The 71,382-nt window shown below is 41.8% G+C and overlaps 3 protein-coding genes across 3 annotated transcripts; all 3 read right to left on the bottom strand.

Annotated features, from left to right (window-relative positions):
* Nucleotides 1-10,820: 10,820 nt before the first annotated feature.
* On the bottom strand, nt 10,821-29,331 carry LOC143413326 (low-density lipoprotein receptor-related protein 8-like). Its single transcript, XM_076876150.1, has 7 exons — nt 29,290-29,331; nt 27,175-27,316; nt 24,720-24,872; nt 22,199-22,567; nt 18,537-18,605; nt 15,831-16,003; nt 10,821-14,134 (listed from the first exon to the last, which is right to left on the bottom strand). The coding sequence occupies exons 1-7, from the start codon at nt 29,329-29,331 to the stop codon at nt 14,096-14,098; spliced, it is 987 nt and encodes a 328-aa protein (XP_076732265.1). The 3' UTR covers nt 10,821-14,095.
* Nucleotides 29,332-31,106: 1,775 nt separating this feature from the next.
* On the bottom strand, nt 31,107-42,562 carry LOC106675989 (low-density lipoprotein receptor-related protein 8; the record flags this gene model as incomplete). The annotated part of the gene is made up of 6 exons (XM_076876149.1): nt 31,107-31,481; nt 32,833-32,951; nt 34,532-34,756; nt 38,012-38,183; nt 42,185-42,239; nt 42,362-42,562. Coding segments are annotated over 6 exons (975 nt in total), but the record flags the coding sequence as incomplete, so codon positions are not given.
* LOC101481557 (prestin) lies at nt 42,425-53,456 on the bottom strand. The gene is made up of 16 exons (XM_076876161.1): nt 53,303-53,456; nt 51,843-52,106; nt 50,665-50,804; nt 50,364-50,474; nt 46,743-46,924; nt 46,430-46,594; nt 46,115-46,350; nt 45,862-46,009; nt 45,282-45,395; nt 45,090-45,167; nt 44,905-45,000; nt 44,557-44,663; nt 44,377-44,446; nt 44,210-44,302; nt 42,705-42,811; nt 42,425-42,562 (listed from the first exon to the last, which is right to left on the bottom strand). Exons 2-15 carry the CDS (start codon nt 52,010-52,012, stop codon nt 42,719-42,721), a joined length of 1,803 nt encoding a protein of 600 aa, XP_076732276.1. The 5' UTR covers nt 52,013-52,106; nt 53,303-53,456; the 3' UTR covers nt 42,425-42,562; nt 42,705-42,718.
* Nucleotides 53,457-71,382: the final 17,926 nt, after the last annotated feature.

Here is a 71,382-nt window from a genome sequence, read left to right as displayed (position 1 = left end):
ACACATGCAAATGCTCTCTAAGAGGCTGTTTTTTTTCCTTTCTTTTTTAAATTTCAAATGTGAATCTGTCGCATGGACAGGACAAGAGGAAGAGAGGAACAACAAGGGAGGCACATAGTGAATGCACACACATAAAGCGAACATGCAAGTGCTCCTAATCTGAATTGCAGATGTTTTTTGTGGCCTCTCTGTCTGCCAGCACCATAATGATGAGCCGTCCTCGTTAGAGACTTTTAGCTGTAATTATCTGGTAATGGCACTTAGCCCATCAACTCCTCCTCTCGCGTGTCCCACTGCAGGCACGGTAGCTCTCTCTTCTCTCTCTCACACACACACACACACACACACACACACACACACACACACACACACACACACACACACACACACACACACACACACACACTCACATTCACACTCAGACAGAAACACACATACAGTGGGGCAAAAAAGTATTTAGTCAGCCACCGATTGTGCAAGTTCCCCCACTTAAAATGATGACAGAGGTCAGTAATTTGCACCAGAGGTACACTTCAACTGTGAGAGACAGAATGTGAAAAAAAAGATCCATGAATCCACATGGTAGGATTTGTAAAGAATTTATTCGTAAATTAGGGTGGAAAATAAGTATTTGGTCACCTCAAACAAGGAAAATCTCTGGCTCTCACAGACCTGTAACGTCTTCTGTAAGAAGTTTTTCTGTCCCCCACTTGTTACCTGTATGGATGGCACCTGTTTGAACTCATCATCTGTATAAAAGACACCTGTCCACAGCCTCAAACAGTCAGACTCCAAACTCCGCCGTGGCCAAGACCAAAGAGCTTTCGAAGGACACCAGGAAAAGTATTGTAGACCTGCACCAGACTGGGAAGAGTGAATCTGCAATAGGCAAGCAGCTTGGTGTGAAAAAATCAACTGTGGGAGCAATCATCAGAAAATGGAAGACATACAAGACCACTGATAATCTCCCTCGATCTGGGGCTCCACGCAAGATCTCATCCCGTGGGGTCAAAATGATCATGAGAACGGTGAGCAAAGATCCCAGAACCACACGGGGGGACCTGGTGAATGACCTGCAGAGAGCTGGGACCAAAGTAACAAAGGTCACCATCAGTAACACACTACAACGGCAGGGAATCAAATCCCGCAGTGCCAGACGTGTTCCGCTGCTGAAGCCAGTGCATGTCCAGGCCCGTCTGAAGTTTGCCAGAGAGCACATGGATGATACAGCAGAGGATTGGGAGAATGTCATGTGGTCAGATGAAACCAAAGTAGAACTTTTTGGTATAAACTTAACTCGTCGTGTTTGGAGGAAGAAGAATACTGAGTTGCATCCCAAGAACACCATACCTACTGTGAAGCATGGGGGTGGAAACATCATGCTATGGGGCTGTTTTTCTGCCAAGGGGACAGGACGACTGATCCGTGTTAAGGACAGAATGAATGGGGCCATGTATCGTGAGATTTTGAGCCAAAACCTCCTTCCATCAGTGAGAACTTTGAAGATGAAACGAGGCTGGGTCTTCCAACATGACAATGATCCAAAACACACCGACCGGGCAACAAAGGAGTGGCTCCGTAAGAAGCATTTGAAAGTCCTGGAGTGGCCTAGCCAGTCTCCAGACCTCAACCCCATAGAAAATCTGTGGCGGGAGTTGAAAGTCCGTGTTGCTCTGCGACAGCCCCAAAACATCACTGCTCTCGAGAAGATCTGCATGGAGGAATGGGCCAAAATACCAGCTACTGTGTGTGCAAACCTGGTAAAGACCTATAGTAAACGTTTGACCTCTGTTATTGCCAACAAAGGTTATGTTACAAAGTATTGAGTTGTATTTTTGTTATTGACCAAATACTTATTTTCCACCCTGATTTACGAATAAATTCTTTACAAATCCTACCATGTGGATTCATGGATTTTTTTTTCACATTCTGTCTCTCACAGTTGAAGTGTACCTCTGGTGCAAATTACCGACCTCTGTCATCATTTTAGGTGGGGGAACTTGCACAATCGGTGGCTGACTAAATACTTTTTTGCCCCACTGTACTTGCATGTAGTTAGACAGAGAGACACATGTACACATCCAGCTGGGAGGACATCCATGAACACAGAGATGGAAAAGACAAATACTGAGAGCTGCACAAGCGGTTAATCAGAAATCCACAAATACAATCACAAAAAACACACACACAAATGCACACACGTGCTATGCCATATCCCCGCTCCCCTGTCTGCCCGCATGGCTAATCTGTGCAACTTATTGTCCGGGAGATAATAGAAACTGTCATCCATGAGGCAGAGGGAGGAGGGAGACAGTGGCAGAGGGGCGGCTGTGTGTTCACTGCATTTTTAAACAGAGACAGACTTCATCGCAACAACTTTATGAGGCCAGATGTGGCATATTAAAAGCAAGCTTCCCAAAGCAGAAACACCTTACCACTGCAACAAATGATGCCACGGCGGGAAAGTAGGAAGCAGCAAAAACGCTGATGGAGGTAAAATGAAATGGACCAAGAGAGACCAGGGTGAAAGACGGTGCAAGAGGGAAAGCACGGGGAAGGATATGAGGGGATAAACTGAAGCAAATTGAAAGGGCTGAAAAGCATGATTCTTTACAATTAAGTTTTAATGCGATGGCTGTGAAACACTTCAATTGTTAATCCTGTGAAATTATTCTCACGCAGGAGCACCATAAACCTGCTTCTCAGTGGCAGAAACAATGGAAGACAGGATGATAATTAGAGGAGAAGAAATAAGGGAGCTGAGCAAGAGCAGGCAGTAACGTAGAATAATCAAAAGAGAGTTACTAGTGAAATGTAAGCACACAGATCCAGCAGTGTGTCACTATGTTTCCAAGTGTGTGATCTGAAAATAAAAGAGCAGATTAGTTGGTCTTTGGTTGGAAAGAGGCAATCAGATTAGCAGCCTGGGTCTTGTTGTGTTCCTGCCATCTGTGCCAGATGCTGCTGTTGAGTCAAAACCTTAGCCAAAGTATGCACAGGGTACCTTTTGGGGTCAGACATTAGCAGAGTGCCAGTAGGGGCAGCAAAGCATACAGCCTGCCTAAAGAAATAATGGCTAACTTAAGCTCATAAACATGCTTTTTCTTGCTGTCATACTTATACAGGTTGTTTTGTCTGTCCAAAGAAAGCAGGTCCAGGGTTTTAAAGATGTTTCTGGGATTTTAATTCGTGAAGCCTTTGAAGACTTGTTGTTGTTGTGAACCCTCTTTATTTGCACTTCTTCACTGAGTCTTCTCTTCATTGCAGATATAGATAATGCTATGACTAACTGCTGGAGAGAAAAAGGATTTCTTTGCATCTTCCATGGATGTCTAGGTCTTTATGCCAAGGTGTGTGTTTCATTTTGTCGCGTATGTGCTCATTCAGACACTCCAAATGTTTCCACTGTCTCTCTGATGTTTTGTTTTTGCAGTATATCTTTGTCATTTACATTAACAGGTCCTTTGACTGCCTCATATGGTTTAACAGCTGCAGTTTCAAATCTGGAATTGACTCCACAATCAGATTCAGTGTATTTGTCTGCAATAATTCATAAACAGTCACTAAGTGGGGCACTCCCGTTCATAAAAGCATCTTTTGACTGAACTGTCCTCAGTGTGGAAACATGGCTGTAATTCCTCACCAGTTAGCAATGAAATTAAGGTGGAACATTTAAAAAATATCGTCATTGTTTCATTTTAAATGTTCTGTGCAGGCACACAGAGTACTAGCACAACTACATAATGATTTGATGTTAAAGAATTCAGTTTGAAAAGATACTTCAGGAAATCTGTACCTAAAATTTTGCCAAAATTTCAGACAAAACAGTTTTCCAGAGAGAGCGAGGGAGGTTAGACATTGAGGTCAGCTGTGCTACTTCATTTTCATAAGTACAGGTGTCACTCCAGGCACCCCAAATATTTTATTCATTTTAAGTGACAGGTGGAGAGAGGAGATTTTTGCCCTACTAACTCCGAATGGTAGCTAATAGAGTCCGACATGAGCTCCATTTAGCAGAGGAGAGGGAAATAGTTGAAGAGAGAGAGAGGGAAAATGAGAGCGGTAGCTTGCAGGTGTGGAGTGAGGCTGGATTGCCACCACAGTGCTGTGAAAGTCGACTGCTCGAGGGATTCTAGCAGGTCAAACAGAGAAAATTAATATGTTCTTTAGTAGTGTGGATAGTGTTGAAAAATCTGGATTTTCTACCTCTTTCCACCATGAAAGTAGACGGACTGCTTTTAGGTGGATGAATATAAAAGGTTTAAATTTCCCACATGCATTAATGTGTCAATTTGTGACAGACTGGCTAATTGTTTGAGGCTTCTTCCCACTTTCTGGCCCTTACTGGAATCAGCGCCAATCCCCAGGGGACCACAGAAAGCTTTAGCTGTGTAATGATTGTTTTATCTTAGCAATGCGCCTCTGGAATTTTATATAATAAAATAAAGGCCTTAGAGACACCAGGTGCATTAGTAACAAAAAGATCAATGGAAAAATCCTGTTTGTGTTCCTGGATCAGTTTTGCGTGGCCTCTTCTCTCTTTATTTAAGAGTGTGAGAATTTTGAGATAAACTAATGAGAAGCTAAGACAGCGCCCACTCCAGCAAGGGGAGTAATCACAAAACCCAAAGAAGGGAAAGCAGGAAAGTCATAATGTTACTGTTTCCTGCCAAATTGATATCTAGCCATGGAAAGTCTCAGCATGTTGTGGTTTTCAAGGTGGCGGTCAACAATCCTGACTAATGTTATGCCAAGGACACTTGTTTTTAAATCAAAGTCTTCTCGAGGCCAAGAGCTGATTTAAAACACACATTTCAAACACAGGTTGAATCCTCAATGAAGAGCAACAGCAACGCCGGAACAACTCTTAGGCCAAATAGTGCCAACTCTTTTTGCTGGCTCATCCATCAAACTCCGAGTGAAATGTCACTCCACAAATGTCTCCATAGACTAGAAAAGTCCCCTATCTCCTTTCCTTCCCCCCATTACACAGTCAAGTCCATTTTACCCGATCATTCCTGCTAACCTTTAGAAAAACTTGTCTTTTTCTTTTCTCTGTGAGCCCGACAACATGGACAAAGAGCAAGTATCTCCAGTGTCCATGTATCATATATATTTTAGCACATAGAAAAGAAAGGAGAAAAAAGATGTTTGGAGGTTTTAACACCCTTTAGGACACACAAAACCCCTTCTTTCAAGCTTATTTCATTTCGTTTTATTTTAGGTGGCCATAGGCAATACTATTTATCTCTAAACATTCCTTTTTGCTAAAGCATATAGTGCTGGATCAGGAGACTGAATCCTCTCTTAGTTATGCTGCAATAGGTGTAGACTGCCGGGGGGATTCCCATGATGCACTGAGTGTTTCTTCTTCATTCACCTTTCTCACTCACTATGTGTTAACAGACCACTCTGCATTGAATCATACTTGTTATGAATCTCTGTCTCTCTTCCACAGCATGTCTTTATCCTGTCTTCCTTCTTTCACCCCATCAGGTCACAGCAGATGGCCCCGCCCCTCCCTGAGCCTGGTTCTGCCGGAGGTTTCTTCCTATTAAAAGGGAGTTTTTCCTTCCCACTGTCGCCAAAGTGCTTGCTCATAGGGGGTCATATGATTGTTGGGGTTTTCTCTGTATGTATTATTGTAGGGTCTACCTTACAATATAAAGCGCCTTGAGGCGACTGTTGTTGTGATTTGGTGCTGTATAAATGATATTGAATTAATCACTAACTCATACCTATGCTGGAAGTGAAGTGGTCTTTGATATCAAAGGCATGGCAGGTCCACATCCTGATGGGAGTGCTGGTTAGACAACAAAAGAAGTGAAGTGAAAGAGCATGGAATTCATTTCTCAAATGAGTTGTCAAAGTAATTATATCAAATGCAAAGCATCTGCACTGAGTGAACTCAATGCCCTAAAAGAAAACGCCAAAAACACAAAACGTCTCATTGCTTTTGGCTCAGTTTGAGACAACATGTTTTGACCATAAAGGTCTGCACATAATCGTTGATCACAGCGCATTATTTTCTGTTCTGGACAATAAAATTTAATAGAAGTCATAAAAGCACACCCTGAGGACACTGATGTAAACCCTTTCTAAAGAATCTGCTTATTTAGCTCAGAATTGCATTCAATTTTATTCAATTCAGTCGACCAAATTTCTGTCTTTGACTTATACAACTCCTGGTGTACACTGTACACTCTTTATGTGAATGAAGAATAAATGTTACTTAGCACAGTTAAAAAAAACCTCACTACTCAGTTTTCCTGAACAAGCTGGCAGGAGCCAGAAACACATTTTGGGTGGGCGGGTTGGGGAGTTCTGCCATGACTCAAAGCTGTAACTTCTTTACTACACCCGTACTGTATAATCAACAGCGTACATCCAAATGACCTGTGTATGTGAATTCACTGTAGTGTCTGTCTATATACTCTCGCAGTCCTACTATACCTGGTGGTTAGAAAAACATCTTTGATTATAAGCACTTAAATTTTCTGGCAAGTGCTGTTTTTGCAGAAAGATGATTTATTGTCCTAAAACCACAGGGTCATTTTAAAATTTGTTTCAGTTGCTTTGTTGTTATTGAAATTAAAAACAGGTGCACTAGAGGGGCAACAATGAGACAACCCCCAAAACAGGAATTGTTTTACAGGTGGAGGTCACTGAGATTTTGTCCCTAATCATTGTTTCTGGCTGTTTTTTCACAAGTTTTGCATTTGGCTAGGGTCACTGTCTCTGTTGGGAGGATGAGGCAATATCTGAACCCTGCTGAGGTTGCACACGTAGTCCGACTCCCAACATAGTCTCAAGAGCATGGAGGAGATTCCAGGAGACAGACAGTTACTCTAGGAGAGCTGGAACAGGCTTCAGAAGATCCTTAACCCCTTAGCAGGAGCGGTATTTGGACCTTTGTTCAAGGAGGAACAAAATAAGCACTACTAGTGTGACAAAATGACCTCCAGCAGGTCACTGGTGTGAAAAAAAAAAAAGTTTTAGGAGGCCCTGTGCAGAATTGTCAGGTCTACCACTGACGCCCTGTACTATTCAAACACTACTCTGTTCCAGTTGATTCCTCCTGTACAACAATACCTGTCCCCGTGTGGCGAGAGCATGCATGCAGTTACTGCAGGAAGGGTATTAATACCACTGACTGGGATGTTTCGATCCATCCAACATTGCCAGGTTGCACTGCGGACTATCCAAGAGGTTGGCGATACCCTGGTCACGATCTGGGAGGAGATCCTCCAGGACACCAGCATTGTCAGGCATGCATACAAGCATGTGAGGGCCAAAAAACCCACAAAAACCAAAAAAGAATCACCTGGGATGCCATTAAACCATGTGGCATCCTTTGATTCCTAACACATTACGCAGTTCACGTCAGTATAGACATCCAGCATGATCTGATGTGTTTCTAAGTGTTCCTTTATTTACTTTTTGGAGCTGCACATTAATCCTCAGTAAAGTTTTCTAATCCTAGAGTCAAGATGTTTTAAGACATTTACTTTTGAATGAGTGAATGTGAGTGCGAATGGTTGCCTGTCTCTGTGTGTTAGCCCTGCGACAGACCGGCGACCTGTCCAGGGAGTACTCCGCCTCTCGCCCTATGACAGCTGGGATAAGCTCCAGCGCCCCCCGCGATCCTGAAAAGGATAAGCGGAAGCGAATGGATGGATGGATGAAACTAGTGTTAGGAAAAGTTGCAAAGAAGAGTGAGAGTAATAAATTTGATTAATACATTATGCTGCAACCTACAGTAGCTTTCACAGCCTGCACAAGTTGTCAGCCCATACAGAAAGACAAAGAAACGAAGAAACAAATACAAATGAAAACAGTATTCACACTAAAGGGTTGGACAGTTTTTATAAATTTAATATATCAATATATAGAGATATTTATCAACAGCTTGATTTCATAGAAACGTGAGTGAGACCATTTTGGCATACAGTACAGATATTCAATGTAAGTACAGAAGTTGCTAAGTTGTCAACACTCCCCCCCCCTCAACAACCCGCCCCAGTTAACCACCCAGCCCCCCACCCCCTCCCTCCCTCAAACAGACACAGAAGACAGAAAAACAGAGTAGAAGTGTACAGGAGCACAAAACAAGGCACCAATAAATTAAAATGATTCCTCCTCCTTCCCCCCCCCCCCCATCCCCACTTTAAAAAACCCCAAAATAACCCCCCCCCCCCCCAAAAAAAAACCAAACTAACAAAAGACGAATTAAATTTAAACAGAATTAAATACAGTGGAAACTCTAAAAATCCGCATTGCTGTTAAAAAGCAGGAAAGTAAAACAGAAACGAACAAATGGAAGTGAAAGTAATACAGGAACACTTTGGCAGATTATTAAATTTTAGTTACAATCAAGTAGTAAAGAAATCCAGTGCTCGTGTGTACAAATAAATTCATATATCGTCTACACTCCTTTTACCCCAGAAGTTTATGTACATCTTTTTTCTCCGTTTTTTTGCCGCTGTTGTTGTTTTTACAGATACATTTAAAACATTATCAAAAGATTTCTGCAGTATGAAAACGTATTATTTACAAGTCAGGATTCAAAACCACTGGACTGTACCACTCACTGGACACCCCCCTTGAGCCCCAACCCCACCACACTTTTATTTCCTCCCTTACAAAGAACGTTATTTCTTTACACAGTGCAGAAGGCTTTTTGAAAAGTTTTGTGCAACAAACAGCATAAAGAAAAAATGCCTGTCTTATGGCTGAGGAATGGTTAGAGGCCCGAATGTTTTTTTTTCCTTTTCTTTTCTTTTTTATCTTTCCTTGCAGACAAAGACATATCAGCAAGATTTCTGAGAAAATGTAGGTGGACAGTTTTGCCAAAAAAAAAAAAATCTGGAGCCTTAGATTTTCTTTCAATTTCTTCATCTTGTTTGACTGTGGAAGGACCATAAAAACGTATCAAAACATTCCCCCTGTACATATCATCATCATCATCATCCCGAGCCATGAAAAGATTTACACAAAGATCACCTTCTTTCCCGAAAGCCTTCATTTTACACAGAGTGCTCGAAAAATCTAGGCAACTGAACGCTGCCCCTTCAAGTAATCAAACATCAAGTAGATTACACATGAAACTAGAAATAGTCTGATGAGGAGATAGAGAGGGAGAGACAGAGAAAGGAGGAGAGCAACAACTACAACTCACTTACACAGTCCAAAAAAACCCTCCCCACATAACAAAAAGAGGAGTCAGTGTATCGAGGAAAGTCACTGGGTCAACAAAAGCTAAGTGCCATCCAAGTAGAGTCACTGAGGGTTCCTTCCACAGTCCAAAACTGTAGCTCAAGGGGGAGGCCGCTTCTCCAAGCTGAGTGTGATTGTTCACCGGTTTGCTGGTTCACATTTTTCTTTCTATCTCTGGGGACTTCCTTATTATTTTTGTTGTTGTTTCAGGTTATTTCCTCCAGTGTTTTCTTTTTCTTTAATTCTTCCACTGTGTGCCTGTCTACCCAAAGACTGAGAGCCCTTGCCAAAGGAAAGATGTTCATGGGTGAGATGAAGATGAGAGGGTTGCAAGCGAATGAGAGTGCACAGAAACAACAGCGTGGACTTTGCCCTCGAAGCTAAAATTCAACAGTGCGACAGCCAAAGAAACACTTTAAAACTCACAGTTGGAATTACATTTGATACAGTGCTCGAGGAGATGAAGCGGTGGAGCGATGTGAGAAGAGCATTGTGGTTAAAGCAACGTAAGGTCTCCGCTCAGAAAAGGAAAAGACAAGCAACAGTACGATAAAATGGAGAGCACAGATCAGGAAGACTGTATCGGGGTTATCAGGACTGTTAGTATTTACTATTTACGCTGATAACAAGCAACAACTTCCTCCCTCGATTTAGTAACAATTTGCACAGTTTATGCACTTAAGATGTCCATTAGGATTGTTCTGAATATTTGTTTTCTCAATCAGTGAACGAGTTAAATAGAGTTAAATATCAAGGAGTTAAATATTATAAATATGCCTATACATATGCTTTTGCTGGTGTAAACAGTATGCATTCTACATAAAATAACAACTTATATTCATTTCAATCCTGTCACCTAGAAACTACACTGAAGCAAAACACAGTCTCTAGCAACACATTTTATATGTAGTAGCTGTAAGCGTCTATACATATAAAGGGACCATATTAGTCCTTTTATATAGTTCTGATATGATATATGTAAATATTAGCTCTGGTTTCTATTTGGACTGTAGGTGAGAGCTGTTTGAGCAGCAGTCAACTAAAAGCTCTAAAACAGAAAGGAAAATAGCTCTTCTGTTGTTTTGTATGCCATCTGTTCACCTTGAACATCTGATTGCCAATTCTAGTATATAACCATAATGTATTCTCCTTCAAAGACAAACAAAACAAAAAGACAAAACAACCTAGCATCTACAAGCGTCTGAACGATATAGAATTCTTAATTCTTAAAACCAATAGTCAAAATTGCTGATTTAAATTTGATAAACTCATATCAGCTGATATGTAGTTGTTTACTCATTTACACACGGCCTGATGTTGTTTGGATCTGCTGGTTGTCGCGTGTGTGGCATTACCGCCAACAGGGAAGTTGCGACGCGCCCTCTAGTGGACAAACTATGCAACATCAACCAATAAAATCGGCCTTTCAGATAACATTTTAGTATTAAGTACCATATAAATGTCATTTCTAGGTGACAGCATTGATTCTGTGTTAAAAGTAAAATAGCAAAGCGTTCACTTCACCAGAACAAATGTACCCTGTTTTCTTCCTTCAACAAAAGGTAGTGAGTTCCAGTAACTCAGAAATCCATACAACACAACAATGCCAAGACCAACTCATTTAATTAACTCATTTTTCTCAAAGATTTCAAGTTTACTAGCAAGACATTTTTAGACGTACATCAACATTTTCAATTCAGTAAACACAGTCTACAAGGAAAAAGTTCATTTTAGTGCAGTATATTTCCCCATTAATTGTTAAAGAACTCACAGTATCGTTTATAATGTTGCACTTTGTTCTCTAAAGCAGCGATTACTAGATCAACACTGAACTAAAAAACAAATAGTGACCCAGTGCACTCTAAGCTTATCTGACCTAGAGGAAAAAAGCTGTTATAGCCGACATCACACCAGTGGTTAGTCCCTTAATAGTCTTGTAAATATGGAACAACAGTGAAGTAGATGTCTAGAGAGCCTATGGTCACAGTAAGCCCTCCATTGCCACTACAATTACTACCTTGAATAGTTACAGACAAAGAACTGTTCCGGACTTCTTTCAATGTCCTTCAGAATAGACGAATGTTCTTGAGGTGACCACACAGTGGACCAGCCAATCTGTCTTCACACTGTAGCCATAATAAGTTTCCTACACCTCAATAAATAAGCAATTTATTCTCCTACCTGCACCCCCCACCTCCAGCATGGAACTCGATTAGACCTGAAGCAAACATGGACATGAAGGAAAGTGTTGGCACGCAGAGCTGACTCAGCTCAGGGAGCTGTGATTTATTTAATCTTAAATTCACAAAGATAGCTTACATCCAGATTTTTACATCACTACCTAATCTCTCCTTTGGGAACTGGATCCTATACGCATGAAAACTGCAGTGGCTAATCTACATCATTGTTTTCAGTGTTTAATCAAATCTGTTCAATATATGTCAATTCTTAAAGGCCTAAAAAGCAGTCACTGGTGGAAACTAACAAACCAGTCTAACGTCATGCTGAGTGGAGTCCCAATCTTCCCCACTGTGCAGTGCATTACATTTTTCTTCATCTGTACAAGGTGAAGATGAAGGGAGATGGCCTCCCCCTTGCGCTCGATCCTCCTCCGTTAGATGGATGTAGGGGGAGCGCGCTGCTGGAGAGGACTACGATTTACCTGTCTAGCTTGCTACTTGTCACACACAGTTCACACAACTGTGCTTCATAAACTGAGAGGAGAGAGTGCCATCCTTTCGAGGGAGGCGAGAGGAGCGACTGTCAGAATACGGCGATGCCAACACTGGCAGAAATCCGGGAAAACAAACAACCCACCGTTCATCTTCCAAGTACAAACCTGCTCACATATGGCGGCGTATAAATTCTGGCAGTCAAGCCCTACACCACCTTTCATCTTTGTTTTCCTTGCCTTTCTGTTCCTCCCTCGTGGTTATCTGAGCTTCTACGCTGAAGCTAAGCCTTCCAAGAAATAGTGAAATCCATGAATAATAACCGTCATTAATCAACTGTTGCATGAATACATAATCTGAGACCGTACTGAGTCTAGGATGGAAGACTTTAACATTTGCATTGGGAACTTGTGTGTGTGTGTGTGTGTGTGTTATTTAGTCATATTGGATTTACTAGTCCAATATGTAGGATCTTACATGCAGCATTGATCAGATTCATTAGGCAAGAATGGAAGACGAGTGTTTCATGTATTTATAGTTTAGACCATCCAAAACTGCCTTACAGAGTATATAATGTGTTTTAACTGTGCTTAAAACTGTCAAATTTTCAATTAGGACACTAAACGATGTCCTGAATAAGAACGCTGGCAATTTGCCTCGACTACTTGTAACAGTTCTGCTATTCTGTCATCGCGGCCTCTAGTGATTCCCTATTCCAGCACAAGATGAGCAATTATTACAATATTCATTGGCATGAATCGCAACTGATTCAATAGGCTGGAAGCTGGTTCGAAGCAAGCCAAGGAAGATCAGGTCCCATTTTTCAAATCAGCGCTCAGCTCAGTCGGCCTCGGTGTGTTACTCATCTGCGCACCGCACAGAGACGGTGACAAGACATAAGAAATACAGCATCACATCCAGAAAACACACAGCTGCATTGTTAAAAAGGGGGAGTAAAGGTAGCCCCCCACCCCACCTCATCCCAAAAAACAAACAAACAAAAAACTCCAGCTGGGACTGATGTTTAAGGGGTCACTCAAAGTCAAACACCTCTGTGTTTTCTTGCTGTGATGAGCTTGTCATCTCACTCTTCATTTCCTCCAGGATTCCCATACAGCAAGTGCAGCATGCACTTACATGTTTTTAAATCCGATCACTAAACAACTATTTAACATCCAATTCCCTGCATCAATTCAAAAGAATATGTTCTCGCTGCTAGAATATTGACGCTGGCAGATGCAAATGAAGACTCAGAAACACATGTGGGATTCTTGCTACTCAGTGCAAACAGGAAAACAATCCCAAGTTCATTATTGACTGTATGTACACCTCTGATGGCAGAGGCCAGGGGATTACCCATAATCCTTTGCCTTTTCTACCCTGCTGCTTTCAGCCTTGAGGCACTACCCTCTGGTAGCACAAACCCTCCAATTGCAAAGGGAAAAAAAAAAGAAAGAAAAAAGTCTCCTTTATCCCCAAAATCACCTCTAAATGTACGACGACCTCATCAGTTTTCCTCTCCTTGGCTATATTTAGCTTTACAGTAAGTGAAAGGGCAAATTTGAGGGACTAGGTGTGAAAAAGGATGACACCCCCCTGCAACAAACCCCTTCAAAAAGGTCTCTTTACATGACAATGAAGAAATACAGCGTCCTTGCTTGCCACTGTACTGCACCATCCTTCCAAACTTGTCTTTCGTGCTGTGCACTGAGAGGTGCTGGTCACATATTTACAACAGCAAACGCAACAGAAATAAATACAGTGAAAGCACGAGGAATTTAAAATGATGCACGCCGCCTTCTCCTGCTTGCACGGCAGCCAGAAATCCTTTTATTTACAAAGTGCACTGAGACAGCTGAATGAGGTTAGTATGGACAATATCATCATCAAGCAGCATTTTGAGTAGCACTGGTGCTAACAAGAGGCAGAGAGAAGAGAGGAGTGGAGCAGAGGCTACTAAACTAATAGTAGTAGTAGTAGCTAATAATGGTAGTAGTGTTACTCCAGTGGAGACGGTAGGAGATGGAGGTGGGCTTTAACAGGTGTACATGTCATCCCTGCTCTTTAAAAACAGGGAGGCAAAATGAGGTCTCCTTTTCTTTTCTCCTCTGCGTTGTACTGGCCTCATTGTAGTGGTCTAGAGGCTGTGGTGAGAGGAGGGGGCCAGTATGGGAGCGCAGGGGTGCAGGCTGCATCCCCCTCCTCCCTCAGGGATAGCCATCATCCTCCAGACTGAGTGCCACGCGCTGCAAACAGCAGATAAAAAGACCGTTACCACAACAGGCTGGTTAAGGAGAAGGAAGTGAGATAGAACAGCGGGGAATGAAAATAGAGAAGCTCAGTGGAAAAAGAGGAGAAAGGGAGACAAGATTCCAGTCTAGGTGGAACCCAGAAGAAAAATGGCAGCTTTGTTATGTGATGCCCTCTCACTATTCTGCCTCCTCTCCCCAACCTTCGTCTTCGTTTCTTTCCAATTCAGCCCCCCCCAACGTGTTGTTTGTCCCCTCCTTCCCTGGCTGCTCGTAGCGAGGAATGCAGGCTGCCTGCCTACGGTTGCGAAAGTCTGGCCCACATAATGCAAGCCTGATTTCTCTGGCTGCCCGAGCTGCCACACTGAGACAAAGGGCAAGAAAAAGTTAGGACGAGAAAAGAAGAGGAAGAAAACCACTAAAGAGATAAAAGGCAATACATAAGATTTGTACAAATGTTTGTAATAAAACTGGGAAAACGAGAGAGAAGGAGTAAAGCCCCCTCTCTCGTTCCGCGAGGGTAGGTTGTTACTTCGACCTTGAATCTTAATATGACTCAGTCGTGCACCTGTTTCAGTGTCTGTCTGAGCGTGCTTCCCGCCTGTCATCATGCCAGTGATACCCAGAATTCTTTGCCTTCTTTCTCTCCGGGGTGACACAAAGAAATCTGTGTTACCATGCCAACAGATCAAAGCGCTAGACTCCCGTCTTGCCCTCCCTCCTTTATGCTTTTTGGCTGCCCTTCACAGCTTGCTCTCTGACACCCAAAACAAGAAGCATATTCGGTAAATGTCATAAACTCCTAATGACGCACAGTCTGGATTTAAGGGCATTTTACTTTACTGCTACGTGTTGCAGCTGCCACTGTATCCAGGGTTTGTAGAAAATGCCGCTTCCAGTGACTTTTAAAACTGCATATACATCAATGGGAAGTCATCAGGGTAATCCTGAAATTGCGTTGCTGAGATTTATGGTTTCTGCAAGATAAATTGTATTTCGAGAGAGTCCTTCATCCTGATTTGTGCTCCTTTTTTCAAATTTTGTGTGACCTCAAAACAAAATCGCATTAGTTCAATGCTATGACGCAACTATCTACTCTACATGTCCAATTTATTTGTGAGCAGTGGCTATAGAGCGACTCCTCTTTCACCTCTCTTTTTTTGCATCTCATCTGCACTAATCATGATTTCTTGGCTGCTGAACCTTTCTGAAGCAAAGGAATAATGCTTTGCCTGTGCACAAGGGTTTTGTCAGGAAATGGGGATCACTCACTTCAACAACCAAAAACACTAACACGATGCACAAATAAATGGGATGGCGGGTCGGCAGCAGGGATGTATCGCATGAATATGGTCGCTGAAGGTGAACGAAATGTGTGTCGAGGGTTTACGTGTACGCGTGACAGGTGTGTTCGGTAATTACTTCAAAAACATAAAGAAATAAAATGATATGTGAACGTGTGCGAGCCTGTTCTTTCTTTCCACCAGGCTGACATGTACAAGAAAACGGGCTTTTCCAAACCCTCGTGCCAACTCCCATTTTCCAAATATTTCACACCTCTTCCTTTCCTCCGCAGTACCTCTCACTTAGCGTTCGAGAGCATCGGCGCCCCCGAATACCAGTGAGAGTTGTTGTCTGTGACGCCGCCCCCTAGAGGAAGCGCTATGAATGGCTGACTGTGGCTGCCACTCACTGCTGGGTAGACGTGACCGATGGACTCGCTCTGACGCCCGATGTGGATTTCGTCGTCGTCATCCTCTGTGGTTTTGCGGTACACTGGGTTGTCGAAGTTCATGCTCTTGGTGTTCTTGCGCCGCCAGTTGCGCCAGACCAGGTATCCACCGGTGCAGAGCAATCCGATGACCACTGTGGCAAGGATAGGGACTGCATGTGTTTAACACACACACAACAACAACACACGGCGGGAGCGTTAACACAGCCCGGGGGACACAGAGCGGCGCTTTAAGCACTCACGCACAAACACACGTTGCACTGTTCACCTGAAGGCTCATTATTTTTCAGTTTTGGTTTTTGAAATGTTGTTTGCATAACAGCTTCTCAAAAATTTTAAAAACAAAACAAAACAAACAACAAAAAAAACATGGAAATATTCGCCTTCTGGAAAACGTCCAGAGGTGCACAAGGAGATGAACCTGAAGGGGAAGCAGTCCACTTTTCTGAAACTGTTAGAAAAACTGGTGGCACTTTATGCATCTGTTTCTATAAATTTAGTGGGCTGAGCTTTTTATGTTTCATCCCCCGTATGTCTTCTGTATCTGCATTTTAAAAAATCTAAGCATTTATTAGAGAAACAATGAGCCTTCAAAGAGGAACTAATCATTCATTGCATTATATCCCCCCCTCAGTGTCACGAAACGATCAAAAACATGCACACACAATATGCAACATAAATGTCTGCATGGTACACATGCACATAAACATCATTCCAACACACACACACACACGTGGGCACACTGAACCAAACTGGCATTTTATATTAAATCTGTAACCATTCAAGCCCTGAAGACACTGATTATGACCTTGTTTTTGAATAAAAGCCCCACAAGGTTGCTTAATTGTCATCAGCATATAATCCTGGTGCGCATTGCTCAAAAAACAGAATTTTGGGCAATGATTTATAATTTTGTATTTTATTGCACCGAAAAATTAATATCTGGAGTGTCCGGATGGGGTTATGGGAGGAGAATAAGAAGAGGGTAAGAGGAGGAGAGAAGACGGGGAAAGGGTTGGGATTTGGAGGATTTGAGATAAGCGCCGTCTCTCCTCTTTCATTACCATATCAGCATAACTGCCCTGCAAGGACCTGTGTGTGTGTGTACAGTGCATGCTTTAGAGTTTTTGTATAATGAAAGCGCAAACACCCAAATCAGAGGTAAGTCAAGGAGGTTTGGATATGTGTGCCTGCATTCATAGATGTGTTTTCCTACGCTACAGTACGCCTGTCTAATTGCGACTTTATTAGATAGACACTTGAGATTCCTTCGTGGCTGGGTTGGAAACCCCAGCTCCTCCTTTGTTCTTCTCTAAATGCTCAATGGTTTAAAGGGAAAAAAAACAAAAAACCCCATCAGCTTTCCTCTCATTTAGAAAATTTATCTCCAATGAGCGAGTGGCAAAACAGCCTGTCTTTGGCTAAAACTGATAATCATTGCTGGGCTGCTTCCCCTTATGGAGCTGTGGGTGGGTGTGGTGCATTACTGGGTATGAGCGGAGAGCTGGGGTGCAGAAATCCAGCCCGTGTAGACCTCCAACATTAATGTTTCAAAGCTGCTAAAAAAAAAAGATTTGTGGTGGCAATAAATGGGAGAAGGACAAAAAAAGGATAAAGCGGAAAGGGTTAATAGTCTCCGGGGTTATTTTAATGAGCTGATATTTCAACTATAGAGACTGGAAAGAGAAAAAAAATAGCTTTACAATCTTTTAGCGCTCCCCTGAATTATCAAACTTGTTAATATTAGGGATGAAAGAGATCTCAATTAGTGGCATATGCTGCCACTATAAGGCCATTTGCACATTCAGCTGATTTCCCAGTCACGTTGGGCATGAAAGTATGAAATATTTCCATAAAATTCGATTTTCATTTTAATCGGAGCTAATAGAGTAGATTAACTTTTCTAAGCCGGTTTGATTGAAAGAACTACAATTGCCTTTTTCTGCCTTTGTAGAGGCAGCTTGATGGTTTTCTCTTTATTGCCTAAACAGACAACAGCATTATGTCTGAGGTCATTAGCTTCCTGCTCCAGGCCAAAAACACAATTTCATGGCATTAATCCACTTTTCTCTCCCCTCGTCTCCCGTAAAGCGGTATAACCCACTCTTAGTCCGCTCGGTCACAGAAATAGGTCAGAACATTGGCCTGATTGATACGATCTGATCAGAGCGGTGAACACGAGCAAAATGTACTAACAGCTGGTCGTGTGATGACAAAACCTGAATTGAATTTCACATTTGCTCAAATGTCATTAATAATGACATAATGTGCATATTACAGCGGCCTGGCCGTTTACTGACAGAGGGGCTCACTTCCATGTAATGGCTTTTTCTAGCCATAGGCCACGAGGATGTTGCTGGATAATACCATACCTCAGTACATTTTTTCAATAGATGCGATACAATTTTATGCCTGAATCTCACTATTGAACCAGATATAATGTGTTGAATTGTTATTATTTTAATGAGAATGTTTTAGATTTAATCAGCCAGGTGGAAACGCAAACATCCTAAAACCCAGGCACACGCACACAAACACATAACCTCATACTCACATTAACAACAAAACGCACGCAACATGCAGTTAAGCAGACTTGAAGGAGCGAGGAGGGAGAGGCAGGCAAGCAGAAAGCAAAGACAACACAGTGAGGGAGTCAACAGTACTCACCGATAGGAATGACTATCCCCAGAACAGCTACTGTGATGTTGTTACCTATGAGGTAGTGATCACTCGCAGCTGAGATGAACAGAAAGATGGAAGACAAGAAAAAAAGAGAATCAAACCAAGAAAAAGTTTTGCTTCAAACCCCACCAAGTGCCCTCCTAGAGAGCAAGAGAGATTTCAACACGGGAACATCAAAAGAAAGGCTGGAAAAGGATATTTGCATAATATAAGGGCAGAGAATCCATCTGATTTCAGTTTGGACTGCTGACTTTGTCTTCCCCAGCAGCATGTGTAAATGAAAAAGCCAATGAATCACACAGGGATGGCATAAAAATGCAGTGAGATGCCTTTTAATACACGAAGGAACAAATGCGTTTCCAGAAACCAATGCATCAGAATTTGTATGAATATAAGCAACGAGCACATGATCTCGCATTACTCCATTCTTTTTCTACGAGACGTTTCAAAACTGTGTCACAATGCAATGCAGAAGACATTTATTCTGGACATGCTTTGCATCCTTACTCCCCTTCAGCTCTCACCCCAACAGGTCGGCGGGGGAGCTTTTGACATTAATCTCGCTCCCAACCCTCGTATTAGCAGCAGGCTAGCTGTTAGCCAAAAGTGTGATCAGATGGCTATAATGAAGTCTGGTAAGGAAGATTAACACAAGAGAGCACAGTGCTGGCCCTGCATACTGATTGGCTCATTCGACAAAGTGACTGTTCCAGTTCTATGGCTGGCAAAAAGAGACAGATGGCATGTGATGGATGTGACAGACAATGCAGATGCAAATCATTCTTCATAAATTAAATCATATAGTGAATGAAATGCAAATAAATGCACACATGTGCACACACACGAGAGCCACAAAAGGTGAAGCGACTTCAGACAGCGAGTTCTGAGTCAGCAGAAGCGAATTTTGGCTTTTCTTAAGTGTGAGTGACGTCCAGTGGGTCCTACAGTAAGACTCAAAAAGGCAGATTAACTGAATCTCATTAAAGAAACTGCTCTGGAAGGAGGCTGTTCTAGAAAGGGAGGGCACTGAGAAAGGGAGAAGAAGAAGAAAAGGGGACAAAAGTCTCAATTTCATGAGGGTCATTCTTACTGGAGGGATTTTAATATCAAAACGTTTACTGCCACTTATTATTTAAATATAACTGTCAGGGTTAGAATGCTATATCCAGTACAATTAACAATGATTAATAAAACAGTATATCGTAAATATACTGCTCAAAAATATACTTTAAAAACACATCAGATCAATATCTGTACTGATATGGACTGGGTAATGTGTTAGGAATGAGAAGATGCCACATCGAAATGAAAATGATCAACCCACAGACGGCTGAATTCAAAGAGACCCTGAAAATCAAAGTGAAAAATGATGCAGCATGCTATTGCTGTTTTGTGGAAATTTCATTGCAGCATCTCAAAATGGTATGTGCTTGTACACATCCCTGACCAAGATGGGGCACACTCGTAACAGGACGACGGATGGCGTCCTGGGAGATCTGAACCAGGGCTTCACTGAACTCCTGGACAGTCTGAGGTGTGACCATACAGGATCGGATGAACCAAAACATAACATCCCAGAGGTCTTTTAGTGGATTTGGAACTGCCTGCACACTTTTATCACATGAGGTCAGGCATTGTCGCACACCAGAAGGAACCCAGGAACAAGTGCACCAGTGTAGGGTCTGACATTGGCTCCAAGGATTTCATCCTGGGAGCTAATAGCAGTCAGGGTGCCATTGCCTAGCCTGTAGAGGTCTGTGCCCCCCAGACCATTACTAACCCGCCACCAAACCTGTCATGCTGACGATGTTACGGGCAGCATCATGGCTTCTACAGACTCTTTCATATCTGTCACACGTCTGTTTTTTTTTTTTGTTTTTTTTCCAAAAATCTTGAAATTAATTTTCTTTAATGTCGCTGAAAGATGTGCAAAATTACTACCGATATCAAAAGAAAACATTGGTTACCAGCTGTGTTTAATCTTTGCCCTCCCCAATCAGACTCCTGGTTTTCCCTCGCCCCACCATGCCCTCCCTCCCTCCCCCCAGCAGCGTGTAACAGCTGATGCCGGCAAACTTGACAGTGTGCACCGAGTTGAAAATTATAACACATGGCCCGTGGGTTTGGAGACTCGTCTTGTTCATGCCCCATTTTTCTCATCTGTGTCTGCTCCACCTCTCATCTGGAGCACTTGTGGTGTGCTGAGGAGGGCTGACAACTTCAGAGACCGGAAGAAACGTGCCTCTCGCCTCTTAGTAACTCTGAAGTACCGCGACCCCTAAAGTAATACAGCAGGCAACCTCTTTAATTCCCAGAAAATCACTTTCTCTCCCGCCACTTTTTCCATCCCGTCGTTTCATATCCATGTAAATGCCGCCTTTCCTCCCAACAGTGTGTCATCTACAACTCCCATCCTCCCCGTTAAAGTGCTGGACTGTCATGTTCTTTTTCGCTCTCTGTTCACTCTTTGTTCTCTGTGGCTTTACTGTCTCACACTGCACGTTTTTGTTTTTTTCATTTAACATTCCTTCGTTTTACTCCTTGCTCCGTTTCTCATTCATTTCCCTGTCCTCCAACTCCCACTTAAAACTTTCATCATCTTTCCCTGTTTCTCTCCATCTGTACAGCTTTTTTTCATCCTCAACACCTGCTCTTTTAATTCTTTTTTCTCTCCTCTAAATTACTTGTTAGAATGACATAAAGATATACAAGTATTATGATAAGTGTTTTAGTGTTAATCTTTCTTTTAGGGCATTTAAATAGTGCACAGACCCATTATCTGACATAAATATATATTCATCTAAAGAGTCAGTATTAAAAAGGGAACCTTTTTCATTTTCTTAGAAACGAAAGACAAAATAAAAAGCTGCCTCGGCAGGTTGACTGTCTCAATTTAATATTGCCATGCAGTAAAAAAGCTAAGAAGACTTTCAAAACAACTGCTGAAAAATACTGATCTCACAATTTGGTGGCTTCATCAATTTTGCTGCGTGGTGCTATCAAGGATTCTCGTCCGCTTCCAAGTACAATTTAATTCTTAGCGTGGCTTTGTAAACCATTGTTACGGCTGTTAGTCTGCTGTCACTGTTTGTCTGGGCTGCAAAGTGGTATTTTTCTTGCGAGCCAGTGAAGCGTGATTGGCGCGAGAATGAAGAACACTGCCAGTTATAGAAAGAGAGCGAGCGAGAGCTAAAGAGAGAAGGGGAGAGAGGTACAGAGGGAGAGACCAAGACAGAGATAAAGACAAAGAGAGTAAGAGAGAGGCTGTCAGAAAGTGAGGATGAGTGATGAGTAGTTTTATGCGAGAATGGAGGGGACTGTCATTTCTTAGCTCTGACACTTCTGTTAAGACGCTGGTCGCGAGGGATCAACAGTAAGCAGACCGAGACATAGTGCAGGCCTGTGAAGCGTTCGGACGGGTGTGTGAGCAGATGAGAAAAGGAATAGAGGAGGAGGTCGTAGGGCCAGTAAAGCAAATGATCAGAGGGAAAAGTGGAGGGGAGGAGAAGCTAGAGAAAGGAGGGATAAAAGTATTGGTTTTTAGCTTCCTGCTGATTTAATGATAGTGGTAACAGCAGTGATGGTAGCAGAGCAGAAGAAAACACTCGCTTTACACACATCCACATTCCTGTCATCATGTCACTTACCTCTGTGGGAGAGGTTGGCATTGCTCTCTTTCTGAATGCTGTTGGGAGCCACGGCAGCCAATAAGGGGGTGTGTGTGGACGTGGACTTCTGACTAGTGCTGCTCAAACTGGTCGTCTCTGTACTGGTAGCAGCGGGAGTCCGAGGGTGCTCTGTGATTCTGCCGCTCCTGGTGGTCTGAGGAGGGGCTGGTGTTGTAGTCTTGGCTGTGGGTGGTAATGTGGTAGTAGCAGAGGTGGTGGTGGTGGTGGTAGAGGGCGTTGTGGTCGTGGCAACGGTTGTGGGAGTTGTTGTTGTTGTGCTTGTTGTGGTGGTCGTCGTGGAAGTTGTGGTTGCGGTGGAGGCAGATGTCGTGGTTGCCCGGGGTCGAACTGCGCAACAGAAAAACAACCAGTAGGATTTGAGATTTCTCTCCAGACTGCTCAGCTGTTGCAGCCATTTCCACTTGTAAGCTCTGCATCAATATTCAGCATACAACTGCAGCCAACAGCAATGCCTCCATTGTCTTATAAGATGAGATCTATAATCTCTTCTGAGGGTTCTGGGTCTACCATGGGGTCTCCTACCAGGAGCGCGCCTGCAAAACCTCCAAAAGGAGGCATCCATGAGGCATCCAAAATAGATGCTCAGCTGGTGTGTTTGATACGCAGGAGCAGCGGCTCTACTCTAAGGTCCCTCCAGAAGTCCAAGCTCCTCAGTGTCTCATCTCTAAAAGCCCAACCACCTTATAGAGGAAATTCATTTTAGGTGCTTGTATTCATGATCTTACTCAGATTTCATGACCATAATTTCATAATTATTTATTTATAGGCTTTGAACTGAAGTCTGTAGATCTTACATCACACCACAGGTTTGGATTGAGACATAAATGGATCAGTAAATGAAAAGCTTCACGTTTCAGCTTTCAGCTGCACCACAGCAGTCCGGTATAACACCTGTGTTACTGCTAATCAGAAGTGTGACACTTTAAAGTCCTGTACAGCACCACATAGGTACCGTGACAGGTACTGTGATATTTCTATGTACATACTGTGCTAAAGTGCATTCACACATTCATAAGTAACAAGTTGCCAGATGGATAAGTTGCACAAGCGCATAATAAGCAGAATTTAGTGCAAGCGTTGCAGTCAGTTGTTGCAAACATCATATCACATCACAAGAAATGATCTGAGAAAACACTACGTTGTTAAAGCAGATGTACTACACCAGTACGTTTGGTTCATAGTGTACTACATGTACTAAAAGAAGTATTCAAGTCAGGGATTTTAGCTGAAGCTAAATTACACCACATGTCACCCCAGGCTCTTCCTCTGATCACTGTTTTTTTTTTTTTTTTGGTGTATCAGATTTACACAAATCCCAGTGCACACACTGCTGCTGATATAACATTCGGGTTTGTGTTTTCTAAACATTATTTTTAATATAAGTGATATGCGTTTCTTTGTGGTTGTAAAACTGAAATTTTGATCCAATACAGTCACAATTAAACCAGTGAGTTTTTCCACCAGAAATGTTTGTGTTACAGTAAGAATCCAAAAAGCTTTGGTACAAATGCACTCACTGCCCCTGCACCTACTCCCAGCCTCTCTCACAGGGATTCTTTGAAATATTGCCTCAATACATCTTCATCGTCTCTTTCCCCCCGTTTCTCTGTGTCAGCTCCTCCTAGCTCACCTATATAGACATTAGGTGTAGGTCTAGTAAAAATAGCAACGTTACAAATGTAGTGACTCTATAAGGGCAGGGGGACAAGCTGACTGATGAAATAAGGTCAGCGAGGTAGGTTAGAAGTGCAGGGAAGAGTCCCTGACCTAGTTCCCAAGATAGTTTTACACAACACTTAAGGTTCAGATTCTCTGAAGGATCCAGGGCACTTTTAGCTTTGTAAACATTGTACTGTTAAATTGCAGACATTGAAAAATACTGTATTTGGAGTATCCAAAGTATTATGACAAATAGAAACAGTATAAATAGAAACGCTTTATATTTAGAATTTTAAATATTTGTGCTTAAATATGACCTAAAAGATGATCAGACTTTAACACTAGTCACACAGACGAACATAACTCAAATAAATAAATGAGACAAAAATATTCTTGGTAATTTAATCCAGTATTACACGGCTTGCATGTTTGTGGGTTTATTCAAATGAACTTCAGGTCTTTCCAAAATATTTCTGTCAGGTTAAGTTTGACTTAGAAACAAGCTCATTCCAAATAATTTTACTTATACATAGAATGACTTGTGTGCTTCGTTCTTGCAGCCTTGCTGTGCACCACTGCTGTTCTATGTTGTACTGATGGAGTAGCTGAGAAGTTAGCCTGGATTCTTTGTGCTTGTAAAAGAATTTAGGAACCGGAGAAAATTCAGGCCTTACTATTGGACTGATCACTGTTAGCCAACGACCCCTGAGAATGGCAACAATGCTCCTGAATTTCACTGTGATCCTAGCAGCGTGAATCTCATGTGACATTTATCCACACGAATCATTCATTCAGGTGTGCCTGTGGAATGTAGACTTACTGATCGCGCAGCGTCTCATGTCTGGTCCTAGCTCCATGCCGTCAGGACAGGCGCAGGTGTACTTGGGGGAGTGGTCTGTGATCTGAGGCGCCTTCAGGCAGAGGTACTCGCAGCCACCATTAGGCAGTGTGCCCATATTACAGGTATCAGGACCTTTGGGAACACAGGCAGAAATGTAAAAATATTAAAAAAGACTTTTGGCAACACATTTATCTCTTGGAAAACAATAAAACCCCAAATGTTTTATTAACGAGCTGTACTGGAAAAGGAAAAAAAAACTTGCACAAAGCCCAAATCTCAACAGCCCAAATTTTATTCAAATTAGAACAAAGAAAATATATCAAAGGTTTAAAATTACAGAATGTACAATTGTAACAAAAAAATAAGGCCACTTTGAATTTGATGGCAATAACTAGTCTTAAAAAAAGTTGGGACACGGGTAAGAAAAGGCTGCAAAAGTAAGTGCTAATGAAAAAGAACCAGCTGGAGAAACATTTTGCAACTAATTATGTTAACTGGAAACATGTCAGTAACACGACTGGGGATAATCATGTTATATTATATCATCTCGCAGATGCTGAGGTTCATCAATCTGCAGAAAAAAACACATGAAAAACTGGATGAACCTAAGAAAAAGAAAAACCAGCATCAAATTTGACACGTAGGCGCCGGTATCTCATCAGTAAAAAGTTTCTGCTGCCATCAAACTATTAACTAGTTTGATGCTAGATTTAGGAATCTAATCTTTATTCCACACACTTCCTCTTGCTGACTTTAGAGATGCGTAGGTGAATGCAGGAGAGTCTCAACTGCTTTTAATCTCTGTAACCCAAATAAAAAATTTACATGTAGTTTCTTAAGCACAGTTGCAGACTCATGGAAAAACACTGCAGTTTTGTGTCATGTGGGGACGTGCGAGAATTAGGTCAGGTCGCAATCTTTCCTGATTTCTTATGTAGCTTTGGAGAGCAGCACGCCATCAGCTGTCAGGAAAAACAGCAATATCACTTGCTACACAGAGTGAGATTTTAATAAGCTGGGAATACATTTATACTTGATGTACAGTATCTCAGCATAATGACTATGTAATGAGAACAGCTGTCTAAGTTCTCAAAGCTCCAAATGTGGTAAAAGGTTTGGGAAGGAGTCATCAAACTGGGGAGGATGGGAAAAAAAGGTTAAGGAAGAGTGTAGGAAGGAAAGAAGAAAACAGAGGAGGAGAGAGAGGGAGGCAAGAGAAAAGTGAACGAAAATGATGAGGATGAGGATGAAGAAGGAAAAAAGAAGGACCAAGATGATAACAACAACAAAATTATGTTGGTTTTAAGCCATAAAAGCGTCACTTTCTCCTCCTGCGCTGCCTCTCTTTGGTCTCCAACTAAGAAGAGTGAACCTAGGCTTCAAAGACCCACTGAGCGCACAAAAAATTAATAATAAAACAGACACAACTTGGGAAGGATCGGACGAAAGCCTCTTTTAAGGAAGTGTGTCGATAAACATGAAAGACATCTGAGCGTCTCGAAATATGTGGAGACGCACAGTACTGTACCAAACCACACTTACAGATAATATTCCTCACTGGGGTTTTCCTTAGGTGCAGTACACTAACAAATAAGAAATGATACAAAAATGCAAGAGAAACAAAGATAAATCGGTAAAAGACAGGGCAGAGAGGAGTCTGAACTCACCAAGCGTTGCAGTCGAGGTCACATTTTATCAAATACTTTGCTTATCAATGCTACTCGTGTGCTTGGGGGGGCTACTCGGTGCACCTTCACTTAGCCTTGCAGTGTTTTGTCTTGCTTTTGTTGGCATTTGGGAGAAAACATTTTCCAATTCTGTGACTTCTTTTTTTGACCAGGACTCTTGATTTATTAATGAGGGAATGCAATTAGCTGCCTGCTGGCGCACAGACAAGATTGCTTCTGAGCGCTCAGTGAGTGAGGAGAGAAAACAAAGCATGAAAACACTCGCACAAACACATTTCTGGCACGCAGTGTCAAACACACCCAGGTATTCACAAGCAGAGGTGTTGACAGGCACACACGCGTGCGTGCAGTCACACACATCGAGAGTGCAAAAAAAAAAAAGACAAACACATCGTTTTGACGTGCCCGTCACATCCACCGGTCTAATCACACTCATCAGATTATCTGTTTATTGTTTCAGACCGTTTCACTAAGTGGATCCTCGTGTCTATGTGCTGATAATGCAATGCTTTGTACTCAGGAAGGAGGTTAGATTTTGTGTATCCTGTGTGCACATACGCCCCAAAATCCTGCTCATTATACCGAACAAGATCCTGCACGCTTACGAGTGGCAAACAGCACCTAGACAGAGACTGGGCAGTATGACAGACTGAAAACGAAACGGACATTTTGACTTATTTGAGGTCATCTGGGACAGCCCCACTTAGATCACCTGTGCTAAGCTTCTATGCGTTTCTTCTTCTTACCCTTGGGCTGCCTCTGTTCATGAAACACCACCAGGTCCAGGGGGTTGTTAAGGTCCTCTGCGACCTTGGCCACATCGTGTCCCGTCAGTCGGTTGGCGCTGTATATCGCTTCATCTTCCAAGTCTGTCCAATACACGCGATCCTGGGTTAAAATAAAGCAAAGTCAGCTTGAGAAATACACAAATAAATAAAAAGCCCTAAACCAGCCTTGATGATTAACGATCAACCTATTAAAAAAAAAAGAAGAATAAATGAAAGATATCTCAGCTAATGCCACAGATAATGTTATAAAGCCACATGCATGTTGCAGATCCAGAACTGCTTGCGCTGTACCACTTGAGATCGGACACTTTCCTAATCAAATGGCAGTGATGACGAGATATATTTCATATTTCAGTAACAGAACACTTACAAAAATGTTTTCTCTAAAGAGGGCGTCATTCTAGGGTTTTATAAAGCTGTTGTTGCTTATCATTTTCAGAGTCCAGTGATTCTGTAATTCAGAACCGTGAGACCTCAAGTATGGAGCAAACATGCTGCAAATGAGCATAATCTGCATACAACTTTAGAATAAATGGCTTTTCATAAACACCATTTGTCTCTGCTTAGAAGCTGTGCACTGATATTCATTGTAGTCACCGTTAATTAAAAAAAAAAAAAAAAAGGAAGAAAAAAAGCCAGTCTGCTGCAAAGAAATGTCCTCATCCCAACAATGGATATTTGATTAAATTTACGATTACATTTGAGGATGTGTTGTGGTTTACTTGAATAGAGAGGTGTTTTATATCCAAGGTAACTGGTTAATTTTTCAAAAATGCAATAACCCCCCCCCCCAAAACATGCCATTTAGCCCCCATTCTACCATCTTTACCCTCCAGCACTCCAGGTATTTAAGATTATAGCCAGTCTCTCTCTTCTCTGGTAAAAATAATCAGCCCCAAATAAACTTAAAAACAGAGTCACATTACTCCAATTTGCCAGAGAAGAAAGCCCAGGTGGCACTCTTTGCTAATTTCTATTTTTAACCACCCTAATTATAACAGCTACTTAACAAATACAAGGACACAGAGGAGGCGTGGCATCTCTTGGAGACGGTTTAGTTAAAATAAGCCACCTACTCTGTGCTCGGTGGGTGAAAAGGGGAGCAGTGTTTACTTAAAAAAAACAACAAAAAACAGTAAAAACACCGTTTTAAGTCTGTAAGGAAGTTGCATGCTTGATAAGAAAAAAACAGCCCCGGTGTTTTATTGGAAAAACGTCTGTACCTTTGACTCTCTGTTTAAGCTTTGTGCCAAAGCAGAAGGTAGTGACTGCTTTGGCGGAGCGTACGGTGTCTTTGTAGTCCTAGCTCAGCTTCCTTCTCAATTTCCCTTCCGCTCTTTCACACCTGCTCATTATTCTCTTTAATGATACTACACGATATAACCACACAAGTGCTCACGGCACTTGGTTTCCACAGCAACCCCAGACGGCTTTGTCTTTGCAAGCACACATCAATTAAGAAAAAACAGAAAAATGCAGCAAATGACTGCACGAGAAAACACAGACAGGCTGATATCATGGAAAGCTCGATAAAACAATGAAGAGACGATTTAGGAGGTGAGTGTGAGACGGAGAGACCAATCAGAGTGTCTGCAGGTTTTTTCGTCGTTACAGGGAGGATGTATTTTTATCATCTTTTTAAAGGCAAAGACCTGCAAGACTTGTATGGTGTGCGGGTATGTGTGTGTCCGTGTGTGTCCGTGTGTGGGGCTTAGTCACAGCAGCCATCCATGCTTTTTGTGCCGTATTATCAGTGGACTTGACCTCTCTCTCACCTTCCCCCCCCATCTTTCAGTGAGCTCTCTATCACTCAATCTCTCCCTCACTTAGGTTCTGATAACCTTTACTCATATGACAGTAGTTCTGAAACAATGAAAGACAAATATCAGCCACGCTGATAAAACACTACTCAAATCTATTATTCCATCTCTTCTTTTTGCTTCTCTCGCTCTCTGTCTTGATTTCCACCTCAGCAGTCAGTCTCTGACATTGTTTTCCCCTTTTTACTTTCTCCACTGTCAATCTTTCCGCGCGCCGCTTGTGACCTTGAAGCTTCAAACAGCAGCACAAAACCTGAGAAGGGCAGTGCTCTTCAATTGTAGGATCAAGGTACATCTTTTATGTTTTGAAGGATAGGCCAGAAGTTATACACAAAGCGCACGCAGACTTGCTCCCATGAACACATGGCGCCACGTCACATCAGATGGAGCTGCAACTCGGGGGGAGTGAGAGCACGTCTAAATTTATATGGAGCCATTTTTGAGTCGAGGGAAAGCAGCCCTTTATGATTTTGCTGCGATTCTATCCCAGAAGAATATGCGTCGGGGCTGTCTGACACATCTGTCTGATGAGCTTCAGGTGCCTACTGGATACCTGGATGTTATGCATGAAAACTACAAATGAAAGCTCAAACAAAGCCAACCCATTCGCCTGTTGAGGATTTGATTTGATTTTTTTTTTTATGGGTTTGATCTGCATTCTTTGGCATAATTAGCCAAGTTCTGAAAAAATAATGTGGGGGCTTTTTCGGTAAATCATTTAATCTCCAATAAGCTGCAAAAGAGAATTTTTTCTCATGTGCACGTTACAACGTGTCTCTAGTTATGTGAGCTGACTAGTTTTCTTATTTGGGCTGTAGATATGGACAGAGAGGGCCTGACGGACGTCTTTGTCAGGTTTTTAGAAAATAAAGCTTTGATCACATGTCATTTGACTGCCCCTGTTTTCACATAGAGCCTTTAAAATTTTAATCTTTACATATTACTCCAGTTTTTATTTCTTTCAACCACTACTTCTCTTCTCAATCCCATCCCACCTTCTCTTCTATCTCCTTCCTGTCAAGAGCTGAAAAAGAGACAACATTACTCTCTGCAAGCTTCTGCGATCTACATCTCCTCGGGGCTTGGCATGTAGGCAGGCGGTCGGCACTAACTGGTAGAGTTTACATGCGTGTGTCTGTTCAGGGTTTGATACAGAGGCCCTGCATCTTTCTCTGCAGTGCTGAGAAAACCCGTTCGCTCATCAGCATCAAAACGAAGTCTGCAGATGACACACTCGAGTGTAATGACTTGTAGCGTTCACTGTATCGCTCAGGAATATGAGGAGCTGGAATAAACCGTACGCCGCACATGAGTTGACAACTCATATCTCACATGCTCAGAAGAGCAGCTATATGGATGTGCATGTGAAAGAAATGGATGCTTAAGAGCTGTGGGCTTGTGGTTTTTGTTATGCTTGTGCATAATCAAATGTGGCTAAATGTCAGAAACATTTTCTCTGCATGCGAGAAAACATGTGAGGATGACTGATTTGGGGTTACACAGTCGCCACAACAATTCCCGCTCACAATAAGTTTCTACAGTTTTCACAAAGTTTTACATGTGATCCCCCAGGTCTTATTATTGTGGATTTGTCTTAACTGAAACTTACCGAACAGTGTATGAGCTAAATGTGAACATTTTACAGTTACTTTGTTTTTAACTAAAGAATAGGAAGAGTTAAACTAACGTTTGCTTAATTTATACTATTTAAGAATCAGCTGCAACACAAGTAAGTGCACTCTTTGTTAGCATGGCTCCAATATTTGATTCACCAGTCCACTTTCTTCCACTCAGGGACAGACACTATGGGCAGAGAACCATTCGTGCTCACATTCACACCTACAACCAATTAAAATCACCAACCTAAGCTTCACCCAACCCCATACATGACTGTGAACTGTGGGAGGAAGCTGGAGTATGTGGAGGGAATCGACACAGCCACAGGTAGATCGTGCAAATTCCACACAGAAAGGCCTCAGCCTAGATTTAAACCCAAGACCAACTAAAGCGAGGCGACAGTCCTACCACAGCAACACTGTGCAACTCGTGCATGCTGTAATATTTTTTACTCTCTCTTCTTTTACGTTTAATAAAACTCAAACTTCCTGGGCATGGATGACACCAGTTTTAAATATTTTGCATGAGTGACTCTGTGGAAATGTGTTCTGCCATTCTCGACACAGATGATTCTTTGCAGGTGCTCTTTGCTGGAGGTGTTGTTTTTCTTGCTCCACAGTCCACCTTAAAATACTCCAACTGTTCTGCTGAATTTGAGGCAGGACACACAGGCCACAGCTTTCACTTTTTTCATTCTATAAAAACTTGTGTTTGAAATTGAAATTGAAATTGAGGAGAGCAGCACTTTGCGGTTGTCACCATTGAAATCCACGCTGGACAGCAGGTGCAGCTTGGAGTCCACCCAGTAAAGTCGTCTGTTGGACAAGTCTGAGAACATGCAGGGAAGGGGGAGAGCGAGAGAGAACAAAATCAAGAGGGGGTAGGGGAGAAGGTGAATGGAGAGAGAGAGAGGTCACTCAGAGTGAAACGGCCCAGGGTGAGGGGTATATGGATGTAATGGCCCAGTAGCTACACAATCAATCTTCTTTGACATGACGACCTCAGCCCCGTACTAAGAAAACACAGATGTGATTGTAATATTGCCGCTTGACTTCTTTGCTGGAGAAAATATATATGCCCTTGAACAGATTCATTAGTCTTGCTGGACCTATTTTAAAGACAAACTTTGCTGTTTCGCAAATCTCAAATAACTCCACATTTCAGCCACTGCTATATTATTTATATTAGGCCCAAATCATTGTTGTGTCCTTGCTATGAGCGGCAAAGTGTTGTGGTGTTTACTTTGAAATCGAAACACCACATTGAATTTAAACAGCAAAGGAAATAATCCCTGTATTACTCTTTTTTTCACCAGACTCTAAGATTATGCTTTTAAGAAAAACATTTAAAAAACAGAAAGCAAGAATTTAATTAGTAATTAATAAAGAATTAAGCTTTTGTGTGCAATAAGCAATTCGAAATTGGTAAAACACTGGAAGTATATGAAAAAAAAGCATCCAATAAAAGCACCAAAGTAAACTGAAGGGGGAAGAGAATTAACACGATTCTCTGTCCCCATTCACCTCTCCTGACTCAATCACCTGCACTGTTCGGTGGTCTCTATGAAATCAATGACCAGGGGAACACAATTCACCCTTTCTCTCCCACAGCCGCCTGGCGCCAAACCTCTCATTCGCCTTATTCCAAAAAATAATTTGTTTTCATACAGATGCGGCGACACCTCAATTCCACAGAGTGTGGCGACTGTGTGCTTCTATTTCTCCTCAGGCAAGGGCAGCTGAGAGGAATTGGCTGGTGCTTCGGAGGGAGTTGAAAGGGATGAGGGGAGGTATCGACAGCACAGAGCGTCTGGCTTATTAATTCGGAGCCTCATACTCACTGGCTTGATTGATGAGAGCCAGACACAAACTGAGGTATATAACAATAAGAGCTACTTGGGTTTCAGCACCCATAGACTATTTTCTTCTCTCAACTTGTGCTGTTTGTCTCTCTCTGGCTTTCCTCCATGTGTTGTTTTTTTTCTTTGTGTTGAATTCACTCGAGACACTTTTTTCTCTCTCTCTCTAAAAGCAATGTCAGCATAATAACCTTTTTTTTTTTTTTTTAACAAAACTGCTGTCAGAACTGATTGATTTTTTCTATCTGGGCATCATCTTCTAGCTTTTCATCCTTCTTCCGTGGGCTTTGAATGTTCAAAGCTACATGTTTTTTTCCTTACCTAGAGTTATTCCATTGGGCCATTCAATGTGTTCAGACACCAAAATTTGTCTATCCACTCCATTCATCCCAGCCTTCTCAATTTTGGCCTGACCTCCCCAGTCTGACCAGTACATAAACCTGCGGGAAGATACACAAGTTAGATTAAATTGAAGCAGCAACCTCGGAGGCTGAGAAATCAAGCCAACGTGACCTGCCTGCATTCTCTCTGAGGGCCACCAGATGGTGATAGCTGTGGTTGTAAAAGAGACCTGAAGTCTTACAGAAGGCTACGAGAAATGGCTTTCTGATTTTACTCATTTGTTTTGGGTCATACTGAATAAAATATCAACTGAAATATTTTGTAACCATGTTACAAAATGATATAAAAACCGCACACTTGATGGCTAATAGCTGTCCATCAGAAGTCATTAGCCAATGATTGTGCGGTTTCACACTTGACTTCTTGTCAACTCGGGTTTTTTGCCAACCAAGCTGGTGATGGCAAAAGCTTCAATACAATATGGCACTTCAGAAACCAATGTGTGGCTATCTGTGGCTGAGTGCCTAGCTTTAGAGCAGGGGTGAAAAAAGTTTCTAGCTTGGTATAAAAAGTAATTTTCCACCTTTGTGACATCTTTACATTTCATCCCTTTATAGGGGCTTAAAGTATTAATACTTAAAGTTGTGAATTATTAGTGCTGTGGAGCGTGACGCTTGAATGCAGGCGGTTGTAGCACCAACTCGCGGCAAGGCTTCAACTTCCGCTACTTCAAGTCATTGAACTGGACCTTTTTGTTTCTGCGTTTGTGACCTTTTGAACTTTTAATACAATCATCTAACAAATAATATGGCTTCCTGTGTGCTCTACTTTTGGTGAGTGAAAGCTAGTATTTTATTTGTCTGTTACTTAATAACTAGCAGCTTATCTGTGTGTCTAGCTAGCATTAGCTGATAACTTAACATACAGCTTATCACCCAAATACAGTCCAAAACCAGTGAGAGATGCCATTGTTCATCTTTATATACATGTTGTATCATTAAGGCACGGCCAGTTCAGTGTCAGAAATGAAAGGAGTAACTTTGCTAGGACCAGTGAAGAGAGGTTAATATGCAATGTCAATTGTTCTGAAAAACTCTTAACTGACAAAATCAACTGTACTCCGTCACACGATGTTCCACAGACATCTTCTCTCATTTTCTTTGCAAAATGACTGTATTATTAGTAAGACAGGCATTGAAAACATAAAAGGGAAAGCACTGTGCAAAACAGCAGGTACTGGAAACTTGGACCTTATCTGAATATGTGTGTCCATGATAAAACTGTGAAATTGTGGCTTCATTTGCATGTATTTCATGCTAGTCTAGCTTTGTAGAGCTGTGAAAAGACGTCTTTGGGGAGCTCAAGGCACCCGAGACAAATGGAAAGAGTTAGAAAGGGAAGACAAAGTGTTACATCCCATCTCAAGAAAACTGTTAAACTGCTTAATCTAACAGATGGGCTCAGTGCTACAAATAGCCTTTACTGACTTTAGGCCAACTTCTACACCCAATCTCTTTCTACTATAACAACACTGGCTTTTACAGACACACACACAATGACAGTAGGACCTCTTACTCGCCCTCCCTCCTTCCTGCCTTTTTGCTCAACTCCTTTGCAATCTTTTGCTCCTTTGTGCATCTTTTCAAAATCCCTTTACCCTAAAACTAACCCAACTCACCCTTGGTGCGGATCCACAGCGATGGCTCGTGGCTCGTTCAGCTCGGTGGTTATGAGCATTTTCCTTTTCCTGCCATCTCCCGTAGCGACAGATATGCTCTTATTGCCTGAGTCCGTCCAGTAGATGTTCTTGTGGACCCAGTCGACAGCAAGGCCCTCCGGGGAGTGGAGCGAATCGATGAGCGTCACCTGCTGTGATGAGTCACTGGCCTTGTTGATGTAAGCGCTGGTGGGCGGATGGAAAGGAAATGTATCAGTAAGTAATCTGGAAATTATAAAAGCCTAATCCATCACAGAGGTGCTGGCACGATGGATTTACTACCGTCTGGCTTCCTTTCCTTGGGAGGAATGACTTGATTGTGAGTGGCTTAGATATCTTGTTGGGAACATAGATTCTTCACTCTATTCAGGTGTGAGGGGCACCCAATCCTGACACCTTTATAACAACTTCAGCCTTCACACCAAACACAGCCTCCCAGGGAGAATGAGTCTGTCTTTTTCTATCAGCACCACATGCCTATATCTCCCCTTTAACCGAGTGTCCCTTTCTTGTCTTCAGTTTCTTTGATTTTCCTACTCCGTCCACTTACTCTGTCAACTCTTCTATCCCCATTCCCCACTGACATTTCCTTTACTGGTGAAAAATGTTAAAACTTAATAGATTACTGCCTCGACAATATATGAATGCAAGAGCAAGATGGAAGAAAAAATGCTTGATAAAAGGTTGGGACAAGCAATGTCCCAAGTTGCACAGTGCCTTCACATTTTAGCAACGCCTACAGGAGTAAGAGGAGACGGGAGGTGCATCTTAACTAAAGAAGAAGGTTGACTGGTAGTCAGAGCTTGGAGATGCTCACTGTTACATTTTGCCAACCCAAATGTCTTCATCTTTACAGTCAGGTGAGTGTGGGATGTTATTGTGTGAGTGTGATAGATAATCTATGGGTTCTCAAGAGTGCCTCAGGGTTTGCAACATGGATCCAACGCCACACTGTTTCACCCTCGAGGGTAAAACGGCTCAAGCATTGTGGACATGAAGGAAACCCATCGTGTTATTGATGCAGCATGCAGCTACTGAACTCTACTGAAAACGCCAGAACAAAAATTACATTTGACACAAATTCAATTTGAAACAATTTTCTTTTGCATTACATTCTGTTCTTTGATACTGAGTAATCGCGAGTTCCACTAAAACATGTTTTCTGTTTAATCTCTTGTTCAATTTCTCCAATATTTAATTTTTTACAAACACAGCAGATATAAAAATTCAACACGTCAGGTTTTCATGATGTATAAAAATGAAGAAAATGAGATCAAGGTAAACGATTTAAGAAAATCATTTCCACCTTTAAAGTTTAACCTGCACAATTCACAGTCACTCTTCAATTCTATTTGGGTGGGGGACAATCACTGAAAAACTTACTATTACCTGGCTGCACAAATGTGCGCAGCCTTAGACTAAAATACTGTTAAATACCTCTTTTGATTTTACTACACCGTTCAGTCTTTTTGGCTAGGAGTTTGCCACAGCACTGAGTCTCTTGATTTGGCAATACTTAACAGTCTTCTTTGGAAAAGTACCACAAATCATCGTCAGGTCACCTAACAGGTTTTGATTTGGATTCAGGTCTAAGTCTTTCCAAAACTTTAATCATCAGGTGAAGACATTCTTTTGTAGAATTGGATGATTTGGGTCATTGTTGTGCTAAAGGGTGAAATTCCTCATCATTTTCATCTAGCAGCTGCTTTAAGTTTTTGTGCCAAATTGGTATCAGTATTGGAACTGCTCATATTTCCGTCCATTTTGAGTAAAACACAATGTATTTTATGGTATATTTAACAGCTTGGACATTCTTGTGTACCCTTCTCCTGACTGATACCTTTAAATCATGAGATCTCGTTAACGCTTTATAAGCTTTTTCTGGACCATGGCTTTTAATTTATGCATGTCACATTAAAAATGGACAAAGTTCTGAAGTCATTTTTCTTGGGGTCATATTTTCTCAACATCACAAATCCAGATATTTTGACAGTGCTATGAAGATGTTTTATATCCACTTTATATTCTTTTACTCACTCTAATTTCACTATGTCCTTAATTTGAGTTAGAAAATCTTCACATAGACTTAGGTTGAACAGGTTGGTGGGCTGAACAGAGGCTTCGGGCACAGTGAAGAATAAGACAGAGACAGATGAGTCCAAGTCCACTGAGCAGATTGCATGTTTAATTGGTTGAACCATTGTTTGCAACAGACATCTCCATCATTGGGAGAAGGTAACAAGTCATCGACCCGTGGCATGCTAATCACTATGAATTAGTCTGGAAAACCACATTATCACATTGAGGGTGAATGAGTAGTGCAGACTTTAATAAGCCTAACTATTTCGTATATCACCTTATCAGGGAACAAAACAAAATAAATAAAAAAAACCCCACAATTTACTGATAGTAGTCCAACCTAATAAGCTCCGATTTCTAATTTCATCTCTACCTGGGGTTAAGATCTGTCACCAAGGCAACTTGGACAATTTGCTTACATATATTCTACTGTGGCGTTACAGGAGAAAAGAAAACATATGGTAATGTCAAAAAGAGCAGATATTCTAAACAGCAGGAAAACTTGATTCTGATGCTATGCACTTGGGTGCAAGTGCAGAAGATTTTGCTTTGAAAGATTAGAGAAAAGAAAACACCATCAAGGACAACGCCAAGTAGATTAAGCTATATAACTTCCCTTGCTGTTTGCTACTTAAAGCAACTTTTGATATGTGAGTTTATTTACGGCATCGAAAAATAGGCTTCGCTGTGAAAAATGAGTTCATTTGTCCGTTCCCTGTCACAAGCCCTTGACTGTGTTACCAAGTTTGTGTGGGAGAATGTCTGCGTGTGAATGTGTGTGTATGGAGATGAATAATGGCAGCGATTATTGAGGCAGTGAAATTAGTGAGAGCATATGGCTCAGCTGAGATGATAGAAAGCCCCTCCCACAACCTGTCAGCCATCAGGGTGACACAAACACACACACAAATGTATGTGCAAAGCTATGATATGTGCACACACACAGACTCACACAGTGTGTGTGAAGGACAAACAGGTGCGGCTGACTCACTACCAGAAGGTGTGACAGGTTGAAGCACACAAGATGGATGGACAGAGGAGAAAGATAATGAACATGTTGGCTGAAGAATGACAAAAGTGAGTTATCTAACTTTAAGGTCCTGCGTCTATACAGTGGCTTTCATCGTTTTATATGGGCTTCCTCTGCCTTTATAGACAGAATATATACACATCATTTACAGCATTTCAATAATTACACTGAAATATACAATTATAGATCTTTTTTCTGTCGATTAAACAGAATGATCCAGCAAAATCTAGTGCGTTTTCAGTTCTGTGTAGCAGTACCTGATAGGGTTAAATAAATAATTTAAAAAATAAATATAACTTGTCATTGTGTGTGCGTGCTGTATGTGTGTGTACCTGTATATTTTCTGATGATACAGATCACACCAGAACATCTTGTTGGTGGACACGTCCACATCCAGGGCCACGGCATTCTTCAGTGTAGGGACCACTTGTGTGTACTCACTCTTCAGCAGGTGAATACGACGGATTTCATGACGGTTAGTGAACAGCAGGTACGGACTCTTTCCTGTTGGAAAAGGAAAGATGTTTATGTTACCATCAATGAAACCACTGGACAGAGAAGTTATACAGAACAGCTCATCTGCCCTGTAACCCACTGCTGTGACTCTAAATTAGGAACCTACCAAATATGGGCCGTTTGTACTGCTTTTGCTCTTGGTATGTCACAGGGAAATATTTGTTACCCTTGCAAAATACCTGTACGTGAAAGCTGAACTTGTGAATCTGTACTGTTATAGGCATTTGCAGCTAGACTGCTGACTAGAACCGAAAGTATGAGCACATCACTCCAGTCCTGGCCTCTCTGCATTGGCATCGTGCCTCATTTTAGAATTCAGTTTATGATTGTTTGATCAAGGCTCTTAATGGGCGGCCCCTAGCTTGTATTACCAGTCTTATTCATTTATATTCACCAATATTTCCCAGTCTCACAGACCCACTGGTGAAGGCCTCTTACTGTACATGTCTCAAGGTCATGCCTCAAGCAAAGAGGTGACAGAGCCTTTGCAGTCGTTGCTCCACAGTTTTCAAATCTACACAATCACACGAAAGCCGAAGTTCTGATAGGACTCTATGCAGTCCTCTGAAAAACTAAGTACTCTTCATGATTCAGTAGCTTGTAGAATCACCTTTGCAATAACTTGAAGCTACTGAAGAACTTTGGTTGACTGTTCACAACGTTGGTTCAGTTCATTGAGTTTTGGCAGGATGATGCATAACTCGGGTGTAGGTCTGGATGACCTTAATTGGACCTTTGCAACACCTTCATTCTTTTCTTTTTCATTCTGTTATAGATTTGCTGCTGTGTTTGACATCATTGTCTTGTAGCATGACTGAATTTGGGTAAAGCTTTAGCTGTCAGTCAGATGGCCTCATATTTGATTCTAAAATACTTTGGTATACAGCATCGTGCTTGACAGTTGGTATGAAGTGTTTGTGTTGATTATGTCGTGTTTGGGTTTTGCCTGGCCTGACCTTAAGAGGAATTTATTGGGACGCCCATTCCTGGGAACATTGTGACATTTTGTTAACACACATACACACAAAATAGGCTGTTCTAGTGTTTCCCTTTGCTATTCTTCACCAGTCTAATAACCTACATACTGTTGTGTACAAAGATACCGTGGGTAGTGCTGAGTGTTTAGCCTTATTCCCAAAAGGGAACATAATGTAAGCCAACTGTACTTTGCATTTGTACTATTTAGGTCCTTAAAGCATGTATTTTTGATGATGTGAACATAAATTATGTATCCAAACAACCCCTTTAAAATAATGTTTCCCATCTACACACAGATTTTAGAACAACATCATATTATTGAGTGAGTTTTTCACACAATTATGCACAACAGGGAAAATGATGTATGTGGTATGATTCAGTCCACATGGAAAACACACACCCCTTTTTAAAGACTATTGTTTTGGAATAAAGATGCAAGTGTGGTGTCCTACTGTTGGAAAAAGTTACATTACTCTTGTTAGTGAAGTGACCCAACAAGAGCCATGCCACAGTCTATTTTAAGTACAACAGTGCATTGCTGGGGGGTTTTTTCAGGGGCATTCAGGATGTGGCGTTTGCTGGCACATTAGTTACCTGGTAGCGGACACACTTCAGCTGACTGAAGGTGAGGATGGCTCAAGCATTTGAATAATTCTAGGTAGGTGACAAGGTCAACTCTAGCACACAGAGATACCTTAGTTTGTGAGCATGGGAGCATTGCTGTGACATCTATATTTTTGTCATCAAGCACTTTCAACCTAAAATACAAGAAATGTAGTCCTGGACTCTCACTACAGTGCAGCTAATAAGACATTAATGTTTCTTTTAATTTAGCAGCACTGGTGTGTCCTGGATTGCCACTCCCATTACATTTTCCAGCACGTTTTTTCACATTTGTTCTCTGTCCTAGCTGTCACGTCATCTTTATTCTCCACTGTCCACAAAAATCAAAACAGCATTCAAACAAGACAAAGCCGGCCGGCAGCAACGTTCGAGCGTGCACAGACAGCACAAACTCCTACTTTCACACAGACTCAACCGTGCTTTGACAGGTTTCCTCAGCCCTGGTTTATTACAGGCCACTGCACAAGGAGAAAATATTACAGTTCTACTACTGCTAGGATCCAATCATTTTTCTCTTACTGCTGGTTTGTAATCATCAATTTCCCCTGCTGAGAGGGCGAGCGAGCGAGAAAGCGAGAGAGAGACAAAGGAACAGGCAAGCGCAAGTAAATCTGACAAATGCAGGTAAAGTCAGGGAGAAAAGATCATTAAGAGGATGTAATTAAGGAAGGACGAAGGAAAAAGCCATCAACAAAACAAGTGAAAACATGGGAAAGTGGGAAAAAGAGAGAGAAAAGTAAGAACATTTTGAAGCCTGTATAATGAGGACATGGATAACTCCGACATGTCTTTCATCAATCCCCACAGACTCACTTTTTCACGACAATATCTCTTATCCCTCATCGGTGTTGTCACAGCAATATGTCCTTCTGAAGTTTATTTTTTTTAAAAAGAAAAAAAGAAGCTGAGTCACTGTTTTCCAAAAGGCCCCAGCACTACAGATGTCATCAAAAAGTGCAAGATTATCTCTTCTACAAGATATTGCAAAGCTACAGTCAGCTATCTGAACAGCAACATGGTTCCGTAAATATATTTTAATCTGCAGTGCTCGTTCAGGGCTGCTCTGCCCCATCAGCCAATTAAGATAAAGCTGCAAAAGGATAAGTGCAGCCTGGGAAACACTGTTATTGTTGAGTTAAACACTGTTATATACATGACATTCCTGCAGTGATACCTTTGTTCCATTTACAGGGCACACAAAGCAACTAAAGCAACCTGCTGTGTTCACTTTTTGGACAGCAGCTTCATTACAGTGTGAAACAAGCTGCTGCAGCTTCATCCCTGCCTTCTTCTGGCTAGCTGCCACTCTGAAAACATCCTGAGCGCTCGTGAGCCAATATACTGAAAGTGAACTGTAAATATATCGTGTGACATCATGTTTACCATTTGGTTCCAAATGATATCTTCTCATTTTCAATCCCAAATGTGCAGAACAGGAGCGTCCTGTTTGTTACTGCAGGAATGGCTTCAGTCTGTGAACCACAGGCTGTGTCTGTCAGGACCCACAGGCTTAATCATTCAAACCAAAACTTTCAACAGAGTTCTGTCATAGTGCTTGTTGCCCGTTTCCATCCTTTACATTATGACCCCAGTGTGTGGAACTTGTCTTTATTATAGGTCTCCACTTACAGACCTTATCATGTTCTCATTCATGCAAACATCGAAATCAGCCAATCACATGGCAGAAGCTCAATGCAGACATCAGCTGGAGTTCAAGGCAAGCATCAGAATGAACATGGCATGACTAGATATCAGACGTGCTTTAGAAGTTGCTGGGACTTTCCAACACAATCATCTCCGAGGTTTACAGAGGACTGTCTGAACGTAACAGGCGAGCAGCAGTTCTCTGGGAGAAGATGCTTCAGTGATGTCAGAGAAGAAGTGTGTCGAGCGTGACAGGAAGGTAAGAGTGACTCAAATAACCACCTGTTACCACCAAAGAGCTTCTCTGAATGCACCTCATGTTGGAAAGCAGATGGGCTACAGCAGCATCAGACCACAGGGCGCCACATCGCCCAGCTACAAACAGAAACCTGAGGTTGCAGTATGCACAGGCTTTCTGTAGCAGACTTTGGTATAAACATCATAACTGCATGGATTCCTCCTGCATTGGATCAGTGGTGCTACAGTGTGAGGGATATTTCCACGTCCATGCCTTTCTAACCACAGTGTACCAACTCCTGCAGGACGATGTGTAACAAAGCACCAGTCCTCTAACTGGTTTCATGAACAGTTCATGGTCCACAAATAGTCCCCACAGCTATTTGTAAAGATAAGAGGATAGATGGGTGGACGGGTTTTAATTGCGTTCTGTACGTAGTACGTATAAAACAGAGCATGTGTACAGATATTTTCAGATCTAATGAAAAGTCTTAATAGTCACTTACTGTTGCAGCCAGCTATGACCACCCGGACATCTACGGCGGCATGCTCTTTAATGATCTGCACAAACAGATAATAGTTTTCAGTATTTGGGCTCTACACCATGAAACCGTGACTGGAGTTCAGTGAAAATATGCAGCTGGTGCTCCTGTGCAGTGCAGCGCTGGAGAAAGGGCCAGAACCTGTCTGATGGCTTTAGCTCCCACTGAGTCAATGAAAGTTGCAGACGTCCAGTCCAGGATGATGGAGTGGACTGTGCTGAAAGGCTCAAGGAAGACCACCTCCTCTGAGTCGCCATGTCTGTCGCCAAACTGGCCGTTCTTCTGATCCTCCGCCACGTGGCTCTGGGACAAAACGTCATGAGTCACTGCCTCATCCTTGTACTAGAAACAAAGCAGCACCACAAAACATATTATTTATATATATATATATATACACACACACGCACGACCGTCACATGAGTGTGTATTTAACCTGTTGACAAAGCTCAAAGTTTGGATAGACAAAAGAAAAGCAGTGACCCACCTTGGCACAGATTTTCAGCGGAGACGACCGATTGCTGTTCGTCTTCTCCTTTCTTTTTTTTTTTGGGCTTTCCGAGCAGCTTGTAAGTGTTCAGGGTTTAGCCCCGTCTGTAAAGATCAACATAATCACAACAGAGCTGTTAACATCCAACTCAGCACGTCATTCTTCCTCACTCATTTACCTCTACCATTACCTCACGTCTTATTTTGGCATTTTCTCTGATAATTATTCATATTACATTACATAATACACTTGTTATTAATCTCATGTCTTTATCCTGTCTTCCTTCTCTCCCCCCAACCAATCACAGCAGATGGCCCCGCCCCTCCCTGAGCCTGGTTCTGCTGGAGGTTTCTTCCTGTTAAAAGGGAGTTTTTCCTTCCCGCTGTCGCCAAAGTGCTGCTCATAGGGGGTCATATGATTGTTGGGTTTTTCTCTGTATCTATTAATGTAGGGTCTACCTTACAATATAAAGCACCTTGCGGTGACTGTTGTTGTGACTTGGCGCTGTGTAAATAAAGCTGAATTGAATATGAAAAACAAAAATGAGAACTGAAACAATGTTTACAAAACAAACACATATCGACGTCTTTACTTTTGAACTTTAACACAATAAGCATGAAGCACATGATCAACTGCTTTCAGTAACATCTGTGCTTCACCTGATTTGTCACAAAACAAGTGTTAATCTTGCACAAAGATAACCTGAGTAAAAGCAAAATGCAGTTTTCAACGTGTGATTTCATTGTTTAACCAACACAAGCTATCTAAACCTGCACCTAGGTGAAAACGTAATTACCCAGAATTCATAGTTCCATCAACTGTCCAAGCTCTGAAGCAGTAAAGTAATGACCCTGTTACCCTTTGCAGCTGATCATGGCACCGTGTTGCTTTTTGAGCTCTTGTAGCGTCTCTTTGTGTTATTGATGCGATCAGGCATGGCTGTGACTCGTAAACACTGAGCTCAATCCATGATCTTACAACGGGACTCTTTTCCCCTTTAAGGACTCAACATGCCTCCACAGTAGCAACAGAGACTGATCCCTAGGAATCAGGTGTTGCTGGTAAAGCTGGCACAGTTACTCCTTAGGTTAAGACTGGGAGAGGCTGGGAATATTTCCCACACGGTGCTTAGATACTGGATAAACCTTTAATTCACACAGTAAAGTTAAAATGTATTCTTTGCTCTTAGTTATTTGAACACACAGAAAAGCAGAAATGACAAACGTAGAAACGTTTTCACTGAACTGTTGAAGCTTCAGCTGTAACGTGAACAGGCTACAACTGCAAACCTTCATTTGTAGCCAAGACAGTGAAAACACAAGCAAACTGACTTCCTGCTCATCTCAAAGTAGAGCTGTGCTTGCATCTACCACCAGATGATTACACGCTCACGCTGCTCCTCTCAGACTGAGTCAGGTAAGACCCAGTGATAATAAGTGCTTCACATATTTCCCCCACAAAAGGGTTTCTGTTTGCTTCCACACACTCAAACACACTGCTACCTTCTTCTTGAGGCTGTTCACATACAGGTCACTGTTAGCAAAGTAGATTGAAGAGTTGGAGTGGAAGATCTTAATCCCCTCATATTCAGCCGCCTGAGAACACAAACAGCAGGCTTGGTCAGTGTGGATGTTTCACACGGAGCAGGTTTCTCTCCTCACACATTTACCTCTTCATACTCGTCGACGTCACAGTAGAGCCCCGTGTTAGCGACGTGACCCAGGATGGAAGTTTTAGGGCTGGAAGAGAAAGAAAACAGCTCAGAGCACAAATCAAACCTGCTCTTTGAAAACTCTCACAGCTGCCTTTAAGCTTCAGTTCAAGGAAAAACACATATCCGAATCATTACCTCTGTGTCCTGTATATGACTGTCAATATGGCAAATGTGACGGCCACCAGGAGGCCGTAGTCCAGTCCCAGCAGCACAGAAGCGATAAAGGCGATCACCCAGATGGCCTGAGAGGACAAAAAGGAAAGTAACATGAAACTAGCATGAAGAGGAAGCGTTTTGCAAGACCAAAGCAGTTTTAACATAAGCAAATGTCTTCAGACGACGTGCATTTATCTCCTGCACATTATAGTCACACTTCTGTCTGCAAGCTCAGCTTCTCCACCGTGTATTCACTCGGGTTCACATAAACACCTCTCAGAGTAACGGTGCACTTTAAGTCAGCTAAGCTTGGTTTTAAAGACTGACCAGTTCAATCTTGCTGGTCCTCCACAGACTGGGAATGTCTCTGAACTGCTTGAACATCCCTATGAGGTTGACCATGATGATGGCAGCCAGTGCAGTCTGAGAAACACAAGCAAACGAGAGCCAAAGAAGACATATAGGTGTGTGCGGTCTCATAGGTCACGCCCAAACGTCAGACGGGAACTCACCTGAGGGAGCGGCTCGAAGACAAAGCCGACGGCCACCACCACCACCAGCACCAGCAGCGACGCCAGGAGCCCTGCAATCTAAAGCACACACATAAAAAAGCAATAACTCCATCAACACACCTCTCACTCTAACAACAGCTTTACAGCACCAATTTAGATAGTGTAATCACTCCTGCAGCTCGTGTGTGTCACCTGTGTTTTGCCTCCTGTGCTCTCCTGGACCAGACTCCTCGACATGGAGCAGGTGACGGCAAACGTTTGGAAGAAGGAGCTGATGAAGTTACACAGACCGAGTGCAATGAGCTCCTGAAAGTGGACACGTGGAGGAAAACCGTGAAAAAGAGAGGAAAGTCCTTCTGCAACAACATTTACACACGTCAGCTTTGGACAATTTCAGGAAAATGCGACCCGTATATTTTCCACAGTCGTGCTTTACTAAATGCGTGACCTGCATTTATGTGTCAGCTATGTGTCACTGGAGGACACGCTTTGCTCAGTCTTCAACGAATAGTACAGTCAGGCAACTATACAACGCTCCAAACAACTCAGTGTTCAATGAAATGAACACGTTCCAACAAACTGGAACAATGAACCTTTTTGTGAGCAGCATTTCCAATATCAGCGTGCAGGATAAAAATATAACTTTACAAGATTTGCAACAAACAGCTAGAGGACGTCCCATCATCCAGAAGATCCAAAGTGTCCTAACCAAACATTTAGTCACACACAGTGCCAGAGGCTCATCAGCAGCTCACCCCGTGGACACACTCACCTGGTTGCCATCCACACTGTAGCCATGTTTCAGGGCAAAGATCTTGGCCAGCAAGACGTCCATGGAGAATCCTACAATCGCTATAGCAAAAGAATCTGTGACCAAATTGGGCAGCAGCGAGATGTTTGGGGCAGCAGGAGGGCGAAGCCTGTAACCAATAAGACAACATCTGTATACCTCTGTCACATACGTGTAGAGAACACGAGCTTAAACCAAAAGACACTTAAACAAATCCATAGAGTGTGCGGCCTACCCTGTTGGTATGTTCCCAACCACATGGACCTTGTATTCCTTTGATAACGACAAACCATAGGAGATGCCCGTGGACACGATGACCACAATGATCTCTCCAGGAATGGGAATGGGCAGCTTCTTCTTGAAGCGCTCGTTGAGAATTTTGATCACGTAAAGGAAGATGATACACCCGAGCCCCAGAAGGAAAGTGGCAATATTGGTGCTGGTGATTCTGCTGAGCACTGCTTTGACACTCTGCAGTGACAGAAAGGTAAGTGTTAGCGATTCATTGACCATTATGGGAAGGAGAAAGACAGGGCCTCTCAAAACTCACATAAATAGCAGAGAGAAACCCAGAATAACGCTGCGTTTCCACCCCCAGCAAGTACTTCAGCTGGGAGATGACGACGTGCATGGATGCTGCTGTGGTGAAGCCTCGCACCAGGGGCTCGGTGAGGTAGATTGCTACAAAGCCAAACCTGAGAAGACCTAAAACAATCTAAAGGAATGCAGAAGAAGAGGGGGGTCAAAAACAATGTTTCATACAGAAACATTTAAAATCGAGTTGATACATCAACAGTGATTCAGACATGCTGCTGCTGCTGCTTTGGATAAACAGTGAGATTAGCCACGGCTGCTCTGCAGGCGGGAGGCTGACCTGGATGAGTTGTGACCATCACGGCCACCTGGACCCTGCTCTTATCACGAAGCTCCACGTTGATGGCATCAGATGCGTTGGATCCAGTAGCATTGATATTCATAAACATGCTGTCTGGTGCCTCCCTCACAGCGACGCCCCCAATCATCAGACTTATGACAGCAAAGGTACCTGCAGGTCATCGACACAAACACAGCGCTATGATAGGCTGGGGTCAAAGCTGATGTCGAGTACAACGAGCGCTCAAACGCAGCACAGAAACTGCAGACTTGTGCTCGCACCGGCCTTTCCTCTCACCACCCTGTGACGGTAAAGGCCGTCCTGCCTCACACTTGAAAAGCAGCCCAATAATTTCCTCTCGTTCTCTGCCAGAGGGGACTGTCATCATTCCCACAGCAACCTGATGTCAGGCCAGATTTTGGCCAGCGGTGATTTACAATCTTTGCAGATTAGCTTCTCAGCTTCAAAGGGTTGAGCAGGTCTAGTTTATTGGACCCATTTGTTGGACGGATTTAAACTGACAATCGAGACAAGCGTGACAGCGTTGGAGAAAAGAAAGCAGCCAGATTGGTGAGACAACTGAGGCTGGGTTTAATGAAATCTGCTTATGTCAGTCTTTACGTAGTTAGAGGCAGCGAGTTTTACAATCCCAGTTGTGGAAGATGTTAGAAAGTGAAGTTTTACAACATCTGTCAAGCTCAAATTTTAAAAACCTTCCACAGGACACACGTTCTGAGGGGTTATAATGTTACAGTTTTTGCTGTTTTGTTTTTACATTTACTAAACTTTCGAATTCACAAAAATGATGTGGGTACATGCTGATTATCACTTAGGCTACGTTCACACTGCAGGCGAAAGCGCATCAAATCCGACTTTTCTGACCCTGTGCGACTCATATCCGATCATGGTGTGACAGTGTGAACGGCACAAATCCGACCTGGGTCACTTTCATATGTGGTCCTGAATCCGATACATATCTGATGTTTCAGAAATCGACTGCTGTTTGATGGTCATGTCGCATTAAATCCGTCTTTTACGTCACTGACACAAGACAGACGCCAATTATCAGCGCCGGAGAAGACATCGCGAACGTTTCCTGACCATCCCGTGAAACTGTTTGGAAGACAACGTTGGAGAAACGTGAACATTTTATTTGTACCGTATAATCTGCAGATTCTGACAGAAATCTATCCTCTGAAGCACTGCTCCTCTAAAACAGCAATAAGGATCATTATTAGGTTATCTACATTATTATGTAAATAACAAAATAACTTAAAGCAAAAATTGGGAAACATGAAGTCCGAAGTCTTTATATTAAGGTCATCAGTCAAACATACTGTTGCTCTGGGTCTAAACAGAGCGCGTTGTGTGTGACGTCTTCTTTTGCGCGTTTGCTGTCACATTTTATTTGTAGTGTGAATGAGCAGACAAAAGAATCGGATTTGATCAAAAAATCTGAATTGAGCATCAAGACCTGCAGAGTGAACATAGCCTAAGAGACTAAAAACATTTAAACCTGCTTGGATTGAAACCAGAGCACAAGGTTAAGCCTCTGTGGGCAGTATTTACTTTAAAGGTAGAGGTCAAAGGTGACATTTGGATGCAGATGTGAGCCCCAGCATCACTTCCTCAATGTTAATCAGAATTTTAAAAACATTTTAGGAACGTTTGAAGATCAGGTAATAACGTCATATTTACAGTCCCCATAAACACTCTCAGTGAGAAGGTAAGCAGCATGTATACAGCACTGTCTGTATAATATCAATACACATGTATGAATGACAGTTTAAGTTAGAAGGTTTTGTCAGTTTTTAACCAATAAAATCATTAGTGGAGCTTGAAGACCTCGGTGGATGTCAGTCAAATATGAATGGAGTCTTAACATGACGTCACTCCACACACACACACACACACACACACACACACCTCGTCTATCATGTGATAACGGGGTTTTCTTATTTGCTTTCAGAACCTGCACCTGTAGGTAGAGTTATCCACCCTCACGTGCACACAGACAGAGAACCACGGTACAAACTACTGCAAACAGAAGAACAAACTGTAACCTACAAAGTAACACAGCTGTGACGAGATCATCTGCACTGTGGGAGCAGAAGCCTTCGTCTGGAAGGCAGAAACTGAATCTCACTATGCAAAGTGTGTGAGACATGAAGCACTGTGGTTTAGTCTGTGGGACCACGGAGCTCTTTCAGCTCTTTCCGTTCTTCACAGAGAAATATCCAAACCATCGCACATACGAAGAGGACCACGAAGGTTTAATAAAAGCACAGTTGGCTTTAACAAAATGAAACGTAATATTTTTATCGCACCTGTCCTTTTTCAGGAAAACCTCTCCCACACACAGTTGCACTAAACCAAACATCACTGCAGCACTTTGGTGCTGTTCATCAAGTGTGCGCTGTCTGATGACAGGCTCATCTGTGTCTTATTCTGCCATAATGTGACGTGTTGTTTCCTCACCATGTGACAGTTTTACAGGAACACTTCCTGTTTGTGAGGTGCTTCATTGGGTCCAACTGTCAGAGGGACTCATAGGTCACAGCTGGCATTTGAGACTTGGACCCATTTCAAGGAAAGGAAGCTGTCACAGGGTGAGGTCGCTGAAATGCCTCCCGTGAAAGCTAAGCACACAGTTAGCACACATACAAACATTTCCTCCACACCTTTCATCTCATAATCTGAATCACTGTGTAACCCAGTACACCTCACAGTCACTACAGACACAGCTGTGTGGAAAGTGACTAGTTGCCTGCAAGACTTGGATGTGACACCATTAATGTGGATTAAGAAATCTATAAAAAGCTCAACCATGTAAAAATGACATCATCTTAACTACATTTGTCTTCTCTCAAAAAGCAAGCGAGAAAAGAAAACAGCTCGGTGCGTCTGAACGTCACCATCTTGGTGTTTTGAAAGCAGACATGGGGAACAGAGGGGGAGCCAATGAGAGACAAATTCTGGACAATGTCAGGAGTCAGGCTGGAAACAAATCAGCTATAGTTTCCTATCCTCATAATAGGCAGCAAAGCATTACTGGAAATACTGTTAGACGTGAGGAAGCAGCCGTGGCCGAGCACACAGCTGCAGTGAACCAGAGGAGCTGGCTTCCATGGTTTCTTTATTCCAAACGAACATCAAGCTGGAAAATGAAGAAGCTAGCAATCAGTGACACATCCAGGAAGCAGCAGTTTCCTTCATATACAATCATTTTCTTCTTATACATCTTATTTAAAAGCTTCTTTCTTGGCGAGAACCTTAACACCAACTTTACATTTAACACTAAACTGAAAGGAAACGTCAGACCGTGTCAGGGTGTGTCTGTTTGGATCGATTTCAAACAATAAATAAATATTTTGATAAATATTTAGGTCGGGGCATCGCCATGGCGGCGGTACCTTTAATTTCTCTCCTCTGTACATGTAGCTTCAACAGCAGAACATGAAATTTTCTGTTGTGTGTGTGTTGGGGGCAGGGAGTAAATAAGAGGGTGGAGCTTATGGAACAATGATGAGCATATTGTAACTGTTTTCTTGTACGTGGGCAGAGCCGGTCACACAGGGCCATGAGGTCAGAACAGAGACGGCTCTCTCACCTACTGATATGTGTCTGGACGTGCCAAAGAAGGTGTACAGCAGGACCGGGTAGAAGGAGGAGTACAGACCATAAACAGGAGGCACCGCAGCCAGCATAGCGTAGGCTAGTCCTGTGGAGCAGGGAAGATAACACGTTTCCAAATAAACAATCCTGGAGGTTCAGTGACTCCATCACAGTGTCAAAGTGTCAGCGATGGCAAAACAGAGTCAGCATGAAGCAGAAACTGCTCCTCTGGAGCCGCAGCCGGCCCTGCTCGCAGCCTCGGTGCTTCACACGGCGCTGCTGCACAGTTCACTGACCTTGTGGAAGCTGCACGACTCCCGTGCTGAGACCTGAGACCACGTCTGAAAAGAGGTACTTCTTGACTGGATACGACGGCAGCCATGAGAGAATAGGCATGAAGCTCGGAGCTGCTGCCTTGGCCTTCTCTGAAGAACACCTGTGGATATTCAACACCAATCAGATTTTTAAAAGCCTCCACAGACAAAGTTTTTCTGGAGTCGCTTTCATGTTGTTGACTGCAGGATTCAAGAAGCCCCCTCGTGTTAGCTGAACTTTGGAATGACTCGTGCTTACAATAGTCCTACTATACCTTTAATAGCAGCACCACGTGAGTTACACTGGTTAACAGATATTTGTTCTTTCTTACACCACAGAAATATCATTTCAGTGATAATGTTTGTTCTGCTGTTACAGATTTAAGCCCCAACATTCACCCTCACTCTGCACTATAGCCAAGAGTTATTTAAGAAACATCAATGTTTTACAACTTTATGACACTTTTGTTGTTCCCTCTGCAAAATGACAAGAAAGCATCTCTATAAATGACTCTAACGTGTCACTGTGTCGATTCCCACCCTGAGCTCTGCCACACCCTCTGCCTCGCTCCCTTTTGCCCTGCGTCCTGTGGATGGTTATGAGTGCAGACCCGTTCTTCACTAACTCCCGGGTTGCTCGCTGTACGGTTCCAAAGCACATCTCTGCTTTTGTATGAAGACCTCCTCCTCCTCCTCAGCTCCCCTCAGTAAGCCCTCCCACCTGTCTCAGTCCCAAATTGCCAGCGAGCTGGCATTAGCATGTCATTTCCCAGCCTTGTTCGGGCGGCTTATTTAACCCCCGACTTCTCCCCCTTTTTGCTTGCCCAGCTGCATCAGTTCCCAAATAAAAAGCAGGGACAGAGGATCCCGGGTTTGTGCAGTTTAGCTCTGAATAACTTTTTCATTTGTTTTTAAATGTTAGAATGCAACATGATCTATTTGAAGATCAGTGTTGGAGCTTTTTTGCATTTTAATGTGTTAAACGTCTTATTTTTCCACTCATCTAAAGGACATTTGAAGGTTGCACATCAACTCCCACAGATTTTCCACTGTCTTCTGGCTTCAGTTTATACAGCACACTGGGATCTTGTGTGTGGATCTATGTCGATGCTGATCTGTTCAACGACATGTTGACAGGAAATGTCCAGAGAAAGACTTACTGGAACTTTTCTGCCAGCTTCTGACAATTTGTGGTGGTGTCTTCTTTGCGTTTAAGAAGCTGTGCCTGGATCAGAGTTTCATTGTAGACAGGACGCTCGATCCTGTAAATCAGCTGGGAGTCTTCATCCTCTCGAGCTGCTGCAGCCACCACTTCTTCTTCTTGCTCCATGGTAGAGGCCGGAGGGCTGGCGTAGAATCTATGTCCCGTGTAGTTTATCTCTCCCGCTTTTTCTTCTCGGCTGGTATATCCTCATTCCTTAAACCTTTTCAGAGCAAGCGAGGACAAGACATGACAAGATAGTTATGATTTCTACAAGCATGGGTGACGATAATAAGAAAGCCCTTTGCTATGCTGACAAAGATTTCAGTTTGATTTGCAATGATGCAACTTTCGAGTAAATATTTGGTCTCTGACCAGCTTATGTAATGGCTTGCATTAAGTCTGATGTACTGGGGGAAAGGTTTGCTGAATAAATCATAAGGCATAGAGTTTCCTCAGGGTAGGTGTGCAGTGTTTTACAGCTACAGGCAAACCTCTCTCCCAGAAGTCTTGCAACCACACGTCTTCATGGACCACGATCCAGGAACAAAGCCATGCATGTGGGTAACGTTTATAAAAGAGGAAACACGTAGCTGGTCTGGTTAAGTACTTGGATTACACCTCGACATGGTGCCTTCAAAGTCAATCCAAAAAAACAAAAAAAAATCAAATCTCTGGCTATGCAGATAAATAGTGAATGAAACTACTGTGATACTGTGAGAATAGCAGGCGACTGTTAGAAAGGTTAGAATACAGTTCTGTATTTGATATTTACATTAATTATTTATTAAATCTATATTTATTATTTTATATATAATAATATGCAAATGAGTAACACTTGCTTGTTTTTCCCCGTGTGTGGAACAGGTCCTGAACATTAACAGACTTATGTCAGAGGTTTTATATATCATGCAGAATAAAGTCTCCTGTTCAGTCATTCTCGCGCCGACAGTTGAACGCCTCGCGCTTCTTCCCATTTCCTCTCCTGTGCTAGCTCGCTCACATCACATTGTAAAAAGCAGCTTTGATAAATTCAAAGCGGAGACACGAAATTTTAATTAAAGGGCCAATATGTACTACAGGTACGACGGCGAGCGTAGCTACAGCAGCTCCCGTGGCTGTGACAGAAGCTCAGTAGGTAAAGTGGTCGCCCCATGATCGGAAGGTCGGCGGTTCGAATCCACTTAACGGCTACCCTGAGGTACCCCTGAGCAAGGTACCGTCCCTACACACTGCTCCCCGGGCGCCTGCTTAGTGGGCTGCCCACTGCTTCACTGAGTGAATGGGTCAAATGCAGAGAAAAACAAGTAATTTCCCCATGGGGATCAATAAAGTATCCATTATTATTATTATTATTATTTCACCTCCTCACAGGGAAACAAGCTAACTCAAAGATAGTAGCAAAGACACTTCGCTCACCTCCATCCTCCTTGTTTCCCTCCAGCCGCTAAGATGCTGTCGGCTCAAGGAGAACACAAGTACATACACTGACCTCTTCGGTTGAAGTTTAACAAGGGCAACGTCCTTTCGAGCACCAAACGCTGACGATAAACCACAGATAGGATGTGCGGACAGGATGAGTCCCTCTGCTTAAAACTTTCTTGCAACTTCCGGTCCGCAAGAACGGGAGTAGCTCTGCACGCATGCGTTGTTGTCTTTATCATCCCACTTTGTAGTCCTAAAACAAAGGGCAGGCCTACTTTATGTTCTTGCTATGCTTCATTATCAGTGCTAGAAGACAGAAAGGAAAGGGGACCTTTACATTTTAGCAGTTTTTGTCTAAAAGGTTTTCCAAATCTGGCATTTCCTGTTCTCTCTCAAGATAAATACCAAATATGGCAGGCACATTTATTACAGACACACAACACCGCTGTAGACACTCATCTACTGGAGTCAGAGTGGGAGCTCTCGTGTTTGGGGACAGGGGGTGGATGATGAAAGCAGAAAGTGTTTGACGTATGGCAGGCCTGGCCCCCTCCTCCCGGTGCCGTGTTGGTCACCAACACGTGCTGCAAGCCAGGATTCGGCTTTGGAGTGAGCACTCGCGTAACTGTAAATGAGGAAAAATGACTTTAGTTTAAGTTTATTTATGGTCTGTGTGAAGTCACAAGAATGCAGTCAGAGAGAAAGAGCGCTCAGAGAAAGCTGCCGTGCTTCCAGGGAGACTTTTCCCGTCTTGTGTGAAGTTACTAAGGATGAATCCGTCCACACTCTGACCGTCAGCTGTACTCTGCGCAGCCGCAAACTGTTCGTATGCCTAAAGAAAAGCCACGTCCAGTTTATTACAGGTGAACTATGCCTTAACAGCTGTGTGGACAAATGTGTCTTTTTTGCACTGAAAAAACTCTGGGTGGTAAACATCTCATGAACAACAGCAGAAAGTCACACAGCAGTGTGAGTCTAACCAAATATCCCAGCTCCAACAGAGTCATGCAAAAAAAGTAGGTTAAGCAAAGTTTGTTTGTCCTCTGCTGCACAACCTCTGCACAGGGGTGTGCTTGCTCAGGTTTAACAGGTATTGGTCAACGTGAAATGGCTAGATAGAACTTTTTTTTAGTATTATTTTTTTAGTATTTTATTTTGAACTAAGTGAAAATAAAACCAGAGAAAACTCTGCTAATAGTCAGTTAAGTTGCTGAAGCAGAGACCGAGGGTGCTGCAGTGGTGCTCTCAGCTGAGTTTAAGTGGCTGGTTTGGCTTCCACTTTCCCCTCCTGGATTATGGAACTAACTCATGTTTAAAAGTGTATTTTTATATTTAAATGTATAATTATGAACAATAAAAGTAATGCATATTAATATTGTTGCATATATATGTATAGAAGCTCAGGGACCTGAAGTGCAACAAGCAAATATCCCTGATACCACAGCAGCAGCACCCTGATCATATTTTCATGTCATTTGTGCATAATTATAACTGTGAATGTTGCAGCACAAGTTGACACTCACCAGACTTTGCAACATTTTTCTAATTTTTTGCTATTTTGCTGAGCCCATATAAACCGTAGTCTCAGCTTGTTGCCACCAGGTGCAGTCTTCTGCTGCTGCAGCCCATCTGCTTCAAGGGTCCATGTGTTGTGTGTTCAGAGACACTACTTTGGTTGTAACTGTAGTTTTTACTTGAATTACTGTTGCCTTCCTATCAGCTCAAAGGAGTCTGGCTGTATTCCTCTCAAACTTAGCAGACTGATCATGTCTGCATGCCTAAGCATACCGAGTTGCTACCATGTGATTGACACATACACATGAGTGAGCAGTTGAACAGGTGTACCTAATAAAGTGGCCTGTGAGTGTATTCTGTGCTATACTTTTGTTTGACCGAGACAACAGAGACAGATACACAACAAGATTAAATCAGAGATAAGACAGAGCAAGACAAGGCACACTGGAAGTCCTACATGACATGTACATGTATACACAGAAACGTACACACTGCATGTAAGTGTGTATACAACTGAATGTGGGTACTTTTGTGTGCATTTGTGGGAGGGGTGCATATGGGAAGAAAACAAACAACAGATAAATAATCATGCATAACCCTCACCTGTCATGAAAATCGCCAATCAACTTTAACTACTTCTGAAAACCTGTTCTGACAAGATCATTTCCAGCATTTCATGGTTGCCCTCATTCCCATCCACAAAAGAAAACGATGTAATCGGCCTACACTCATTTTGTTTGAGGTAAAGGTTTCATAGTGACAATAAATATCAGTTTGATGCTTTGTGGCAGCATATTTGTTTAACCTGAAAGAGGTCAACGTTCCCTGCAATGATTAGGTGTCAAATTTCTATACAAGTTCTTAAATGTTTAGCAGACACGAAAAATCAAATGAAGTTTATGTGTAAGTTCAATAAGGAAGGTCTGTAATGACTCATATGCCTGCTTATCTGTTCTTCACATCACTACCACTTTCCCACGTTTTCATTCTCAACCGTAACTCCAGGCCTCAAGGGCCATTGTCCTGCAGGATCGAGCCAATTTAAATGGCTAAATGACCTCCTCAACATGTCCTGAAGTTTTCCAGAGGCTGGTAATGAACTAGTCATGTGATTCAGGTGTGTTGACCCAGGGTGAGATCTAAAACCTGCAGGACACCAGCCCTCGAGGCCTGGAGTTGGACACCTCTGCTCTAGTCCAATCTTCTTCTTGCCTGCCTTCTTTGAGCCAATCAGTCTCCTCATTCTCCCACTTAGACTCTCATTCGTGCAACCCACCGCCTTCCCATCTCCACCTCACAGACAGCTCAGTCAGAGCTCCACCCAAGCCTTTCATTTCAGTCAGTTGCAGTGCAGTGTGGGGTTTTTGTTTTGTTTTTTCTAACCATATGTGGACTACAAGTATGGGTTTTCTGGAGAGACTGGCAATGTAATTCAAACCCATCTTCTTCACAAAGGATCCACTTAGGATCACTGTGTACGATTTGAGAATCATTCTTCTCAATCAAGCACAGGCGACGGACATGGCAGCTGCTGAATGACTCATTAACACAAAGAACTGTGTTCATTCCGAGATAATCTCCAGTGAGCCACTGAACCACACACCTGCCCATCATACAGTAAAAACCTACGAGGCGACCGTGGCTCAAGAGTTGGGAGGTCGCCTTGTAATCCAGGAAAATCACCTTCATTTTTTTCTGTTTTATCTTCAGCTACTTTGAGAGTTGGGAGTTCGCCTTGTAATCGGAAGGTTGCCGGTTTGAGCCCGGCTTGGACAGTCTCGGTCGTTGTGTCCTTGGGCAAGACAGTTCACCCATTGCCTACTGGTGGTGGTCAGAGGGCCCGGTGGCGCCAGTGTCCGGCAGCCTCGCCTCTGTCAGTGCGCCCCAGCTGTGGGTACAATGTAGCTGCCATCACCAGTGTGTGGATGGGTGGATGACTGCATGTGTAAAGTGCTTTGGGGTCCTTAGGGACTAGTAAAGCGCTATACAAATACAGGCCATTTACCATTTACAGACCATTTACCTCTTGGCTTTCAGTGGTTCCAGTATGACACTGAAACCATACTTGTTTGCATCTTGTACATGAAAACGTGATATCAGATTACTGAATTAAATGTAAAGTTTCTGACAACAAAACAAAGACAGGCAGACCCCGGCTGAGAACCAAAAAATGTGAACTTGGATCATGTTCAACTCTTATATGAGAAATCAACTGCGGAAAGAGGGAGAACCCAAATACAGAGAGACAGAGGCAGGGAGTAACAATAACAAAGGCTGATTACCAAACATAGACGAAACAAGAAAACCAAACCAATGAACCAATGAAAAAAACCTAAACTGGAAAGACACTAGAAAACTTGGTGCACGGAAATACATGCTCTGACCAAGGACTGAGGAAGACAGAGACGACACTGTGGGGTGAAGAGCGAAGTGGAAACACATGGGAACATGGCAGGAACAGATTAGACGTAACGAGACGGGGGAAGCAAAACTGAACACACCGAACTCAAGAGACAGTCAAAATAAAACAGAAGTACTAACACTGAAACTATGACTAAGATGTGTGGACTTGATTCAAGCAGACATGACAGAGAGACCTTGACAAAGACAGAGAAAGGAGAAGCAAAGCCTGAAACAAACACAGAGGACGCGACAGACTCTCACAGGAGACACGGGGATGACACAGAGGAACCTAACTGACAAGAGACCAGAAACACCCAAAAAGACCCCAAAAGAATGAAACCCAAGATTAACTCTGTAAAACTTGAACCAAATCATCTTCATTGTGCCAAAGAAAGATTCAAGACGTTGACACCTGAAACAAGTCAGTATGGTTTAACCCACCTACTCACGGTGCAGGAGTGCTTTTGGCTGGTCTGGCTCTCAGATCGCTGACTCTGAGCCAGCCCTTCATTTTCCTCACGTTAAGGTTATATAGTGTTGTTCACAGGAATGTCTAAAAATTCAGCGCAGCATCATCACACAGATTAAACACAGTGTGCATAGAAAATGTTATTTATTTTTGTTTACTTATTTTTTATTCTTCTGGACAAACAACATAAAGGGGACGTGGCTGCTGACCCAACTGGTTCCATGGATGGTTCTCCAAATTGTAACAGAACTACAGCTGAGATAAGAAAACTAAGCATTAGATGCAAGAATGATGTGCAACCACATTATAGAAGAGATTATACAATATTTTCTCACTGGGTACTGAAAGATGGGGAATGTCCATGACATTCAGTCCACTTTTTCACAACCCTTGCTTTACACTTAAAGCCGCCCACCCTCCTCCCTTGGTGGCGCTAGTGTGCCCTACCTTGTAATTACCTTAGAAAAGACTACACGTCTCTCAACTGCATCAATATGTGGAATTTTTTGAGATTGTGATCCCCTGTTGGTGATGGAAGGAGATTACAAGCAATAGCAGGCGGGCCATTTCTCGACCATGGGCTAGCTAGAGTATAAAGATATAAGAACAAACCAGTCAAGTGAACAACCAAATGATCTCACATTGTAACAGTTGCTATTGTAATGCAGTGAATCACCACATGGCGGCGCCTCCTGTCTCACGACTGGTGTCACCCCCTTTTTGTTCTTCTTCGCACTCCTCCTGTAATGGATGCTCCCGTGTGTACGCGGACTAGGGTGCTCTTTAGTAATGTGTGGTAGAGGTGGCACTTTTATTTATTTATTTTTTTCATACTTTATTTAAATTTATGCACATATTACAATCTCTCGTTGGGAGACAACATTAGTGCAACAACATGTTGAAAAGGTTGAAACCAAACGAAATAGGAGAAAACTAAAAGCAAAAAAAACAAAACAAAAAAAACAAAAAACCAACATACATAAATATATGAAGGCCATTCTTATGACATATAACAGTTTCCTTTCTGTGAAAACTTTAACATACATGTGGCTTACTTAGTACACCAAAAACACAATCATTAAAAGGATAGAGATTGAGTCCCATTGTCGCATATCAAAGCAGCCTCATTACATGAATCCCTCAGTAATTCTAAAGATGACAAAAAAGATTTTAATTCAATTTTCAATACAGTTAGGGAAGGTCTTTTACTTTGCCATTTACATTTGTGTATGTGGTATTTGCCCATAATTATCACCACCTTGTGTAGCATGGATAGTTCCTTAGATGGATCACCATTATTATATAAAACTTGTGTTAGAGTCAGTGGGGTCATCCCGTCTATTCTTACACTCAACCAGTCTACTAAATCTTGCCAAAAGTCAGTCGTTACTGAGCAGGAAAAAAACAAATGATCAATACTTTCCACATTTTGTGAACAAAATCCACATGGCTCTACCTCAAACCCAAACCTTTTTTTAAGCATTTCAGCTGCTGGGTAATATCCATTAATTATTTTAAATTGCATTTCTTTGACTTTGGGGGGGATAGGCCATTTTAAAAAGTGCGTATATTTGTTCGTTATTTTAACAGTACTCCCTTTTAGTTTTGTGTTACTGTTAAAGTCGTGAAATAATTTGTTTTTAAATATCTTGTTCATGGTTTTATTATTACAGTTTTTATCCGTCAAAGGAATCTGGTTTAGCTGTAAAGAAGGTAGACTAATTTGTGCCTTAGAGTAATACAAATAACCTTGAATCAAACTCAACAGAGGTAAGGGGATTGCCTTACAAACCTTGTCATATTCTCTAAGGGAACACTGGATGTTAAACTTAGCATTAAAAACACCCATTGAGAGAAACTGACCCCTTTCATCAAGTAAGTCTGTTATAAAGATTATGTTTTTTTCATACCACTCTTTAATAAACAACGACTTCTTATTAATTGTAATTGTTCTGTTATTCCACAAGGTGGAGCAATGTGGTGAAAAGTTATGGGCAAACACCATCTTCCAATAAGACAAGACCTGCTTATGATATTCTGACAGTTTCACAGGCAACTTCAATATATCAAAATCACATTTCAGGAGAAAATCCAACCCTCCCACCTTTTTGAAAATATTTTTTGGGATATGGAACCATATGGAATCAGGTTTTAAGAGGAAGGCTTTTATCCAGTTTATTTTAAATACTCCAACCATTGATTGAAAATCAATTGACTTTATACCACCTTTGGCATAATCTTTGACAAGTTGTGATTTTTTAATGTAATGTGTTTTATTGCGCCAAATGAATTGATAGATTATAGAGTTAGCCTTTTTAATACTTTTCGGGGTAATGTATAGTGAGTATGCTGGATAAACCATCTTTGAGACGCCCTCTGATTTAGATAATAGATTGCGTCCAAAAATTGTAATATCTCTCGTCAACCAATGATTTAGTGTTTTGGACATGCCATCAATTTTGTCTTTTAGGTTTTTTGATTCTCTAGTGTTGATGTCTTTGTTTAAATAGATGCCTAGATACTTGACTTCATTTTTCACTGGAATCGTCCTCATGCTATTTTCCAAACAGTAATAAAGTGGCAAAAGTTCACACTTCTTTAGGTTCAGACACAAGCCTGAAGCTTTAGAAAAAATTGAAATGACATTCAATGCTTTCTCGAGTATTGATTTATCCTTTAAAAATATTACTGTGTCATCTGCAAACTGACTTATTTTCAGTTCAATATCAAAAATGTTTATTCCTTCGATGTCTGAATGGTTCACAATGAGGTAAGCCATTAATTGAGTGCAAAGAATAAATAATTTTGGAGAAATTGGGCAACCCTGTCGAATTCCACAGAATATGTCTATCCTAGATGTTATGCCTGGATTGAGCGAAACATAACAATAAATTTGCTTGTAGAACAGTTTGATCATTTTGCAAAATTTGTTTCCAAATCCAAAAAGTTCTAAAGATCTAAATAAAAAATTATGGTCTATTGAATCAAATGCTTTAAAAAAGTCAATAAATAGTATTAAACTTTCTGAATTAATAAAGGATCGATAGTCAATCATATCTAATATTAATCTTATGTTATTATGAATCTGCCTTCCTTTAATAAATGCTGATTGGCACTCATCAATCAATTTGGTTAAGACGCTTTTAAGCCTATTTGCATATACTAAGGCTAATAATTTGTAGTCGTTACATAAAAGTGTTATGGGTCTCCAATTGTCTAGCATTTGTAAATCTTTGTTTGGTTTGGGTAATAAGGTTATTAATCCTGTTTTCATTGTTGGGGATAGTTCTTCATTTTTTAAACAATCCAAAAAGCCATTAAATAACAAATCTTTAATGTCTTGCCAAAAGGTTTTATAAAATTCAATCGTTAGACCATCAATTCCAGGCGATTTTCCATTTTTCATTTGTTTTAGAGCTGTATCTAATTCGGATATATTCAAATCTTCTTCTAACCATGTTTTATCATCCTCTTCCAATTTTCTTACCTGGTCTTTAATCATATCAAAAAAGATATCTGCATTTTCTTTTTCAGTTCTTGATTTATACAGATTACTATAGAACATGTTAATTTCCTCACTTATTATGTTTGGTTCCTCAATTATAGTGCCATCCTTACTCAATTTAGTTATTTTTTTTCTTTGTTTGTCTACGCTTCTCTAGACTATAGAAATAAGATGAATTCTTTTCTCCATGCTCAATCCACTTGGCTCTAGACCTTACATATGCTCCTTTAGCTTTAATCAAGTACACCTCATCTAGCTTATTTTGTAAAGATTGTAAGCGTTCTGACTCTTCCGCAGTCATACAGGGTTTACCACATAATAAATGAATTTGTTCAATTAGATTTTTCTGTTCACGTACGCGTAGGGCAGACACTTTCTTTCCCGTTTCTATAGCTAATTGTTTCACACTATATTTAAACCATTCCCATTTACTGACATTAGTCATGCTCATATAGTTAATTTCTGATTTAAGTTTTTTAACTTGTTTACAAAAGTCTTCGTTTTGTAATAAACTATTGTTAAATTTCCATATGTTTTCAGATCTTTGTTGTTTACGTAGCGATAATAAGAGACTTATCAGACAATGATCAGTAAGTGGGGTTGGCTGGGTCTCACATTTCGTAACATGTGATGATACTGTTTGGGAGACAAGCCAATAATCTAATCTTGAACATACGTTTTTATTTGATGGACTAAACCAAGTATATTTCTTCGTATTTGGGTTTGTCATCCTCCAATAATCGATCATATTAGTTGTCGCACAAAAGTCACAAATAATGCTATCGTGTTCTGGTTGATTTCCTCTTTGTGGTTGTCTGTCAAGCCATGAGTTAGGAGCCAGGTTAAAATCGCCTCCAGTTATTACCTGGGTAGAACCATATGTAGTACTCCAATTTGCAATTAATTTACTTAAGTTAGACATCATATTTCTATTTAGAGACCTGTTGTTGTATCCATACACGTTAATAAGAATAATTTTCTGTTCACAGACTTCTACCAACACCATGATCCAATGCCCCATTCCGTCGCTTTTATGATCAATAACTCTCCCTGCAAATTTGTTGAATAAGATCATTACTCCTGCTGAGTGAGTAGTACCATGTGAATAAAGAATACTATCTCCCCATTGATGTTTCCAAAATGTTTCCTCTTCCTTACCAGAATGTGTTTCTTGTAAAAACAAAATGTTTGCCTTAATTTCCTTGCAGAATAAAAACATGGCCTTACGTTTGACATTGTTTTTTAAGCCTCGAACATTTAAGGAACTTAATAGAACAGTCATCTATAAGATAAACAAAAAACAAAAAACAAAAAACGCAAGAACAAAATACAAAACAAGAACAGTAACGGCTTCCTTGGCACTTACTAGAAGAAAAAAAAAGTGCTTGAAGCAGGAATAAGCCTAGTGTCCTACCTATGTAATCATAACAGTACTCCGACCCTATCACAGTACTACCCCTTTATATATGCGGCAATTTCAGCTCTGCATAGCTCACATTTAACTACGACTTTGCTTTTTGACCCTCTCCTATTTTTTATTTGTGTATTTTCAGCAGATATGTATATATAAACATTTATATACACACATACATACCCACATTTTTTGGTTAACTTGTAGTGACTTCTTCAAGTGCATCTCACAGATCGATCCTTTTACCGTCTATTATTGCATAACCCTCCTTTAGGAATGCTCTTTTGCCGTTGTTTCGAGCTTCCTGCACCTTGGGCCACAGCTTGATCCGAGCTTCACGGTCTTCTTTGGAGAAGTCCTCTTTAAATTTTATGTTCAGTTCTTTGCAGACCCTGGCCTCTTTGGATTTCCTCCATACTTCATCCCTTGCCGTCCTCATGCCGAACTGTATGATGATTGGTCTTGGCACCTTGTTGCTCACTGCATTGTCTTTCTTCCCCAATCGGTGTACTGTATCAACCATGAGCTGCAGTTTTTCCACTGATACAGGAACCATTCTTGTTAGAATGCCGATCACTGTTTCACGTGTATTCTCGTTGTCCTTCTCTGTCAGACCCAAAATTCTGAGGTCCCATCTTCTGCGGTAACGTGCACTCTCCAGACAGCTCTCCTTTAATTCTTTGTTTTCCTTCATCAGCGACTCCACCTTCGTCTTCAGCTTGTCAATTTCCTCTCTGTTTTTTTGGGTCGCCTGTGTATTTACTTCAATGCGTTGTTCGAAGGCTTCCAACTTCTTTTCAAGCGAATCAAACCTTTCCTCGCATCTCTTTGTGAAGCCAAGTAAAATTTCATACACATTCTCGATGCTCACCTGCTTCTCAGTAGTTTTGCTTTTCATTTTTTTGGGATTGGGACTTGGTAACGGGGTGTGGTCACCTATGGGTCTTCCGATCTCTTTCTGAAGTTCCATCTCTTCTATATCTTCGTCCTCACATGCTTCTTGCATAGCAGCAAGGTTGTAATCGTGGTCGGAAAGGCTACCTGTTAGCTTGGGGTTAGCCATTTTTATCGCTCTAAGTTTATCTTTGTATCTGCCTGAAGGTCTGTCAAAGTAACTTCCAGGGGGTTTCGCTTGCGTTCTACTTCCTTTTGGAGTAACAGTTTGTCAGTAAAGTATTTTTTAGGACATCAAAATCACGTTTCTTAATCAGACCCGCAGATTGTACCCATATGGAAAAGATATATATAAAACTTATAAGGTTTGTATCTGTCTTGTGTGAAACTTGTATGAAAAGCATACAAGAGTAAAAACAGATATAAGATCCCTTGAAGAATTATATAATGAAACTTGTATGTTTTGGATACTTACTAAAACAATATATGAAAGTAATGTGAAAGTGGCCACTTTCATGAGTAAATCATGTAAGCCTTCTATGATTTACTCATGAAAGTGGCCACTTTCATGAGTTAAGTCATATAAGTTTTTACTATTTCTTTTCCATATGGGTACAACCGCTTATTCCGCCATCTTTCTCCTCCATTGTCAGGCACTTTTATTTTTGATATTGTAAATAAATGAGTACTTTTTGGAAAGTCAGAAGCTGTTGCTCATTCGCTATCCACCTGCACACCTCCGCGGCTGGCTTCACCTCCATTGCACGTTACAACATGAGCACTTGTTTGGTAATTACATAGCCATGAAAATAAGAACTTAAAAAGCGAAAGTAAATGCAATTAACGAAAATGATTTAAAACAAGCAGAAAAAAATGCAGCTTAATTGTTATTTCATCAAGATCAGTTCCTGGTGGACTTTTGACTGTACCAAGCGTCACAGCTGGGGTCTTGAAGTGATTTGCTTAGCCCCCTTTTATGACCTTTGGCTTGAAGTACTTGGGTCGTTGATACAGTGTTTTTGTGTTTATGGATTTTTGACTGGTGTTTATTCTATATATAAATATAATATATATTATATTATATTTATTGTTTACTGTCTACTTGTGTTTCCTAGTTAAGTGTCTTGTGGTGAGTTTATCAGTACATCTAGTTTAGGTGGTCTTGGTTGGTTTTTGGTCCCTTTCATGTCTCTGTCTTGTCTCTGTGTCTTTCCCTCAGCATCTCCCTGTAAAGTCAGTCTTGTGTCCATGTGTTTTGGCCAGTCTGTCTCCTCAGTCATGTCTCTGGTGAAGAGTGGATGGAGTGGCCTTAAAAGCAGGATTGCTGCCGATGGCTTGCAGGTGAGGCTGGGCCAGCGCTGGTGGCCGACTTTGCCCAACACAGGCCAAAAGGACCAGAAGCACAACACTTCCCTGGACCATGACGTTAACGTGCTGGGTGTCACCAAAATTGCCCTCAAAAGAATCCTGAGTCAGCTGTGAGTAATTTACATGGCTGCTGACTTCCTTGGATTTAGAAGTCACCTGAAAAATGCAGGTGGAGTGTTGACAAAGCAGCCTGTGAAACGTATTAGATTCAGACATTCTCACAGATAATGATTTGAAAGCGCTCCTGAGCCTGCACTTGATCAATTTGCTTCTTTATCAGTCCGAACATTGTCAGAGCTGCTTTCCCCTTTTTGTCATCATTTGCACTTTCCTTGCTAATGTATTAATATGTTATTACTTTTCAAACACCATCTCCTCTACATCACACATGTTAGCCAAGGCGGTTATGGAGAGGAAACTCATCTGCAGACCGGAGATTTATCAGCCACCAGGTCACTCTTGGTCCGTCTGCGGTCTAGAATATAGCCCCGGACAGACACGTAACATGGAATTCATCATTTTCTGCCTTCACATGAAGCATATTTTCCAATAAATGCTGTAACACTTTCCTTACTTCTGTCTTCGATGCATTGTTGGAGGTCTCTGGAGAAAACTATGCCATCTAGATACATAGTTGAATTCAAAAAGTGCTTCAGTATATCATTTACTGAAACTTGACAGACTGTTGATGCATTGGTTAGCCCAAAAGGCATCACTTAACTCTTTGACACATAATGGTCACTATAGTGCACAGCAACTCAAAGGCTGTTTTCTTGTATTTGTGCCAGTGTTGATGGTATACTTGCACATAAACCACTACATTGGACACTGATGTGTCACTCCATACACATCATTTGTCCACCTAAGTGGATGGTTAAAGTGGATTTTTAAAAAAATGAAGTTCAAAAATCTTTTTTTTTATGCCTAAACATTAATAAAAATACTTGAGAAAAAAATCCCGATTGAGGTTGTGTTTTGGCCTTTATTTCAACAAAGAGAAACAAAAAGATGGTTGTATGATTCCTGCGGTGAGTAAATCAAATTGGACAAATTTGGTAGGTTTTGATTGATTTTGATATACCTTTATTAGTCCCACAAGGGGAAACTTCATGCAAAGAGATTGCTTCTCTTTCAGGAGGAAGGAGGCTCCAGAGCTGGTCGGAAGGAGGGGGAGCAGCAGATCAATAGTTGTATGCTTTGATGGTGGTTCCACCATCACTATTGCACTTGTTCTCCCACTTGGTTGGGTTTAGTGCATTTTTGGGGGCTTTTTAAAGCATCCTTAAATTTCATCAAAACACCCCTAAAAATAACAATAACAGTAGCAGGAGGACTCATATTTTCTGACATCGTCTTCCAACGTTGCAATTTCCCAACTTGTCTACTGAAGACAGTACAGCTTGTCCAGTGTTCTTGATGTCATGATAGTGCACTCACATAGAGGTGTTATTACTGTTGTTAATTAATATGAAGTGGATTTTCCCCCACTTTTAATTACAACTTAATTCAAACATTTTTAAACATTTTTTTTATTCCATTTCAAATTTAAATCTGATAAAAACCTCATAAAAATTAATTTTTTCTTTGTTTTTGGGTAAAAAATAAAATAAATCATCAGTTATCGTGAGGATCGTTTCACAACCAGAGTCGGTTGCTTTAACAGATGATCACAGACGGGTTTATGTCAAAGTTAATTTAGAAAGCTGTTTTTAAACTACTTCAAGCTTTTAACTGGCAGCAAATAATCACATCTGTTGTCCTCTGGGCTCAAAAATGACCCCGTTTGCTTTGACTGTTTATAAAGCAACAAGTATAAAATATCATCCATCTCTGTGTTTCAAGTTTTTATTCAACTTTATTCCAACTCATTACCTGACAGTTTTCTATATTTTGGCATGGTAGGAACACCAGGGCATGAGTCTGAGTGAAGGCAAACTTTCATGAGGACAAAGACGTGTCCATATTTGACACAAGTGCAGGAGGAAGCTCAGGTTTATAAATACATTTTACAGTGTTTATTTATCGGATAAAATACGTTAAATGTCACCGTTATTATTGGCCGGCCCGGAAACAGCGGGGGTGTCCAAATTCAGAGGCTGCTTCCACCTGAGGACCCAGCCTTCGCGGTCTAAAGAAAGCCGGGTAGTACGTCACGAGCTCCCTCGGTGGAGTCAAACTGCCGTCTGCTCCTTGCTGTCTAAAATATAACCGGGCGCTGACGTAAACTCTCGACCGTCTCACACTTCTGTTTAATCAGTTTTCTGTTTGACGTTTATTCAGCTGTGGGAAAACCCCGGAGGAACCCACCCGAGGGATTAATAAAGTTACATTTAATTTAATCTAATAACTTTAATCTCAGCCAAACCGATTTACTCACAAACAAATAAAACACTGAAAAAGCCAAACAAGAACATTTTTAGGTTATCAAAGTGACTTATATATCATGTTTAACCCGAGTGGTGAAAGACCGCGGGGGTTTGAAGACGATGTGTCGGTCGGCTCAGATATTTGAAGTTCACACAGCTACATTCTCACCTGAAAATATGTTAAAAGTTTTTGCGACCCAGAAAGAGAAATAAGAGTAATATTAAAACTAAGCAGCTGCCGTCATTGTTGGAGACTGGAATTGGCTGGGCTGCGCTATGAATTCTGCGATATGGTTTTTCAATTTTGTTGTCCGGGTGGAAAATCTGGAGAAAGGTGGGATTCTCCCGGAAAAATCAGGAGGGTTGGCATGTATGGTTGTGGCAACATCACTAACCTTGTCAAACACCTCAGAGTAAATCATATGACAGAATATGAGGAGCGTATGTTGAGACTGAAGAGGAGGAGAGGGACAGGTGCTGCTAGGGCGAGACAGACGTCTCTCACGGAGTCCTTTAGTGCTGCAGGCAGGCAAGGTGTTCAAATAGCCACAACTTCAGGTTTTTTATTTCTATATGATGAACTCTGCATTATTAAGTGATAAGAACAAGTAATCTGATGTCCTGTAATCATTATGACGCTATAATTTGAGATACAATAAATAAAATCCGTTTTTGTACAAAGTATCGGATCAGTATCGTTGATACCACCTTGAATATTACTTGGTATCGGATGGGAAATCAGTGGTATCGCACATCACTAGCAAGCACCTTCGGGGACCGGACTCCCAACTTGATTTCCCCTAACCGGCCAGCGCCGCCTGTCCGCCCGCTTGGGTAGCGTAGGGTTCCCTGACGGCTGCCTCAGGAGGGTCTTTGGCCACTGGGCTGGGGGTATCCCGACCCCCTCACCAATCCTAACCCTAACCACACGGGACATACAAAAACAATTGGACACAACACATCCTGACCCTAACCACGTACAATCTGAATAAAAACAATTGGACATTATACAAAAGTCAACATTATACATTATACAAAAGTCAAAAAAGACAAACACATAATTAGGACAAAACAATAAAAGGAGGAATTGGAGGACACAAAACAATTGGACATAATACAAAGGTCAATAAGACAAACACGTAATTAGGACAAAACAATAAAAGGAGGACTTGGAGGACACAAAACAATTGGACAAAACACAAAAGTCAATAAAGACATACATATAATTAGGACAAAAAAATAAAAGGAGGATTTGGAGGATACAAAACAATTGGACATAACACTAAAGCCAAAATGAGAAACACATAATCGGGACAGAAAAATAAAAGGAGGACTTGGAGGACACAAAACAATTGGGCATCACACAAAAAAATCACAGAGGAGGATATAACAAAGACAAAGGAATGTGGGACAGGATGGTTACACAGACAGGAATAAAATCATAAAGTCACGTAAAAACCAAAGGAAAGGACAAATAGGAAGGGGGTGCCATAAATATATCAAAAAAACATAAGACAAATACTGGAAAGGAAACTAAAGAAGGGGGTGCCATTAAAATAATAAAAACAAAGAAAGCCAAAGAAAAGACAGGACAAAACATTAAGAATATTAAACAGAAAAATAATGAAACGGAAAACCCAAGAGTGGGAGGAGACAGCACACTATAAAAGCCAAAAGAGGCACACAAAAAACACACATAGACAGACACGTTGGGCCAGCCTGAGGAAGGCCTATAACCGGCCGAAACGTCGCGACGGCCCAAGTGCACAATTTAAAAATAAAACAAAATTACAATAAAAACCTAATCCGGGGACCGGACTCCCAACTTGATTTCCCCTAACCAGCCACAATCCTGGTCCTAACCCTAGCCCCATCCATGGTGAAGCCCTAACTTTAACCCCAGTGAAAGGAACCCCAAGTAAAACTCAAAATAACGGCCATAGACACAAAGAAATAAACAAAAATGAAGGTCATGTGTATAATTAGGAAAGGAGGGTATGTAAGCCAAAGGAAAGGAAGCAGGAATTAGGACCAAAAGGAAACAGAAGGCAAAGTAAGGGTAGGAAAGGAGAAAGGAAAGGAAATGGATAGTGTTAAGCAAAAGAAAGCAGTGGAAAAAAGGAAAAACGGAAAGTCACATATATCCGGCACTTTGGATGCTATGCAGTGGGGAGGAACCAAAAGCTATAAAAGGAGGGGGCAGAGAGGAGTCTCCTTTATTTGAATTTGGCCACCGATGCATGAGCACAGCCTGAAGAAGGCACAACACCGCCGAAAGCTAGCGCAAGCCATGCATCATCAATAAAAATGTTTTGTTTGTTATTTTAGTTTGTTATTTTTGGGGGAGGTTTATTTGCTGTTTTTTGATTTTCTTCTTTATGTACGGCCTAAAAAACTCATTTAAAACCTAAAATTTGGAATTCATGAAAAACAACACGGAGACTGAAATTCATTGGAAAAATATAAATTTTATTGAAAGCAAAATTAAAAACCAGTTGATTGAAAACTAAAAGCAGTTTAAAAGAGGTTAAGGTTAGGGAAAGCTTCAGGGCCAGGAGTGTGTGTGCTCTGCAGTCTTATCAGTCCAGCAGAAATTGTCTAGGTCTGTGCTGAACTTATCAGCAGGTAGAGCAGGAATGTGCCCCTTTAAACCTGTAATGAAAGTGTTTATGTGCAATAATGTGTCTTGTTCTGTCTCGGGAAGGGCAGAAGAAAAGTTAATAACTGGAACACAAATGTCAGCTTGGGGGAATTTTACTCGTGCTACCCTCAGTGCCCTTCTCAGCTCCGTTAATGGTGCATTTTTATCCCTCTGACGCCTGTTATTCAGGCCGAAGGATAGAATAAGTTTCTCCACCGCTGTGTCCACTTCCGCATTATCCAGAAGGATCTCTGCATGGGCCCATTTGGCTCCTGGAAAGCTGTCAATTTGGACACCCTCTGCAACATGAGGAGGAATCAAGCCCACATTGGTGTCTCCAATGATCACCGATGCCTCTCTTGTGTGCAGTCTCCACGTTCTGGATTTTTTCTTCGCGCTTGGATGACTCGTCGGGGTGCATACCTGTTGTCCAACTAAAGCTGTGTTGGTCTTCTGGGGGGTGGGTTCCCCCTGTATGAGGTCTGTCGCCTCCATGCACCGTTGTAGCTGAATGGCGGGGGAAGATGCCCCCTCAGAAGAAGCCCCATGAAGTGCTGTGGGGAATCTCCTCACCCTCTGGTCTCTCGGAGTCACTTGATTGGGCCCCGGCCCTCTGATGATGCGTTCCACTCGATCATGCGACTGTCCTTTGGGCTGTGCTTTGTAAAGATCTCCAAGGCCAGATCCTCATAGGCCTGCTGCTGTTCAGGATCAAGACTCTCCAGGGATTCCAGCTTAATAAAGGCCTGTGAGCAGGTGCCAAAGGCGCGGTTGGCTGCAGAGCAGACAGCAAGCAGAGAATAGATGTCCACAGGAGGGATCACGTCCTCATACTCACGCAGGTGAAGAGCTTGTCGCTCTCTTTTCCAGCTCTTCCAGGTCATGAAGTCAGCAGTTTAACACAGGAGATGCCCACACTTCCCATTCCCCGGCCAGCTTCTCCTGCTCTTCTGTGAAGACACCGGCCCAGCCAAGAGATAATCTCTTCAACATGGTTCAGCATTGGCGTCTCCTCCCGGCTGAACAAAGAAAAAGTTTAAGCTGTTTTATTAACAGAATTATTTATTTACGTGAAAACAGATACAAAGAACCTAAGTATTTTACACTTCTTATAGTAAAAGTCAAAGATTAGGGTGAATCTTGTTTTGGTAGCTCCTCTGTAGCTGCCTGTTCAGGAACTTTAACTTTAAACTTTAAGCCTGAAAGTAGTTAAAATGATTTAACATTTCTCTGTTTTCTATGAAAATAACTTATATTTTCTCATCTTTTGTTCTCCTTTTACAGTATAGGAGTGTGGCACAGTATAGGAGTGTGGCACAGCGGGCAGCAGTTATATTTGCTGATTTCTTGATCATGAGCGCAGTGTTTGCACACATGCAAATCCAACAACTGTACTCCTGGACAGGCAGACCAGTTACGATGCAAGTGCGAAATTTTTCCTCCATCCTGACAAAATAAGGAGAAAAAAAACAAAAGACAGAAAGCTGCTTCAGGTCATACTG

Source organism: Maylandia zebra, linkage group LG17, assembly GCF_041146795.1.
Source record: "Maylandia zebra isolate NMK-2024a linkage group LG17, Mzebra_GT3a, whole genome shotgun sequence".
NCBI lineage: Eukaryota > Metazoa > Chordata > Actinopteri > Cichliformes > Cichlidae > Maylandia > Maylandia zebra.
This window is presented reverse-complemented; position numbering and strand designations above follow the sequence as displayed.

Excerpts from the sequence above, each read along its gene's own strand:
- LOC143413326 (XM_076876150.1), bottom strand. The coding sequence starts at position 29,331 with ATGTACCTTGATCCTACAATTGAAGAGCACTGCCCTTCTCAG. Across the intron at positions 27,317-29,289 it reads AAGAGCACTGCCCTTCTCAG|GATCGCGTGTATTGGACAGA; the intron begins GTTTTGTGCTGC and ends ATTTTAACCCAG. Across the intron at positions 18,606-22,198 it reads TGCCAACCTCTCCCACAGAG|CTGCGAGTGATCACTACCTC; the intron begins GTAAGTGACATG and ends TGTTCATCTCAG.
- LOC101481557 (XM_076876161.1), bottom strand. The coding sequence starts at position 52,012 with ATGGAGCAAGAAGAAGAAGTGGTGGCTGCAGCAGCTCGAGAGGATGAA. Across the intron at positions 50,805-51,842 it reads AAGCTGGCAGAAAAGTTCCA|GTGTTCTTCAGAGAAGGCCA; the intron begins GTAAGTCTTTCT and ends GAATATCCACAG. Across the intron at positions 44,303-44,376 it reads ACGTCGACGAGTATGAAGAG|GCGGCTGAATATGAGGGGAT; the intron begins GTAAATGTGTGA and ends TTGTGTTCTCAG.